This window comes from Amborella trichopoda, chromosome 12 (assembly GCF_054954075.1).
Source record: "Amborella trichopoda isolate Santa Cruz 75 chromosome 12, AtrichopodaSantaCruz75HAP2 v2.0, whole genome shotgun sequence".
NCBI lineage: Eukaryota > Viridiplantae > Streptophyta > Magnoliopsida > Amborellales > Amborellaceae > Amborella > Amborella trichopoda.
The window spans coordinates 9,357,011-9,429,099 of NC_142347.1; the positions used below are offsets into that span (position 1 = coordinate 9,357,011).

Sequence of the window (72,089 nt, forward strand, 5' to 3'; positions counted from 1 at the left end):
ACAAAACATTCTCACACACAGGCATCTCAGGGGCTCACACATAAGCTGATTGAGAAACTTCTTTATCCACACAGCCTCCATGATGCTTGACAATACACCATGCACTCGGATTCCATAGTGGATAGTGCCTCCACATCCTATTTCTTAGACTTCCAAGAAACCACCCTGCTAGCTAGCATGAAGACATATGCAGATGTCGACTTGGGGTCATCAGGGTCTCCTTGATAGTTTGCATCTGTGTACTCCTGCATGATTATGTCGGACATGCCTCTATATGTGAGCGCATAATCCATGGTCTCTCAAATAGTTGAGTACTCTCTTAATTGCTTTCCAATTTTATAATCTAGGATTATATTGGAAGCAGCTAATCATACTCACAAGAAATGATAGGTCGGTTCTCATTCCTGATATTGCATACATTAGGGACTTTACAACGCTGCGATATGGCACTCTTTCCATGGCTTTCTTCTCATCCTCTTTAGTCGGGCACATTTTGGCTTTCTTCTCATCATTCTTCTAATGGATAGAAATTTACCATTTGATGGAGCTTGAAGTCAAAATGGGCTACTATGGCAACCAAGATCCTAATGGATGGAAATTTAGCAACTGAAGAAAATGTTTCTTTGTTGTTTATACCTTCCTTTTGGGTGAACCTTGTGGCTACAAGTTTGGCTTTGTATTTCTCTAGTTTCCTTTCAGAGTTCAATTTTTTCTTGAACACCCACTTGCATCCTATAGGTTTTCGATCATGAGGTAGAGGCACTAATTCCCAAACCTGGTTTTGAATTATGTAGATGTATTCTTCATTCATGGCTCTTTCCCAATGGTTTCTTTCAGGATTGAATAAGGCTTATTTATAGGTGGAAGGTTCATCATCAGGTTCTTCCCCAATTCTTTCAAAGAGTTCCCTCAGATAAGTGAAGAAATTTGGTGGTCTTCTAATTCGATTGCTTCTCCTAAGGGTTTGTGGTTCAGGTTATTGAGTCTCAAACCCGTCACTAGCTATCTCAAGAGATCCACTTTTTTGTGACTGAATCTTGCCTCGAGAAACTCATCCTCGAAGCAGTGAGCATCCTTACTTTTTAGGACTGCCCCAAGTTCTAGGTTGTAGAAACAATAGCCCTTACCATGATTTAGGTATCCTATGAAGAGGCACTTTACGGTTTTGGGATTAAGCTTGGTTCGATTTTGGTATGGGATTAAAACATGTGTTGAGCATCCCCATACTCTTAGGTGGTCATGGGACGGAGCACGTCCAGTGAATATTTCGAGTGGAGTAAGTGGGGCTGCCTTAGTGGGAGTACGGTTGAGGATATACGTCACCGTCAATATTACCTCTCTCAAGAATTCTAGGGAGAGCTTTGCATGCCCCATCGTGCTCCGTACCATTTCTACCAAAGTCTTATCACATCTTTCGACTACACCATTTTGTTGAGGTGTACATGACATGGTAAATTGATGAATTACTCCATGCTCCACACACATCTTAAAGAGTTGTGAAGAATACTCACCACCTCTATCGGCCCTTAGGACTTTGATTTTCCTGTTTGGTTATCTACCTTGGCCTTATACTCCTTAAAATGGTCTAGGGCTTCAGACTTGGAATACGATAAACATGGCCAAAACGAGAGTGGCTATCTATGAAAGTGATAAAATATCTCTTGTGGGCTTTGGTTACCACATTCATGGGACCCCATATATCGATGTGGATAACTTCTAGAATGTCAGAGGCTCTTTGAGCTTTCATAAAAGGTTTCTTTACCAATTTTCCTTGAACACACAATTCACATGCTTTGGAAAAATCCCCTTTATAATTTTCCAAAATGCCATCTTTCTTTAATCTGTCCATTCTTTTATTATTAATGTGTCCTAATTTCATATGCCACAAATAAGCATCATAATGACGTTTAGGGGACGAGACATAATCAACTTGATTATTTATTTCAATTTCAAACAAACCATTGTTTAACATTCCGGTTAGGAGAACTTCACCACGAATCTAACTACTCTCCTTATCAGTAGTAAAAATGGTGAGATAACTAGCCTTAGCCAATTTTGGGAATGAGACCAAATACTTCTTCATCTCGGGAGCATAAAGTGTTTCTTTCAGTATCATTGTTCTCCCACATTTAAGATTTATAACATAGTCCCCAACGCCTAAGATCTCGGTCTTTTGATTTCCACCCATGTATATAAATTGCTTACCAGGGCCTATGGGTTGGAAATTTCAGTATCCTTCCTTGGATTTTCAAATGTGCTATAGTACCCGAGTCAAAACACCAATTAGCATCCTTAGGATCAGCTAGCATTGATTCAAACATAACATATGCATGTTCTCTATTCCCCCAGAAATTATTCTTTTTATCTCTACAAAATCTAGCTATGTGTCTCACCTTACCCTACTTATAGAACTCACTCTTATCTTTGGGTTCTCTTTCCCTTCTTGTTATATTTGTTTTTCTCTCCCTTCTTGTTATACTTGTTTTTCCTTTTATTGTAGTTACCCTTGCCCTTACTTTTTTTCTTAAAACTTGATGCATTAGGCTTAAAGTTAGCCCCATGCACCATATCTTGAGGTGCGAGGGCACCACGAGTGTTTTCTCTCTTCCTCGGCCTTAAGGAGGATCATAAGTTCCTGCAACTTGGGAGTAGTCTCTCAAGTAGAGAGAGAGATGATATAAACACCTCCCAAGAAGTTGGAATAGTGTTCAAAAGGTGACAAACTTGCATAGGCTTGGGAGGCTTCATGTTGATGCTCTCAGGATCACATACATGGGCCCGAAACATATGCATATGATTGGCAACTGGTGGGATCCTGAATTTCTTGGTGAGAAAAAAACTACTCTCAAACAACTGCAAAGTGTCCATGCACGTAAGCATTTTATGCATGTGCTTGTACTCTTCTTGATGCGGATAGAAACCAACAAGGAGAGAGATTTTTCAACAAGGGTGCATTTAAGTGCCTACCTCGTCATTTGGGGGTTCAGGGATATGCTCAGGAATTTTCCCTTTTAGAACAGTTATGAAGCCCTCCGACTATTTGCCAGTATGGCTTGGACACGAACTCTCCTCAAACTACAACACATCCTCTCATTCTTTTGTCCCAAAACTTGCAATGTGAATTTAAAGGCACTCCTCTGTGATGGTTCACTCGGGTAGGGGTTGGCTGACAAAGAAGGGAGAAAGGAAAAGTGATGACAAAAGTCCGTTTTTTTGCACAAACGCTGCGAAACTTGATAATAAGAGTGACTAAAGAGTCAAAGCTCTCTCGACTACCAACTCATGATGACTCCACCCGAGTGAGCATATATATCTCTCACAGCTCTACTCAACTATGCGGAGAGGAAGTTAGAGTGGCGATCTGAGTGTTAAAACTATTAAGATGGCTCTAAGAGGTATCAAGTCAAGCGTATGATAGATAGCAGGACAATATCGGTATATAAGAAAGAATGAGGATAAATGAAGGGAAGAATCGTATTCGTGTAAAGACTTAGATACAAGTGTGTGCATAAGAAAAATGGGAGGGGTAATGAGGGCAATTAGGAAGAATGGAGTTACAAGAACTTGGGGCTGCACGTTGTCGTGACTCCATATGAAACGGGGCATAGCACATAAGAGAAAGAACGGGGTCACAGATTTGCTCTGGTCACGCTCAATGCAAAGGAGAGAAGAGAAAGATGAGAGAATAATGAGGCTACAGGTTTGTTGCGGTCACGCATAGAGCAAAGGAGAGAAGAGAAAGAGGAGAGAATAATGGGGCCGCAGGTTTGCAGTGGTCATGCACAAAGCAAAGGAGAGAAGAGAAAGAGGAGAGAATAATGAGGTTGTAGGTTTGCTATGGTCATGCACAAAGCAAAGGAGAGAAGAGAAAGAGGAGAGACTAACGGGGCCATAGGTGATGTGGCTTTAGGACTTAATAAGCACACGAGAATGTGAGAGAGAGAGAGACGGGGCCACGGGTGCTGCGGCTCCATTCGCAGGAAAAGAGAAAAGAGCACAGAGAGAGACAGGAGAAAGGGAGAAGAGACAGGGTTGCAGGTTTGCTGCGGCTCTAGGTTATTATGCAGGAAAGATGATGCTAGGAGAGAAAAAAGAGGAAAGAGAAGAGAGGAGAGAGAGTGGACTTGAGTTGTGACCTAGCCTAGTTACGCTGCCTTGGCCTTTTTATTTGCACGCTAGAGAGAGAGTGGTTAGCCACGAGTTAAGGTTAGTGCGTATGGACCATGGGGTAGGCTAAGGTGTATGGATTAAGGTGATCTAGGGCCTAGACTGGGATGCAGGGACTACAATGTAGGCTAGAGTGCATGAGCTCGCGGCAGTTTTATATCTCTAAATATTTTCTCTCTCCTCTGCATTGGATCCAAGAGTTAGGAGCACAACCTAGTGGACATAAGCTAATGCCTCAATTTCATTCACGAATGATCCACCTTCATTTTGAGGAGGGCTGGTTGGGATTTCAGCCAGCCCCTTCTAACTTTCTGCTGTAATTGTTGAAGTCGACTTTGATCGAGAGCTACATCAACCTAAGTTCAATCGTCCTTTCGATTTTTCACTTGAATTGGATAGAAGTGGCGCCATAAAATGGTTTTCACAGACTTCTTCTTTCTTTTGAGGCTTTTTACCTGTGACTTTGAGGTCACATCCACCTTTGATTTCCATTTTTACTCATGACACCCTTTCTAGCTTTCACCATGCCCGGTTTTCTCAGTTTCGGGACACTCTTATTCATGGCTTCATGGCTTTGTAGCTATGTCCGCCTGACGTTTTCACTTTTAGTCATGACTATCCTATCAGACGCTCATCAGGCTCGAATTATTTTTCTTTTTAGAGAAACTCCCTCCTTCGACAAGGCATAGGACAGAGAGGTTGTGCTTGGATAAGGCTCAATGGGGTAACATATACCATGGGTGAGGCTTTTATTTTGGAAATGAACCACCCTGGAGATGATGGACTTGTTGGTGACAATGCACTAGTAGAACGATTCTTTGTTGATGAGAGTGGCCTATGGAGGATGTGTATCATCCTGGGTTATGAACTGCTTGAAGCAGTAATTTATTGGGGATGTTGGTTTGTTGGTATTGCTAGACCATTGGAGTTGATAGCCCATCGATAGCGGTAGGTCACTAGGGATGGTAGACCATCTCGAGTTTTATGACTGTTTGAGCACGACATTACTCATGGGATCTGGGGATTTGTCAAGCAACATGTGCTCCAAGGGAATAATGGAGATTTTGCAGTGAAACCCAAGTGATCAGAGGTTTTAAGATGGGGTGGTTGAGATTCTTATGGTTTGGCAAGTCATTGGAAGTTAGGTATCTTGGGGAAAATTTTCCTCAAGGTTTCGCAAAATTGGTTGGGTTGATCTAGGGTCTACCGGATTTATAAAGCTCATGGCATGAAATCAGAAGGCCTTGAATGGGGGGTTAATGAGCTCAGGGTTTTGGGCTTTACTTCAGTCAGAGATTACCCACTGAGGGGCTAGTGTGTGTAGGTAGCACAAGGAGAATGACTTGCTTGTCTACCAAGTGTAATTGTGCATAAGTGTGTGCTAAGCCCCTAGCAAAGCCAAGGACTTGTATGGGTCTGTGAATGTTTGAATGAACTCAAGAAATAGGGGTTCAGGTTTTAAGTGCGGGCCTGAACTTTTCAACCGATGAGAGGGGGACAAGAATGAATTTGACGGAGCAGCACAGGTACGCATGCCCATACTTGTATGAAAATTTGGAAGAGAAGGAGTAGGTACTGTAAGCGTCACATGAAATGGCGTGCCTGAATTTGTGTGAGGGGTCGTGAAGACAAATCGACGAGACCGCTTGAGCGCGCATGTCTGTGAGTTTAGACATGAAGTTGGGCATAAGGAATATGATGGCATGATGGAGCCACCGGTTGCACAGGAAGACAGGCCAGGGCCACGATATGCTTGTACGAGCGAAGAGCGAAAGAAGAGTTTCTTAAACGCAGCCGCGCAACATCAGTGTGCCCGAGAAAGGAGGGGAAGAGAAGATATTTGGACGGGGTTACGCATAAGGTGCATGCTTGGGAACTTGTATGAGGAGTGAAAGAGAGAAACTATTACTTGACAGGGGTGTACGTTTTGGCATGCCCCACTTGTTTGACGAGGCTACGCGATTGCATGTGCTTGGACTTTTATAGAAGACGGCATACTGACGGGGTTGCATGAATTACACGGACTCAAGCTTATTCAAACATCTCCGGGACATAGCCGCGCAACGGAGCGAACACAGAAGCTTTAGTTAAAGAAATCAGAGCGTCACTTGATGGAGCCATGGATGAATGTGCACTTGAACAGATGAGTGTTCCCTATGTATAAGAGGGTGCGATGGGAGATTTTTACCCCATCTCAATAGTGAATTTTTACATTTTTACTGTGTTTTTCTTACCACCGCCCTTGCTTTCAACCGAGCGATAGGAACAATCAGTTGGATTCCATCAAAGAATAGCGACTGTCGAATCCATGGCTAGCACAACTCTGTTGCTCGTCAAGGTATGGTCCCCCTCTTTGGTCTTGTTACTTTCCATGTCATTGTTTATATTTCTTGGCTTCCCTTTTACCTTTCCAGCTCACACCAAGTGCTCGGTCAAATGCGTCAACGCTTCTTTTTGTACAATTTTCTTTACACTTTGAGTTTCTCAAGCATGTTTTCTCATGCCTTCATTTGTTGGATGGGTCCTGCTTCTTCGTGAACCATTTTCAAACATTGATGAGCTTTGCCTCGGTTTGGTCCTGAGCACCAGGTGCATTTGCACCATGAACCTCTCGGTGACGCTCGCCACACTCAATCAAACTTGTTCATGCTCTTGATCCATATGTGTTTTGCGCAAAGCTTTGTTTGCATGTGCATCTTGCCTAAATCTTGAACGCGCCTATGCTGTGAACACCTAGGTGAGGTGCTAGTGGTGCGTATGCACCACGAGTGTTTTGCTGAGCTCGATTGTGCCTGAACTTGCACATACCTGCGTTAGGCTTGATCTCGCGCGTGTCTGAATCAGCATGTGTATAGTATTGCACATTCATGAATTTGCACGTGCATTTTCTTGCGTGTGCACGATCCTGTGCGTGTGCACGTGCTATGTGCATTGTGACCATGTTTGAATCTTGTGCATGCACGCTCTATGAGCGCTGTGACCATGCTTGAATCTTGTGCGTGCACGTGCCAAAACACCTATATGAAGTGTTATGTGTGTGTGCGCACTTTGAATGCTCCACCCTTTGGCCTGAAGCCTTGAATTCCAATTCATCAATTAAGCACATTACCACCATATTTTGTGTGTTCATTTGACCATGATTTGGGCACCCTGAACTATATTCTGACACTTTTTCCTTTGCGCTTACAGTCAAAATTCTTGACGCAAACTAGTTGCCTCATGAGGGGGAGTTGGGGAACGATTCTTATACAGGTGCTTCTTTCATCAGGGGGACCACACTTAGTATTCTCGAACCCACTCGGGCACTAGAATGGTCCAAAGTATCACTTACATGTGAAAGGAAGCCCGACTTTGCCAATATGAGGATGATAATGGTGAACCCATAGTTCAAGGGGATGGTGTCCCCTTTTATCATGCACTCCATAGGAATTTGATTCCAATGAGAATATTTAGACACTGGGGAAGAGGATGCTTGAGAAGCCTATTCTTCATTGGGCCTCTGTTAGGCTCCGTTTTGAGGGAAGCATCAATATATGCTTGGGTACAGCGCTTGGACATTTGACATCCTTGATTCCCACACAAAAACTCTGAAGGCATGTGGATTAGCTGCAGCATGCCAATGCTCCGTTGGTTATTATGACCGATGTACCAACATCATAAAGGCCCTGTTGGAGACATGGTGCTATCAGATTAATAGTTGGCATTTTGATGGAGGTGAGGCGAGAATCACTCTCCTCAATATGTACTTCGTTGGGGGATTGCCCATGCTGGGAGACATGTATGGATAATTCATGCCAAGCAACAAAGTTATTTTTGGAAGTCTACCCATTAATGGCAAGCCTTGCAGGGTATTTTTGCCCCCACATGCTAAAAATTGCAGGGATGAGGGCCATCTTCAGATGGCCAGGAGATGCGCACAAGTTTTTGGCCGATGTTTCCTTCTTCGTTAGTGGAAGCCCTTTTCATTTGGGTGGTCCCACCAATGGTGTCTTTACAGACGGTTTTGGCTAGATTTTTGACGAATAAACCACCAAGACAAAAGAGATTATGTATCTCCAAAGTGTGAGATGCTTCATCTTGCCACAGGGGCATTGGAGATAGGAAGTTGGAAGGTTAATTCCGTCACAGGCTTGCGTGCCAGCATGGCTAGGACCAGGGGTGTTCCTTCACCATCCTTTTTGAGAAAACGTATGGGAAGAAGGGGGCTAAAGCATGACCATGAGGCTTTAGGAGTGAGTCGTGAGGTCTGGACCGACATTAACATGAGAAAGGCTTGGGACATTTGTCTTTGTCTCACACGACTAAGCAAGTTTGTAGTCCCCCACTACGGTCGTGTGGGTCACACGACAGAAGGTTACTGGTGGTGCTGAAACATCACCTATCGTTATTACTTGTGCTCAAACCATCCCTGGAAGGCCATCAATAGCGTCAAGCATGATAGCAAGGTGGGAATACATTTTTCTACACCGTTCTTGCCCCGCGTTTGTGAGCTAGATTTCCCTGCAAACTGGAAAGAGCTCGGTAAACCCCGTTTTTTTAATGGAGATGTCCCCAGCATCAAATATCTGTCTCTTCAAGATGAGACCCAGTCGTTGCTTGATGACCTTAGTTCCATCTTTGAGTAGGTTAAGGGGCGTGCAGTTTCGGGCCATGAAGGGAGACCCATCTAGGACTTGAAAGCCCTCATAGGGAGTGGACCCCATTCTGCTCCTGTTGCCAGGCACCACGGGGTAAGAAGGCTCCAATCACTAAAGAGCCAAGAAGTGAACCCCTTGAAAAGAGGGAAAAGAAGACAGGGGGAAGAAAGAGGACGAGCCCATCCCCGTGCTCCCCAAAATAGGTTCTCGTGTGAGCAAGTAGAGTGTCTCAATTTTTGGTACATCACCACCACCTCCACCAGCTAAATGTGCATGAACAGGGGTTTCTACGGTCCCGACTCCACCTCCCGTGATGTCAAGTGGCTCGGCCCGAGATGCCAAGCCCGACCACCTTCAGTTTGAGTCATGAGCCAATAAGGGCTTCGTCTCCAATAGTGGAGGTGATGACGCCTCCTGTTGCAAGTGCTATTGAGCCCCCTGTTTGCCCATCCTTGAGCCCGAGAGACTTTTTGTGCACCATCATCGAAGAGGGGAATATTGAGGCTGTTAGTGAAGCCCTGAGTACAGAGGTGGTAGCTTCAGAAGTGCTTGCCCCAGCTGCCTCAGAAGTGGAGACTCCTTTGGATGTCCCTTCTTTGGAATTGGTGGTAGTATCGGCCCCAGATGTGCTAGCTTCAGAGGACATGCTGAAGAGCCCTCGTCTGAGCCTCCTGCTCCTCTCAATGAGCCTTTAGCTCTTATTGTTAGAGAGCCAGCTACTGAAGCTCCTCCTCTCATTACAGTTTTTCTGTCAATTCCTCCTCTATCTACACCAGATGCTAAGACACTCCTTGTGAGGAGAATGCTACAATTAGGCCTCGAAGGGATAAAAGAGTGTGATCTATCTAATCTTAAGGTAGAGATAGAAGCTACCAAGGTTTGTGCAGCAGTTCTAAGGGCCATACATTATGACAAAGAAACCTTCGACCAGTTCGAGGGACTGTTGCAAAACCTTGAGGGTTGAGGAACTGAAGCCTTTCAATGTGAGTCTGAAGCACAAACATCCTATGAAGCACGCCTGGTTTCTTCTGAGGAAACTTTGGCCAAGAACCATGCTCTCATGAAGAAGTATGAGAAGAGGATGGCATCTCTTGTTTCTCATCAGGCCAATTTCAAGAAGGATGACTTGTTGCTCTCAGAAGAGATAAGGGTCATTGAAGATGAAGTAACAAACCTCCAAGCTCGTATTGCGCTATTAAAGACTCAGAGGAGCCAGCAATGAGAAGAAGCCTCAAGAGCTAGAGAAGTTGGAATCTGAGATCGCTGTGGCTGGTACATTGTCAAGTGAAATCACTCAGATGATTTAACATCTCCGAGATCAGAGGTAGACTTCATTGGAGCATGTGGAGGAGCTGAGGGAAAAAATTCATGAAGCAGCTAGCAAGTTATAAGGGCCCATGGACTCCCTTTTTGCTTGTTTTATCATTGCCATTTCATTTGCGAGAAATGTAATCACGAATTTTGTAATTCTTTGACATATACATGGAATAAATTTTCTTTTCTTGCCTTATATGCTCTTTTCTCCATTTCTTTGTGCCCAACTTTTATCTCCTCAAGAAAGTGGATAAGGGATGAGCCTGGAAGCCTGCTATGAGTAAATTTGAACTCCTCCATGCATGACTTGAACACCCTCTAGGGTTTTCGTCCAAGTCCTTTGGGTGTGTGCTATTTCTAGTTTTTTCACAAGATATATATATATATATATAGAAAAAGCTGGGATTAGCTCACTAGCTCATATGAACATATGAGCCCAATGGCCCAAATTGAATATGGGCTGATCTGACGATCACAGACGTCTAATAGTGTTTGAATTTTAATAATTTTTTTATAAATCCAAATCACTTAAAATTTTACTAGTGTGTTCAAAAAAATATTTGAATCTTAAAAATATATCAAAAAATATTTCACATGAAATAAATTGACCAAAATACCCCAAACATTTTGGGGGTATTTTGGTCTTTTTGTTTTCATGAAGAATTATTTTTTATATTTTTATTAGGTGTGCCTTGATGATAAGAATACACGCCTGAAATTTCAAGTGATAGTGATTAGTATGAAAAAAATAAATTAAAAAACGAAATGAGGTCATGACCGTCAGATCGGCCCAGATTTAATTTGGGCCGTCGGGCTCTTATGAGCTAGTGGGCTAATCCTAGTTTTTTCATATATATATATATATATATATATACGGAAAAATCTTCCCAATGCTTATAGGCAAAATGAACAATGATTTCGCCTACCCTCATCACCATCCAAACTTCATCGCACGGTCATAGTGTCCGGTAGAATTTTATTTTATTTTATTTTCTAAAATACCAAGTTATTTTAAATTTGGAGTGTGTGTACTTCTTAGTGAGATGCACCTAATAAAAATATGAAAACAATAGTTTCATAAAATATAAATTGACCAAAATATCCCGATAAAGTTTAGGGATATTTTGGTCAATTTATATTTTGTGAATTATTTTTTATATATTTTATTAGGATAAAAAAGGGGGTAAGAGATGAGCTTTGAGGCTTGTTTTTCATGGGAGTGAAATTGAACTACACCATGTGTGACTTGAATGCCCTCTTAGGTTTTCGTCCGAGTCCTTGGTGTGTGTCATTTCCAGTTTTCACAAGAACCTATATTTTTTTGTGTGGCTCTTTTGCCGATGGTTTTTACACCATGTCCACCACTTTCTCATTTTTACTCACGATTCCCTTGTAGGTTTTCATCATGCGCATTTTTTGTTTTGACATATTTTGCTCATAACAGTTGATAACACTATTACACCTATCATTTTTCTTTTTCTTCGACTCTTTCTACTCGTGACACTTTTGAGAGTTTTCGTCACGTCCGTTCTTTTTGAGGAGGTAGTTTTAAGGTCATGTTGTCGTGGCCATAGAGGGGCGTGTTTAGGGTCATGCCTTCGATATCACCAAATTGGTGTGTTTTAAGGTCTTCCACCAAGACCGAATGAAGACAATTTTAAGGTCATACCTTCGAGACCATATGTGATGTAGTTTAATGTCATGCCATTAGGACATGCGCTAACAGTTTAGAGGTCGTATAGCTTGGATCTTAGCTAAGGAATAATACTTTTTCAAATATCTCTCGTTGATTAGGGGCATAGCTTCTTCACCTTCAACATTGACCAGCACATAAGCTCCATTAGGAAAAGCCTTGTTACCACAAATGGGCCTTCCCATTTTCGTTCGAACTTTCTCTTAGTTGGACCATAAGTGACGATTGGTCTCCTTTCTGCCAAAACCAGTTCCCCTTTCACGAATGACCGTATTTTGATTGACTTGTCAAAGGCTCGCTACATATGGTTATTGTGAATCTCAATGCTTTGTTGTGCTTGCAATCTCTTTTCATCAAGTGTATCTAGTTCTTGATAGCAAAGGGTAGCCCATTCTTCCTCCATCATTCCATAGTGAAGGGCTATTATGAGAGAAGCCAATTGAATTTCTAATGGCAACACAGCTTCGCCCCCATATACCGGAGAGTAAGGGTCGACAGAGTTGGACCTCGGGCCATAATACGTTAAGCCCATAGAATTTCAAAGATTTTTTCATTCCATTCTCTTTTAGTTTCAAAGACAGACTTCCTTAGAGCATCACAAAGTGGTTTGTTAAAAGCTTCGGCCCATCCATTGGCTCTTGGGTGGTACATGGTTGAGTACTTCCATTTAAACCCGAACTGGTTGACCAGACGATCAATTTGATTACTTTGAAATTGGGGGCCGTTATCAGAAGTGATTGGTCAGACACACCGAATTTGTATATGATATGGTGACGTACAAAATTTGCCACCGCAGGTTCGGGGACTTTCTCGAGAGGGACAGCCTCAGCCCATTTAGAGAAGCAATATTTGGCAGAATGTAGGAACATGTGCCCCGAAGAAGAAGGTGGATCAATAGAACCTATATGTTCATGCCCCACTGAAAAAAATGCCAAGATGCCGCTATTGAGTGAAAAGGTTCAGGAGCTCAGTGGATAATGCTTGAATGAATTTGACATACCGGACAACTCTTTGCAAACATAAGGGAGTCAATATTCATAATAGGCTAATAATAGCCTATTCTAATGATCGTGTTGTACAGCTTGGCACCAGATTGATGCATCCGACAGACTCCAGCATGAACTTCTTCGAGCACGTAGTTTATTTCTTTTTGGTCGATGCATCTGAGCAGCATATCATTGTAAACTCGAAACAAGATATTGTCATGACACACATATCGTGTGGCTGACCATCAGATCTTATTGAGCTCAACGGGGTCTTCGGGAAGTCGATTATGTTGCAGATACTCTTTGATGGGGATGTGCCAGTTTGTTACTTGCTCCACTTCTGCACACATATGTTCTAGCAATTTTGATTCTTCCCCACTTTCCTCCTTTCCTTCTTCAATCATGGGAGATTCTTGAGGGCTGCACGAGGTTTATGAATTCTTCTCATTTGCAATGATTGTCCCAAATGGGTAAGGACAACATTCTTTCAACAATTGCTCCTTGCCTTCATTGTCGAGTTTCTTAACGAAATCAACACATCTCCATTCTACTACCCATACTAGCGTGGCCCCTTTTACTGACATTTGAATCGTCACCCCTAACTTGGTTAGTGCGTCGGCTTGTGCATTAAGCCTTCGAGGTACATGATCAAGAGTAAACTCTTCCAATTTAGCTATAAATGATTTGGCAGTATTGAAGTGATGATTGAGATTTTCCTTCCTTACATCATATACTCCTTTAAGCTGCTTGATGACCAACTCTGAATCTCCATAGATGTTTAAACATTTCAAGTTCATATGGGAAGCAATCTTCAAGCCTATAATGAGTTCTTGATATTTTATTTTATTATGCAACTCTATCTCCGAAAGAGAGAAGGACAGAGGGACCGGGCCATCATTAGGAGTAGAGAATACTACTCTGGCACCACCTTTCTTGGATGGGAATGCCCCATCAAAGTGCATATTCCAGTCGCATGAGACTTTAGCACGAAATACTTCTTCATCTAGCAAATCATCGATTAAGGGAGTACATGCTGGTAGAGGGTGTGCAGCCAAGAAATCTGCAAGGGCTTGACCTTTGATGGCTTTTTGTGGCACAAATGTGATGTAAAACTCCATGAGGAATAGTGACCATTTTGCATGTCGGCATGATAGGCAAGGGCGCGACAAGAGAAATTTTATAGGATCTGCTGGGGAGATGAGCTAAACCGGATGTGCAAGCAAATAGTGTCTGAGTTTCTGTACTGCGAAGATAAGGGCCATACACATCTTCTCTATCAGGGAGTAATTCTCTTCAACCACTTGCATCCTTCGACTCAAGTAATACAGAGCCGTTTCTTTTCCCTCGTCATTGTTTTGAGCAACCAGAGCGCCAAGTGACTCATCCAGTGCAATCACATAGAGAATAAGGGGTCTTCCCAGAATTGGTGCAAAAAAAACCAGGGGTTTCAGCAAATAGCTTTTGATGTCTTCACAAGTCGTTTGACATGCCTCGTCCCATTAGAAAGTCACGTCATTCTTCAAGAGTCGGGAGAAGGTTTGGCATCGTCCTGAAATGTTAGAGATGAACCTTCGTATATAGACAAGATGGCCTTAGAGAGATTTGAGCTCTCGCAGATTTCTCCACGGTGGCATCTCTTGAATTGCTTTAATATTGACAGATTTGATCTCTAGGCCTCAATATTTGCCAATGAACCCCAAGAATTTTCCATATTGTACATTGAAGGCAGACTTCAAGGGGTTCTTTTTGAGCTGACGGAGACAAAGTCTCTCAAATATTTTTTCCAGATTTCTTATGTGATTGCTTCTTTTGTGGGACTTTACTATGAGGTCATCTAAGTAGCATTCCACTTCTTTGTGCAGCATGTCTTCAAAGATAGTGGTCATATCCCATTGATAGGTGGCTCCAACATTTTTTAGACTGAAAAGCATTTCCATGTAATAAAAGACTCCCTTAAGAGTTAAGAAAGTAGTGGACTCTTCATCTTTTGTAGCCATCCTTGTTTGGTTATACCCTGAATAACCATCCATGAAAGAGAATGCTTGGAAATTGGTGGTTGAATCTATCAGCAAATCTGTGAAAGGGAGTGGAAAATCACGCTTTGAGACAAGCTGTATTCTGGTCACAGAAGTCAATACAGACCTTGATCTGCCTATTCTTCATCTTGACTAGCACAACGTTAGCTGGCCATTTCAGATATTTGACCTCTCGAATAAAATGTGTTCTCTAAAGCTTGTTCACTTCTGCTTCGATCGGGATTTCCAAATCATCTCTATACCTTCTCTATTTCTGCTTGACAAGCTTGGAAGATGCATCAATTCCCATCCAGTGAACTGCAACTCGAGGATCAAGATCTGGCATTTCTTCATAATGCTAAGAAAATATATCTTGATTGGCTCGCAGAAATTCAGTATACTCCTTTTCTTCAGGGGGCGTAAGGGTTGAGATAAAAGTGGGTCTTGGGTCAGTTTCATCACCCAAGTTCACTTCTTCTAAGTCATCAACTGTGGCTTGACCACCATCTTCCAAGACTTCCGGAGCCCCTCCTATCTCTTCTTCACTGAGTGGTATAGAATCAATAGTTTGTTCATATATTTCAAGCACATCAACTGCTTGCTTCACAGACAACGGTTCTTCTTCTGTCTCTTTGGCTTCTGAATTCTTAGGCTCTTGAACAGTCCGGGTAACTTCTGTTACTTTTTGAGGTTCATGGGAAGTGACCTCTTCAGAAATAGGTTTCAAAGGAGATGGCACATGAGAGCTTTGGTCGATAAAGAAAGACCATGGTGGTAAGCTTGGGTCCCTTAGGTAACCAATGCCCTCTTTTTTAATATGTTGAGACGTTGTGGTCTTGATGACAGCGAATGGTGCTAGCATTCCTTTACCATCATTCAATCACGTTGTTGGACGTCTCGTAATCCATTTTCCTCATAATTTGATGAGCCATGGGACTATATAAATCTCATTTAGGCATGAATGCAGCATCTAGAAAAGGGTTACTTCAAGGGTTTACTTGAAGAGCTCCCCAAGTTTTTGGGGTAAAACCGGGTAAAGGAGTGAGAACAAGTCTTGGGAGAGAAACTTCCTCCATCTTAGCCTTTCCTTTTCTTATAACCTCCAATTAGCTAAGAAAATCTTGTACTTGTCCTTTCAACTCTACAATATAGGATTGTCGTTGAGCTGCATATTGTTGTTCTGGTGTGCCAATGAAGTCATGAGTTGGGGACGAAGGACCACTCATAACTTCCTGATGGGTGATTCAAGTTTCCATCACCGGGGTTGGGAAATGCAAGATTTTTTGGGAATCTCACATGTGGTTGGCTCGATCCATGAGGTAAGCATTATCCTCCTCCCTTTAAGGGACTGGGATATGTAAGATCTCAAGGATTTGCAAGACCTTAGGCATATCTTGCTGATAGAAAGATGACGGTGCGAGGTAAGCAATATCTTCCTCCCTTTCAGGGACTGGGAAATGCAAGACCTCAGGGATTTACAAGACTTAGGGGGAATCTTGCTGATAGAGAGGGAGAGAGTGAGGTAAACGAACGCCGTCTTCTTCAATACGCAGGACCTTGGGTATTTGCAATACCTTAAGCTGGTTCGTGGGATAGTTAATCTGGGAAGTAAAGGACGCATCATTCTCCTCTCTTAAAGAGACTGAAATATCCAAAGCCTTTTGGTTAGCTTTTTGTTCTACTTCAGCCAGGCGTGTTGTCTCAGCCTCAAGGAAATAAATGGAGATATGTAACACCTTCATGCCACCATGAGCATAAATGACTGTAGGTGTTGGGTAGCTCAAATTTGTGACTTCCCTCTTACTATGCTCAATCTGAGCCTCCACCAGAAGAGATTCTTGTAAGGAGGGAAAAGAGGGTGAAGCTTTTCCTTTATGTCCTTGACATGGTATATCCTTCGAGGATGTGGGGAGGTTTCTATCGAAAGTTCGACAGGTGTCAGAGGGATCACTTTTCCATATCTCTTTTCTTCTTGAAACATATAATTAAGTTACCCAGTCATGTCTGCCACATCTTCATGAGAGGTCGACGCAGTCTCTCTCAATTGTGGGTTTGCACTGGATTTCATAGGCAACACCGGCTCTTGAGAGCACATTGATTCCGTAAAATAGTATTTTGCATCAGCTTAGTATGACTCTGCAATGGGAAACAACCTCTTGTCAGCATAGACCGTGTGTTTCCTACCGGCTATATTTCAAGCATTAATGGAGAGTGGACGGAACACTCCATGATCATGTAGCCAGGGACGACCTAGTTGGATATTGTAAGTGGTGTCTGTATGAATTACATGGAATAACGTGGAAGTGTTCAAATCCCCAATCTTGAGCTTAAGACAGATGACACCAGCTGGTTTTTCTCCTGACTAATTGAATCCTTGAACTGTCAAGCTTGTAGGCTCAAGCTGCTCGACCCTTAACCCAATTCGAGTAAGAATTGTTCAACGCATAAGGTTCACTGCTGATCCCATCTAGCATGATCCGGTTGATCTGACAAGCGTGCAACTCGCCAGTCACATAGAGAGTTCGATTGTGGAACTTCTCTCCCAATTGCAGGTCATCGTCTGATAATGTAATAGCCATGCAACTGTTAATCTTTGCAGGGTCTACCTCAACTCGTTCGACCTCCATTTCATATACTTCAGGATAGGAGAGAGCTTGTACTAAAGCCATAGGAAATTCCTCAGATAACATGAGAGCGTCATAGACAGTCAGGAGAGCCGAAAGTTTCATCAAGTGCCCATTAACATCATATTTGACTTCGTTGACCTCAGGAAGGGTAGTTATTTGGATTACCACTGATTTTAGAGGGGCAGGTGGTGATGGAGCGGTTTTTGAAGAGGAAGGTTTAGCTACAGCTGTTAAGGAAAATTCAATTGTAGTTATGGGATTAGAAAGAGAAGGTGGGCTAGATTGTGCAGTTCAAATAGGCGTATGTAAGATAGGGCATGGTGAGGGTTATGACGTTACAAGAAGTTTAGTGGGGGAAGGTGAAGGGTTTGAGTAAGGGACTGGTGGAGGTCTGGGGTTTTTTAATAGAGGGGATGGTTTATGAATAGAGGTGGATGGATCTGAATAAGGAACCAGTGGTGGTCCAGGATATTTCAAGAGCTTAGATGGAGCCGGTGTTTGGATGGGCTTTGACCTTCTTCCTGATCGCAACTATATTTGGTCAACCGGAGCTGTTGTGCTTCCTTCATGAAACACCAGCATATGACATGCTTCATAATTTGAAGAACTTCCTCTCGTTGAGTTCGTCTGTAACTCCCCCAAGTCAGGTTCTTCAGGCCAATGGGGCTCCTTCTCAGGCTTCGGTTTTAGAAGCCGATTGAATGTCTCTTCTAGAATGGGACAAGACGTACCCTTTTTGTGAGCAAAGGCTATAACATCCCCAACATTTAAGAATCCGACCATTTGGGCGACCATCTTTCTTATTTGTTTACTATGTCGTTTACTAATATTGTAAAATTTGAGCTCCTTATTCAGAGCCTCAAAATCTAGGAACTCTATGGTGAGTTTTGAGAGAGACTTTGAGAGGGAAGAAGGGTTTGAAGAATTAGGGATAGAAGAAGGGACATTGCTTTTAGGGTCATCACTTAAATTAGATCGAATCATGTTGCTTTGGGGGTCATCACCTGAATTAGACTCAAAGAGGCTTTTAACATCTTCACTATCATTGGACGTAATCGAGTATACTATAACGTCATAACCCTTGTTGGATGGTTGCCTTAAATCTTTAAGGTATTTACCCTACATAGACCGTTGGGGGCTGATTTTAGACTTTTCACTTCTATCAAACTGTTGTGCAGTTATTTTAGTGTCCTCACCCATATTGGATGGGTTTTGAATTGTTCTCACATTCCTATATTGACCACCCTCAGTAAAAAGAACTTGCCTTGGGACGAAGTAGTACAGAGTAGGAAAAGAGGGAAGAGGGTGAAGAAATACTGATTCAATTAGGCGTTGAGGAAGTTTTGATTTGTAGCGTTGAGCTCGTGAGGTCCTTTTATTTTTCTTTATTTTCTCGACGGACCAGAGCTTTTGAGCTTGGAGTACGGACACTGCATTTGCTTGGCAAATAGCCTCCCCCTTGAGAATTTTCATCTTGCCACGACCATGATACTCTTTATATGGTTCATGGGCGGGGTTTGAAGAGCAGGTGCTTTTGAGGCACCAAGGAAGGGAACTTGAGTTTGTTTGAGCTTCTCTTGTTGTGAAGTTTCGGCTTCATGAATTTTCTTTAGAGGTGGAGATGATGTGTAACCTACAATTATCTCACCACTTCATATAAATCTGTCCAAAATAGCTTCAAGTCCCCAACAATGACATAGATCGTGCCACTTTAGTTGGTGATATTGGCACCACAAGATTTTGTCTTTTTCTCCCACCTGTTTCATTGTTTTAGTTGTGCAAGGCACAATCATTTCTTGTTGCACCATCACATCAAAGAGGACGGGGAGCATGTAAAGAGACAATTTAGTCAGAGGGACACTATAGGTTGGCTGTTCTTGGACTATGACCATATGTGAAGCCTCCATAGTCTCAAAAGCTTTCTTGAGACTATCCAAATTGATTTGCCCTTTTTGAATTAAGGATTCAATGTGTTCTTTGAGCTGAACACAGTCCTACACAGGGTGGCCTAACATTTGGTGATAGGCGCAGTAATTTCCATGATTGGCAAGTCCTACCTGTTCTGGCCTCCTGATGACGGGGAAGAGTCACCATACCTTGTTATATTAGCTTCTTCAAAAGAATCGGTACCCATGTTTTGCTGAAGCTGTATTGCTGACTCAGTCTTCGCTCGAACTATTCAGTCTCATAAAAATTTTGCGACGGGGGACCCTATTGTAATTATGTGTTTGGAGATGTTGTTGTTGGAGTTCCCCTTGTTTCCTGGGTGATAACCCCCGAGAGGTATCTAATTTTTGGAGGGGAGAAACATTAGCTTGGAATTTAAGGGTAAGAGTTGTGGCGGTGATTGCTACGCTGACCGGGTTTCTTGGTTGATTAATACGAAGGTTTGACTTATTGATAGGATTGCAAATTTGACCTTCCCCCAAGGTTTGAGCTCAATTCCCGCTGTGATGTCTTTGCAAGCCCTCGATTTTTGCTACCTTGTGATCATGTCTGAGAAGGTAGTAGGATTGGAAACTTCAACATGTAAGGAAATTTCTTTCTTCTTATTAGTTATGCATGTTTGTACTACATCAATCTCAATCCTAGGATTAGTTTGGTACATTTCAAGATCCCTCCATCTTTGTATGTATTTGTTTACTGACTCATTCATCCCTTGGGTCCTTGTGAGAAGTTCTAGTGCTTGAACATTTCATTCTACTTCATAGAAGCACTTGTAAAACAAATGCTCCATCTCTTTTCAGGAATGAACTAAGTTTGGGGGCAAACATGGGTACCACTTAAAGGCAGGCCCAACCAAGGTCTTTGTAAACTGCCGAAGAAGCAGTCTGGTGTCTGAGGCCGATTCTTAGCATGCTGACATAAAATGAGCCACGTGCTACTGGGGCGAGGTAGTACCATCAAAGATAGGCAACCTCCGCTTTTGGTAACTGATGGGGAATGGAATTTGATCAATAGAAGGTGAGTAAGGCTTCTTATAATGAATATTTTCCTGTAAATTTGAAGCTTGTAAGCTTTAGATGCTTTTGATGATCATTCTCTGGATGTATTCTTGACTAAATACCGATGGCATAGTATGAGAAGCTATGTTGGGTTGGTTATCAAAGAAGACAGGGGGTTTAAAGGTCTTGGAGTTTGGGCCATAAGAGGAGGTGGGGGTCTCGCTTCTTCTTCATGTTGGGGTTCAATAGGGGAATTTTCCTCATGATGGGAGGACACCATAGTGGGTCGAGCATCTTCGAGTCCTTCGAGCCTATTCATGATGTTGCTCAGCATGTTCTCAAAGCGAGCCATCAGATTGTCAGGTTCCTTCCCCCCATGGATTACTACCATTACATTAGCTTGTTCGCCAGAGCTGAGTAATTTGACAGCAGGGGTAATGCTGGTTCTATTTACACCACGATCGAGCAGTCTAGGTAATAAGGGCTTAGCCTACCATGATTGAGCTTGGGACTGCCTTGTAGTCCGAGTGAGTACTGGCTCTTGACGGCCTTGTAGCCACATTACTCCTAGGTGTGGCGCTTGAAGGCCTTGGGGCCATCGTTCAACTCGAATGGGCTCATGACGGTCTTGGGGCCATATTTCCCCTAATTGGTCGTGATAGCCTTGGGGCTGCGAATCAGATGAACCAGGTTCATCTTCTTATGTCTCCGTGATGCAGCAGTGAACATTGCCACTTGTCTCCGGCTCTTTCATGGCTTGCAACGGGTAGAACTGATTATTCTTTAGTAGGTCTTCTGAGATCGAACACTCTATTTTTCTCTTTTGAAGTGGCACTTTCATCCCCTTCATTTGTTTGATGCGCAGAATCCAATAAATTTTATCCCAAAATCAGAACCGACTTTGACATCCCTTTGGGCTAGCTCGCCTCCTAAAGATGAGGGCAAAGTTGATCAACTCGAGCGATGTATGATGTCCAGGGAGAAGGGAGCTCGGAGATGACTTTGGAAGTTCGGGTTTCCTTAGAGAAGGGATACGTCACTTTGTTGTCTTCGGGGGCGTCATCTTTCCCTGAGTTCAGTCTCGAGGGCTAGCTTTTGCATACAAAGAAGAAGGAGTGGATAGAATGGTGCTCAGAGGGAACTTCTTCAAATACCATATGGTCAGAGGCTTCGGGGTAGAGGAGGGCATATTCAATTCCCCTTTTCCCTTGTAGCTGGTAGCATCATGGGATTTGTGTGTGTGTGCATAGTCCACAAAAGTGTCTAAGGTGGTTTGTGATCCGTCCCCTGGTGAAGTGAAAGGCTTGGTATTTGGGATACTTGCCTCCACGATTGGAGCGACTTTAGAGCCATTAGCATGCATGTGAACAGTTTTGTATTAGACCTTCAATTGATTTAAAGGTCGTGTGCTGGTTTGGGTGAAGTCTTTGGGCTACCCTGAGCTAAGTGATTATCATGCAATGTATTAGTGGTTCGAAGGCCACTTGTGATGGGTCTGGGTCCCAAAAGACCCGAAGCAGGTGAGGTGACTGCAGTAAGCGTATGCTTGGCCCGTTTTGTCATGGTAATGGTTGAACCATCGGCCATGATGTATATCAGTGGGTGAGGAGTAACTTTGGAGCCACTTGAACTAGATGGGCTGACACATGAATTGCCAGCATGAAGTGTGTGTGGAGACAGTAGCATTAGCAGTGCCTATGTAGAGTGGAGGTGGGGCAGCCTTGCGGTTACCCCCAGAAATGGTAGTCTTAGCGGAACCCACCAAGTGAAGAGAAGAAGTGGCGTCAAAACCACTTTTAAGCTTAGGACTGGCAGAATGTCTACCAGTAACAGAGTGTGTATGAAAGGAGGTGGTTTCGGAGCCACCAATGCAGCTGACATCAATAGACTTTCCTTTGATATCAGAAGAGAGGGGACAAAGGGTTTGGATACCTTTTCCCACAGTTTCCCTAGCCTGAACTAGGGCAGCAAGGCCAGCCAGGCCACTCAAGAAACACATGAGATAAGCTGAATCGACTATTTCGCTTCTCATGGGTGAGGTCACAAATATGGGGATGATGAAATCCCCAACTTGGACGAAGGTGGAGTGACAGAACTCCATTGCAATCTTAGGGAAAGAAGGAAATGAGATGCTTGTTTGAGGACAGTTTGAACCAACTATAGGGTGGCGTGTCCCTAGTGGAGTCGCCAATTGGTCGGGGCCTAGTTTTCTTGGTGAGACAAAACCCTCTCTCAAACAACATCAAAGGGTCCACGCGCGTTAGCGTTTTATGCATATGTGTGTACTCTTTTTTATGCGAATAAGAACCAACAACGAGAGAGATTTGTCGAAAAGGGTACGTTTAAGTGCCTACCTTGTCGTTTGAGGGTTCAGGGATACGCCTGGGCAATTACCCTCTTAAAATAGTTACTTATCCCTCCGACTATCTGCCAGCGAGGTTTGAACATAAACTCTCCTCAAACTTCAACATGTCATCTTGTTCTTTTGTTTTGAAACTTGCAATGTGACTTCAAAGGCACTCCTCTATAATGGTTCACTCAGGTTGGGGTTGGCTGGCAAAGAAGGAGGAAAGGAGAAGTGATAATAGAAATCCTTTTATTCGCACAAATGCTACGAAACTTGGCAATCAGAGCGACTAAGGAATTGAAACTCTCTCCTCAACTACCAACTTAGGATTACTCCACCCGAGTGAGTGGAGGAGAGAGTATATATATCTCTCGCAGCTCGACGTAACTGTATGGAGAGGAAGTTAGAGTGGCGATCTGAGTGTTAAAATTCTTAAGACGGCTCTGAGGGGTATCGAGTCAAGCGTCTGATGGATAGTGGGATACTATCGGTATACAAGAAAGAATTAAGAAAAATGAAGGGAAGAATTGTATCCATGTAAAGACGCAGACAAAAGTGTGTGCACAAGAAAAATGGGAGTGGTAATGAGGGCAGTAAGAAAGAATGGATTTACAAGAAGTTTTGGTTGCGCGTTGTCGTGGCTCAATATGAAATGGGTCGTAGCAAAGGAGAGAAAGAACGGGGTCGCGGATTTGTTGTGGTCACACTCAAAGCAAAGGAGAGAATAGAAAGAGGAGAGAATAATGGGGCTATAGGTTTGCTGTTGTCACACACAAAGCAAAGGAGACAAGAGATAGAGGAGAGAATAACGGGGCTGCAAGTTTGCTGCGGTCACACACAAAACAAAGGAGAGAAGAGAAAGAGGAGAGAAGAATGGCGTCGCAAGTTTGTTGCGATCGTGCACAAAGCAAAGGAGAGGAGAGAATAACGGGGCCGCAAGTGTGTTGTGGCTCTGGGTTACTATGAGTAAGGGAAGAGAAGAGCTCAGGGAGAGACGGGGCCACAAGTGTTGCGGCTCTAAGACTTAATGTGCACACGAGAATGAGAGAGAGAAGGGGTCATAGGTGCTGTGGCTTCGGGACTTAATACACACATGAGAATGTGTGTGTGAGAGAGAGAGAGAGAGAGAGAGATACGGTCGGGGGTGCTGCGGCTCCATTCACAATAAAAGAGAAAAGAGCATAGAGAAAGATGGGAGAAAGGGACAAGAGATGGGGCGCAGGTTTGCTGTGGCTCCGGGTTACTACGCGGGAATGATGATGCTGAGAGAGAAAGAAAGAGGAAAGAGAAGAAAGAGAGGAGAGAGAGTGGACCTAAGGTGTGACCTAGCCTAGGAACGCCGCCTTGCCCTTTGTTTGCACGCGAGAGAGAGAGAGAGAGTGGTTAGCCATGAGTTAAGGTTAGTGTGTATGGACCATGGGGTAGGCTAAGGTGTATGGATTAGGGTGGTATAGGGCCTAGACTGGGATGCAGGGACTACGATGTAGGCTAAGGTGTATGGGCTAGGGGTAGTTTTATCTCTTTAAAAGTTTTCTCTCTCCTCACCACTGGATTCAAGAGTTAGAAGCACAGCCAAGTGGACACAAGCTAGTGCCTCAATTTCATTCACGAATGATCCAGCCTGTTTACAATTAACCTAAGCTTGTTTATATAGAACAACCCCCAAACATGGGTGGAATGATCAAAACTAAGCCAAATTGCTAAAATTATGTATTAAATGAGTTAAAATAAAAGCTCGTTTTTGGGCATACTGACCAAAATACCCTTTGATCTTGGGAGCAAATGGTAAAACCATCCCTCCTTGAGGGGCCTCTTGCCATTGCTAGACTTCAGGAGCTTTTTTGGACCTTTGCAATGGTGACTTGGGCGATCAATCATCGTAGACTCGATTCTTGATCCATCACAAACATATTGATGCCTTTTGATTGTCTTGAAACGGATTTTTCCTAGGGGGTAAAAATCCGGCCAAATACATAAACTTCGACCACCAATGCAGTACGATCCATGATGTTCTAAGTCTTCATTTTGATCACGATTGAAAGAGGACATTGTCATGATAATTCTGCATCAAATTGTCTGATTTGATCTCCATTTGAGCACATTCCAAATTTGGAAAGTCGTGGAAAAATGGGATTCCGGTGACCTGAAAATACCGCCATTTTCAACCTTAAAATTCATGCTATCCAGCCCTCAATTAATTACAAAAATTTTATCATATTGTACCCCTTTGCGATGCAGTCACAACAAACCCGTATTTTTAACGATCTGACACCTGGATCTCAAGTTATGGCTCAACGAAGTACGATATATATTCTTTTAAAATTCTAATTTCATGCTTTTAGACTCATCTTCTCTTTAGTAATTCTCCTGTCTCGGGCCACATCACGATGCGTGCCATATGTCAAAACGACCGATCGTCGAGACCTACCTTGTGTCCGAACTTGAGGGTGTTTCAACTTAACAAGAACAAGTTACCAATATTTGAAAATCATCTTGAGAGGTGAAAACAAAAATCCCATGAATGGAAACTGGTTAATCGAGGCCGCACACAATAGTGTAAAACCACCCTTTTGTGGTAATTTGGGCCCAAAATGGTCATGGAAGGTCCCATTGAGCCAAATTTGGTCCTTGGGGGTTTTTCGACATTATAGATCTAATGGTTGTGGTTTGGTACTATTTTAAAAACCCCGAAAGTAGGGTTGTAGTTATAAGATCCCTTTTCAGCATGATCGGAACTGGACTTGAGAATCAAGTTTTGTTCTGATCTTATCAAAACTTATCGAAATTCAACGAAACTTTATGAGCGTCCTTCGAGTATCCCAAACTACCCTTTTCATACCTTTTTACGCCGTTCTAGTATGTTTTTCAAGGTTTCCAAGCCTTAATCTTATTTTACAGTGTTACCATGGTCTGACGGTGCCTTGGGTACCAACCGGACCAGGTTGTTACTGGCTCTCTCTTTAGGTGACTTGGGATTATAAGTACATCAAAAATGACGTATAACAGCAACTTTGCTCCTTCTGCTATCTTTAGATTAAGGTACTTCTTTATAGCAAGGGTTTGCTTGATCAAAGATGGATCGACAAACTCCTCCTCTAGATTCTTTTATGTTGCTTTGGCAGTCTTCAAACTCTCATATTCCGATGCATAAGATTCCTGCATTGAAACAAGCAATATATGCTTAGCGAGCGTGTTCTTCCACTCCCTTTGAGAATGATCATCTCTTGTAGATTGGGAGGCATTCCCCCTTAGAGTATCTTGAGTAAGTGTATTATAGAGATTTTCATCATAGAGGACATATCCCACTTTATACTTCCAAGGCACGTAATAATTTCCACCGAATATTTCCAATTTCAAGAAATCGGCCATAAAACTCTTTGCAGTCATGACTCTTGAATCAAATTACAGTAATAATAATAAAAAATAAAATAAAATGCCAGCAAATAAGCCTCGCTCTGATATCAACGAAATATAAACTATGTGACCTGGCAAGTCAATACCAATTTAAATGTTTCTACTCTTTTTATACGTGTTGCCACATGCATCACTTACATGTATCCAAATACAAGTTTGACACTATGAAATAGCCAAGACCTCTTACTTGTATGCCATTAAAAGAAAATTGCATTCATCATGTAGAACTGAAAATTACATAAGAAAGCAATAGAAGCAACAAAAACACAGAATATGAAACAATGTGTACTTTGACTCAGGTTACTCCCAAGGACTTCATACACCTCAAACCAGGTCTTTTCCACCAATGGCATACGACATCTTGGTTGAAGAACACCTCATAATTTGATAAGCTTAGGAAAAACCCTTAGAGAGCATTACATGGGATTTCTTTTACCAAGGCTCAACACATAGGCAAGGACATAGGACTAGGGCTTTTGTGGCTTAGGTGTGCCACCCCTTATAGTTAACTCTTTTCTAAACTCTAACATGGATGAGAGAAAAAAGAGAGAGAAGGTTTGAGTGGGTTGTGCCCCCTTTGGTTGCTCTGTGTGTGTGTGTGTGAGAGAGAGAGATGATAGAACACCATAGCTAGTATATATAGACAAGATGCTAGGGTTTCTAGGATTAGGGTTTTTCCATCATTATGAGGTTTAATCTTTGACCTTTGATCATGGAGACCTATGTGGTAAAGTGATCTCAACCATTCATTGTTTAAATAAGCCATCACGCTTAAAAGGAATGATGTGGAACCTTATTCCATAACTCTATTCCCATCAAATATTTTGTGTAGAGAAGTATTGAATCATAATATTTAATACCTGACACTTTCCTATATTGATTCAATTCAAATCTCTACACTTAAAGTTTTCAAAAACTTTAAATCATCGCATGCCTTAGAAGGCACATAACATAATAAGGAAAGTTGCATGGGATGGGGCGTACCACCCGTGTGGTGTCCAAGTGGGCCCACGCCCCACACACTGGTGGGCCCATTAAACCCCATTGGGCCCCCCAATATATTAATATCAATTTTTATAAATTAGAACAAATTTTACAAAACCTCCAAATATTTTATTTTTCTCTCTAATTAAAATAAATTCAGAAAATTGATTTTTTTTATATAAAAATCATTTTTCAATAAAATAAAATATCTAGAGAGGTCTAAAAATTCATTTTAATAATCTATGAAATAATTAAAACTTATTTTAACATAAAGAAGATTTATTGTGAATTGGATCCATAGAGTTAGAATTACGATAAATATACTGAGGACTTCATCATCTCTAGAGACCGCATCTCACTGCACCTTCTCAAACTGACCCAACAAATCCTATGACCCACAACCCATTGTAGGGGTTCATGATTGGACCATCGAAGTCAACCAATAAGTGGAGATGATATGATCCTAGACCATGGATCACTGGTCCCTCCTTGAGGACTAATCCAGGGCCCATTTCAACAATATGCTCAATGGGTCCTTCAAAACATTTCCAGTATTGTAGGGACTCATTTCTTTGCACATGTGTACGTCACACACCCTTATCCAAAGGGTCTCTTCCTGAATGGCTATCTAGTATACATGTTATGTGATGGTAATGATGAGAATTTAGGCCCCTGTAATCTCTAGCCATCCATCACAAAAGGGTCAAATCCATGTCCCTTGGCCAACTGTCCTGAGCACATCTCCCACTTCATTTAGGGATAACCCCACATAGAAACGCTTATCGGTTGTACTTACACGATGCCCATGACTACAGGTTTTGGACATTGTATTGAGTCATAACCAGTCAAAACTCATGTGAGTCTAAGGCATTAGCAATGCCCTACAGTTCAAGTTGGATCATACTCCTACTAGAGAATAATTCACTATATATTTTTAGAAATTACAATCCCTAAATAGAGAATCAATGAAAAAAGTGCTGAAGTTAATGAGTTCTATGCTAATTTGGTAGATCATGGCCCAAAATCAGCAGACCTTAGACTAGGCCATAGTTTCTTGGCAACCTCAATTTTGATACCAAATTAATGCAGAGAAATTTGAAGAACAGTAAAAACATAAAGAAAACAAGCCTAGTGTATACAAAATTGGAGAAATCCTAAAGTTTAATCCTCACCCAAACTAAGGTTCAAAGCTTAAACTCTCTTTTGTAGTCAATTTCAATAAAACATTTTGTGCCAACCTCCTGGGGCTCCCACACACCTCTTAAATAATGTTCAAAGGATATTAATTATCCATAAAAATAAGAATCTGCCAACCACCCATGTCCTAACTTATGTTTGGGTAGTTCAATAAGGAAGGGGTCCCCTACCCATGACAGAAATGGCACTCAAGACATTACGTTGCAGTGCCCCTATCACTTTTAGCACCTAGCCTTATGCTTACTCCTACACCCATGTCCTAACTTAGACATAAAGTCTAATACTCTTAAATAATATTAAAAATTCTAGAAATAACCCTATGAGTAGTAAGCTATGAAAAATATAGGTGAAAAGTACCCGTAAATAGCACTTGTTAATAATAATCAGTGAGTGTTATATATATATATATATAAAGGGAACAATTTATACAAGGTTGCAACCATAAAATGTAGAATCACAGATGCACCTCAAAAATCTATCGAAAATGTTGTTTTAATGTTGAATAAACTCTCTAATCGATCATCTCGACATTGAGATGCATGAATATGAAAAAAAAAAAAGCTTTTGAGTCCTAGAAATGGTGCATCTTGCAACACATTATCTAGACCGTCAATTTTTAAGATTTTTCATATATTTATAGATCTACTTGATTTTAACCATTTTTGGAATTTAAAATTTTCTAATTAGGTATGAAAATAGATTTTAAGATAATACCAAGAATTTTTAATAACAAAATTACATGTTATGATAAAATTTTAAAGTGCATCTTAATTGGATTGTATAAAATTGCATCCTTATAGAAACCGCACCCTATATAAAAAAGCCTAAAGTTCTTCAAAAACTTTTAAACTCTAAAAATAAACGTTAAAACTAAAATTAAAATGTATAAGTTGAGTAAAATAAAAATTAGAATCCTTGAAATGGGCAGGGCCCATTGTTCTCGAACATCAACAATGTTGACAACCACGGACAAAACCTTGTCTCCTATCAAGAAAAACAATTTTAATAATCATTTTAATAATGGGTAATGTCTAGGTGGCGAATATCATGCATTGTGTCCACTTCCAAAAATCTCTCTCCCAAATGGATTTTGTGTCCAAACTCTATAGGTCTATCATTTCAAAAACTATGAAACAAAAAGTGAATTTTATGAAACTTCAAATGCTTCATTGTTTCATTGTGTTACTTTTTCGTACAGTTGATTTCAATTCTTCAAAGGTCATAGATGTACATCATTTTTGGAGCTCTAAATGAAGGAAAAAGTTTATATAAAGATGCAACCTTATAATGTAGAACTACGGATGCCCTTCAAACATCAATTGGAAAAGGTAGTTTTAATGTTGAAAAACTTTTTGATTGATCATCTCGACATCAAGATGCATGGCTATGAAAAATAAAAAGATTTTAAGTTTCAGATATAGTGCATTTTACAAAAAACTATTTCTTTAATAATTGAACGCAATTCAAAATATTTCTCTTTAATAGTTAAATGAAACGGATTAACATAGTTTTGAAAACGTATTTGGGTCTTAAAAGCCTCACAGAAAATTATTTCTTTAATAATTGAATGTAATTCAAAATATTTCTCTTTAATAGTTAAATGAAATTCAACTAATATCATCAAAGGATTAAAGACACTATAGTATGTGTACTATGCTCTCGCGGAAACATATTGTACACCTTTTCCCTCTCTTAGAATCCTACTTGGGGTGATTTTTTCAACCTCAAGTTTTGAGAATTGACTAAGAATTACTAGATGATTATTTTAAAAGAAAAATGTGAAACTTGAGTTTTTTAAATCTCGCCCATAAAAATTAGCAGAATCCTTGTTTAATCTTGAAATATTATATTTTTTCAAGTGCATAAAGATTGTAATTTGGAAATATCTTTGTAATTTGGAAATATCTTTTATTGATGGTAGCCAAATGGTTTGAAGAGACTACATCCTCTAAATTTGGGGCCGTAAAATTACTCGAATGTCAGGTTCTACTCAAGAGAGTAAATGGATAGTATGCTGTCATGGAATCATGAGATTATTTGGCTTTTAATTATATGATGAATGATGAATAGTTGGATGTGCATCACACTTGTTCAGTACAATCCATTGGGAACAAACTGATTGGCTAATGAGCTCAGCGATTTATACTGAAATTATTATCTAGATAACCTGTCATATCAAATCATTTAATAAGTTCGAGCCAATTTTCAAAATACTGGTTCGAACATTTGAAAGATTTTGCTAGAGGGGATCTAACTAATGTTTTCAGTTGGTGCATGGGTAAGCTAAGTGACCATTGGAGAATGAAGCCTCTTCTAGATGAGTTGAAATTATGTTGGAGAGGTAGAAAAGAGATGGGGTGATTCTGGATTGTTTGATTTTTTCTTTTTTAGTACCGAGTTCTATGTATAATTTGTACATCTTACTGGTTGTACATCAATTTTAGTATAATTAATTAAATTTACATTGGGAAAATATTTTGATAGGGCCCACGCCTCAACTTAGAACTCGTTGAAAAAATTGCAGCTCTGGCATCGGAAAACCTTCAAACAAATCACCTCAGCCTAGTTGTCAATGAAAATTAGGATTCCAAGCCCTAAAATTATTTATATTCTAACAACTCATCTAAACCATCAATTTCATGATAAAAATAAGAATTCGTAGACCTGCAAGATCTAATCCATTTATTTAATTTTAAATTTCATAATCAGTGCTAGAAATTAATTTTAGAGCCATTTTAAAGATTTGAGATGCCCAAAGTGCTTTTAGGACGAAGATTTGAGATAAGGTTTTATTTTATTTTCATAAAGCCTAGACCTTAAATAAAGTGCGTCCTTTCTATTAATATTAAAGAAGTGTTTCCCTTCATCACATCATAGAATTTTCCCCTTAATGATTCTTGGGTTCTTCCATCACTGAGATCAATGTATACCTATAAATTTTCCTCCAATTCACCTATTCTCCATAAAGTGACAAAAGAAGTAGGAGGCCAATTCTCAAAGGAAGTCAATTTTCAAGAGTGGGAACCGACAAGGCCATAGATGGCTACTTTGAGCACCGTTGACAAATGGGGTGAGAGACTTTGGTGCATGCCTCCTGCACCTACTACCCAACCCATGCCCATTTCTCAAGTGCTCTCATTATAACACTCACTTCTTAATGGAACAAGTTTCTATGAGTCCTAGGTTTTATGTAAACAAACTATAGCCTCACTTTTAATCCTCATTTGGAAAGTGCTTCAGGCATCAGAAATCTCCATAATGACTCTAAAATCAATTTCCTGCTTGGACTATAAAATTTAAAGCTCAAAAAATGGTACAGATCTTGCGGATCTTTGAACACTTATATTTATGGAAAAATAGATGGTCTACATAATGTGATATAATATACACTATTTTTATGACTTGAAATCCTAATTTTTTTTCACATTCATAATAGTTAAGATAGAGGTGGTCGATTTGAATGTTTTCCGATGCCAGAAACTGCAATTTTCAGTGAGTCGTAAGACAAGGCTTTACCTTTTTTGATAAGGCTGCAGCGCCATCCGTCCTTAATTAATATAACAAAGTTAACAAAGATAATTTAATTTTCCAACCAAACCTTTCAAAACCTTTAATCCAAGTCAATCTATCATATTCTTATTCCCATCCAACATATAACGCCCAAACAACAATTAAACACCACCTTTGTGGGGACTAACCCTTTGAAAAATCATAGACTTAGAATTCGTCTCCCTTTGTGAGCAATGTTGTCAACACGCAATTATTATTTTTTATTTTTTGAGAAAAAGCAAGAGGGATAATGTCTGGTTATATCATAATTAGGGTTCCTTCTACTCCACGAAACAAGTGTATACAATAAACAATGAAGTATGTAAAATTTAACAAAATCACTAGTAGCAAACGACGAATAGAAGACTATATATTCCTCAAAACAATGTTGGAAGAGAGTAAGCCCCTATTCTTCTAAAATAATGCAAAAAGCAAGAAAAAACAAAACCTTTGGGTTGGGGTGCCAGCCGGGTTGACAGGCTCCTCTTCTCTCAAGTGACCGTCGCTGTCTAGAGTTATTCAAATGGATATGTATTTTCTCTCTCTAAAGGGATATGTATTTCTCTCTCTACTTTCTCTCATGTCGAAGTTAATATAAAAAGGATGTGTGGGAACAAATAATAGGGATATCTTCCCTATGTAATTCCTCTCACTTTCATTTGTAATTTTATAGAAAAAGAAGTGTGGAAACCAATTGAAAAGGATACTTTCTCTCTCTTCTTTGGCCGTATATCATGCTCTCATGGGAGCATATTGTAGATTTACTCCTTCGAGCAGAAGACCGATTAACTTGGGAAATACTTGCATCTAAGCTTTCTAAAAAACACTAGATGATTATATTCAAAAGGCAGAATTTAAATTTTGTGTTTTCTAACACTTAGATCTCACAGTTAAAGAATTAAACTGTTTCTATTCAATCTTGAGGGTTTTTTTCAAGTACACAGATAATGCAATTTGGAAAAAAAAAAAAAATTATCTGAGTGTAGCATATGGTTCCAAAATTTGAAACTTGAAAATACCTGTCGATTGGATTTTGCCCGAGGGAATAAACAGACAGTATGCTTTCTCTCTTTTGAAAGCATGAAATTTTTTTGTTTATACTAATGACGGGGATGTTTGAATAAAGAAAGAAGGGTTGTGGAACTGTTGGGGCGTCGTCTGGCTTTTGTCGCCCTTCAATCACGCGGATTTCTTGAGTGTGAAGGTGTCAAAAAAGGAGCACAGAATTGGTTTCTTGCTTCTGCCATTTTATGGGGTGCAACCATCTTCTAATGGCATATTCCATCATTTTGTAATCTCATGTTACTCATGAATAACCAGCAAGCAATCCAGATACATTATTTTGTTCCCCAACTTAGATATACAAATAGGAAACTTCTGTCCTGTGGGATTGGTTATAGCTTAATGATTCAGATTCAATTTTTCAGGATCTGGAGAGCCGATACAGATGATGCATATTAATTTGTTTTTACTTTTTTTATTAATATTGCTAACTTGAAATTTGGAGAGAGGTGCATCAAAAGATTAAGATTCATAAAAAGAAAAAAGAGAAAAAAAGATAAAAAATAATCAGATGCTTCAATATGTGTTGTAGGATTCACAAATGCTCGATAGGACCCTAGCTTTATATGTATATATATATAGTCAAACACATCTAAAATTCCACCATAAAAGAGGTCTCCTTTAATGTTTGGAAACTCTCTAATTGATCATCTCAAGTTTAAGATATATAGATATGATAAAAAAAAAAAAAAAGATTTCATGTCTTAAAAATAATACATATTGTAACATGCTATTTGACCTATGCATTTTTAAGACATTTTTTAGAGTTTAATGTGTTTATCAATCCTCTTGAATTGCACTATTTTTTGGGCATTAATTTTCTAATTAGGGGAGGAAATAAATTTCACAATTATTGCAGGATCAGTGTTGGACACCCCAAAATGTTTTGAAATCTACTTCCACACTTAAATATGAAATTTTAACGATCTGAAAAAGATTTAAATTGAGCCTATTTATAAACACCTAAAAATCTTTAAAATGGATGGTCATGATAATTCGTCACAAGATTCATACTTGTAGGACTTAAAATGCTTTCTTTTCTATTTTACATAATCATACATCTCAAGATCAAAGTGATAAATTTGATAGTTGCCTAATACCGAAACTACCTTTTTCAGTGGGTCATCGAGATTTGGTTTTGCGGGTGTTGGGAACGAAAGGCGTCTCTAGACACTACATCAACTTGGTGAGAGATATATACGATGGAGCGCTAACTAATGTACAAACAGCTAGTGGAGAGACGAGCATTGAGTCCGTACGTATTTGAGTCCGTACGTATTTGTCTTAATTATAGATGACCTAACTAGGAACCTACAGGAAGAGGTACCATGGTGTATGTTATTCATAGAAGACATAGTTTTGATCGATGAAATCTGAAATGACATCAATACAAAGTTAAAACTTTGTAGGGATGTAAAGACAAAGTATATGGAAAGCAAATTTAGCAATAAATAGGAGTAGAGACGAGGAAGTAGTTAAGATCGACAGTCAAGAAGTATAAAAACGACTGCACTTTCAATATCTTGGATCAATAAATCTGGGAAAATGAAGAGATTGAGGAAAATATTGGTGGGTGAACTGAATATGTGCAATTGAAATTTTATATGATTGTCGCATACCAATGAAATTGTAGGGCAAGTTCTATAGGACAATTGTGAAAACACCTTGGCGCTATGGGTTGGAGTGTTGGGCAAACAAAAAACAATATACCCATAGAAGGAGTGTAGCAGAGATAAGGACGTTGAGATGGATGAGTGGTAAGACAAGGAGGTATAGAATTTGAAATGAATCTATTCAGGAAAATTTAGGTGTGACACGAATAGGTGATAAAATGAGAGATAGTAGACTTAGGTGGGCTGGCCATATGTGGCGCTAACCCAATTAATAGCTGTTAGGATGTATGAGTTAGTACAAGTGGATGGATTAAAAAAGGCAAGGGGTAGACCCAAAAAGACGTGGTTGGAAGTAGTCCGAAAAGATATGGGGACTTATAGCCTCTATGAGGGTATGGTCTTTAATAGAGCAAAGTGGCGGACAAGGATTCGTGTAGCCAACTCCAATTAATTAGAAAAAAGTTATGATGATGATATATATATATATATATATATCTTACTCTTGGTTTATCTTATTTAGTCTATTTTGCATTTTGACATATGCACTCTTTTTATCTCTCTCAACAACCAGTCAACAGTAAAAATTAATCTTAGAGGTTCCATTTCTCTCTAGTAACTAAAATAATGCTTATAAAAATATTTTATCATGGGTGCGGTTTGTTTAGAGCCGAGGCTCTGAATTGATTGTTTAGAGCCTAGGCTCTATATAAACTTTGTCATTGTGTATTGCACGCCGGATAAATGGTTGGAGCATCAGTTTCAATGAATGACTTTTCAATAGTGGTCATTATGTACCACTTGCTATCGATTTCGTAAGCCTTTCGTCGAAATCTCAGTTGGCCAAGCAAAACATAATCATGGAAAATAATGACGACGATAGTGATTATTATCTTCATTTCTCCATTCAAGAAATCATACCAGGTTTTAGAAAAGAGGTCCAAAGAGCTAACTAAAGGAGACATCTCCTTAGATTTCCCCTTCTGTAATTAAAGTGAAAATTTCACCTTTCGTAATTAATATAAAATTTCTTTTGCAAGATTTAAGTCAAGATGCCGGTTTGGCATATAGCTTAGCATTTCCTTGACTAGTAAACTTTGGTGACCTTTCATGAGCTTAATTTTTTATATTTTTTATTTTTTATTTTTTTTTAGTTTTTTTGAGAATTACGGGCCTCTACTCGTTTTTCGAAAGAGTCAAATTTTTAAAGGTGTTGGTGAAAATGAATGCCGTACTTTTCAACTAAGGCTCAGGTGATACTACCATCACGACCCAGCCTTATTCTCGAAAAAAAAAAAAAGATTAATCAATGGGGATAGAGACCGTTACCCTTTGTTGAGAATGGAATGGGAGACTAATCATAAGATTCGGCGGTACTACCACCATAGTCCCAGCTCACTCTTTAATTTATTGAACAAGGAAGATTGGGGCAGCCTCTAAGATATTTTAATAAAGTTGAATGCTTGTAATTGGGGAGAGAGAGTGAGAGAGTAATGAAAAAGAGAAGTTTATTTTAGAATCGAATGAATAAAAAAGTAATATACTTTGATACAACATGTTTTGACATTTTGTACTAACTCCTTGTACAAGATAAAGTAGGCTGCTAGTCCTCAATAATAATTTGGTGAACATCTAGTCGGAAGACAATTTGTTCTTAGCTTTTATTGATGTCACTGTGACTTGAGGAAAAGTTTATAAAAAAACCATTTATTTTTGATACAAGGAGGTCATAATCACTCTTGTTCGTCATAATTCAAATAGGGTGGTTACGATTGTGTCATTGACCATACTCAAAAAATTAAAAAAAAAAAAAATTCTCGAACTCTATGACACACTGCAGGCCATGGGGAAAGACGGGGTTTTTGTGGGTTTTTTTATAAATATGTGAATTTTGGATAGAGTACATAAGGAGAGAAAAATAATTGATTTTTGGATCTTGTGAAAGTTGTATCTCTAAGGTGGAATCCCTTCTAGACATAAAGAGAAGTTATATTTTCTCACATTTCCCTTGATTTGTTTTATTTATTTTCCATCTTTTCATTCTATTAAATTGTTTTCAAGTTTCAGAAAATCTATCTATCATAATGCCCCAAATAGTCTGCTCTTGCAACTGGATATACTACCACAAATCATGGACATTATGGACTACCAACTCAAAAAGAGCAAAAACCAAGTCATGGGAGATTTTGGAGTCTGAAATAGTGAATTTTGAGGATGTGATTGGTGAAATTCAAGTACTTATAAATAAATAATCAGGAGTTGGAATGATTAAAAAATATTGATATTCAAGAAGAGTGTGCATGTAATCCTGTAGATCTAGTAAACATCTTTGATAAGATATACATTGAGCTGCATGATTGACACTAGGGAATAATTCCATATGTAGTAAGCTGATTTTGGGTCATGAACTATTACATATGATCAACTGCGACATTCCAATATCAAGGTTGACCTCCCCAATTTTCATTTTAAGCTCTATTAAGCAATTGATTTTGATAGAAAATTTCTTTGAATGGAATACATTGTTAAAAGAGCTTGAAAGAGAAATTAAAATTATGTTTGATATCCCAAAGTTCCACTATAAATTGCATAATAGGTAAGGCTCGTTGAAGTGAAAAAATTACCTACGCAAATTGTGAGACTCTACCACTAACTGTTGAAATATTGAAATGGCCTCTCAACAATCCCATGAACGTAGTGAGGTTGCATGCTTCTATCAACCCTAGGATATTGACATATATAAGGTTTTTATCTTTTTTGGAGATCAAAACTTAGTTTATTTGATGTTTTACTTTATTATTCTATTTCCTTAAACTAATCATGTCTCTTTTGGTTGTAATATAATGACGATTACAATTAAAATTTTAATTTTTGTGAAGATAAAGATTGAGATTTAATAGTGATTAGGATTCCTAATGAGGCAAGTTAATAGTCATTAGGGTTTCTATTACAAATGAGTATTTGAAAAGGAAAGATAGGGTAGAAGAATTGTTTTTTGGGTCTTGTGAATAGATTTTCTTTTTGAACCTAGACAAAGGGCATATTCTCTCACATTTTCTCTAGTTCTTTTTATTTTCTATCTCTTTCCCGCGTCACATTTCTATGTGGATAAAACTACATTGCTATTTCCTTTTCCTTCATAGAATTTTCTAATTATTAGTTTCTTTTCTATGAACATAAGGCCCGATAAGTTTGAATTGTTGGTCAATTGTTCAATTGCTTTGGCAGCAGCAGATAAGGTACAAAGGTGGTACATGGCGTGGAGATGCCGCATGATACAGAGCTTGTGCAAGACACAGTGATGGTGTAAGACAATGGACAAGGGCATAGGCCAAGGTTTGCATACAACAAGGCAATGCACTGGACTGTGAAATCCATAGCAGGCTTGGGCTGAGAAGATGGCTAAATTCAAATTTAAATCTCAGAGGGCTAATGATGATGTGGGCAGGGTGTGACCGGGAAGTGTGCACAGTACGCCAAGGCCTTGATGAATGAAGTAGTACCCAGACGCAGTTCGATGACACCTTGAGTTTAAGGTGGAACTGGGTGATGCTCAAACACACTCCCTGTTAAAAGAAGACTAGCACCAAGTCGGTACACTCTGGCAGGAATTAGAGGCATGATGATCCCTTCAAAGTAACCCATCGGATAGCAAAGTTGACTTATCGATTGGCACACCCTGACGAGATCAAGGTGCATCTGATGTTCTATGTGAGCTTCTTGAAGCCCTATCATTGTGATGAGGATTGAAGCAATTTTAGAGAGAGAGAGAGAGGCACTCTTTGAGAAAATAATTGTGCTTGACAAAACTCTTGTGGTGGTTCTTTCATTATATATATAATGGTAATACAATAGTGTAATATAAATTTTCCTATCTTGTTACATGCAATATACAATTTCCTATCTTATTACATTATAGGTAAGAGCAATATCTCTTTCATATCTTGTAATATGTATTTTACTATTTTGCATTTTGTTTCTATTCCTCAAAATCAGTTGGGGAGGTATTTGAAGCTCGATTTTGAAGCAAAGATCTCGAAAAACATCCTGTAGGAAAGGCTTGGTGAAGATATCAGCTATTTGACTGCGAGAGGAAACAAAACGAGTGATAAGTAATCCAAGAGAAACCTATTCATGTACAAAATGATAGTCTAAATCAATATGTTTTATCCAAGCATTCAAAACAATATTAATTGTTATGTAGATAGCACTAATATGGTTATAAAAAAGTGTTGGTGGTTGAGAAAGATGTAACCCAATATCCGGAATCATAAAAGAAAACCATGTCAACTCTACAGCAGTGGATGCCATAGAGCGGTATTTCGCTTCAGCACTAGAACAAGCGACAGTCAACTGTTTCTTAGCACTCCAAGATATTTAGTTAAAACTAAGATAGGTTCAGAAACCAGTGGTTGAACGACGAGTGGGTGGACATCCAACCTAGTCTGTATTAGAGAAGACATATTACTCAAGGGAACTAGCAGATGAGATTCTTATATCACGTGATTATGTACCATTGAGAAAATGAAGAATCCTCTTAACTACCTGAAAATGTGCAATTATAGGGGCTTTCATAAATTGACAAATTGTATTAACACTATGAGAAAGGTCTAGCCATGTTATAGTTATGTATTGGAGGGCACCAACAATGCTCCAATAAAGAGATGGATCAAGAAATACTTCAAAATTCTCATAAATATTTTCTTCATTACCATTAGTGTTGAAATAGGTTTGGCACCGAGCATCTGAGCATGATCAAGAAGATCCCGGGCATATTTGCTTTGTGAGAGAAAATTCCCACTTGAAAAATAAGAAACCTCTATGCCAAGAAAGTAGTAAAGAGGTCCAAGATCTTTCATTGCAAACTCCCTTCCAAGTTGGGAAATGAACCAATCTAAAATATCTGAATTATCACTAGCAGCAATAATATCATCAACATAAAAGAGAAGGAGAATAGTACCTTGAGTAGTGCAAGAAAAAAATAGAGATGAATCAGTTATGCTATAATAAAACCCCAATGATAATAAATAGCCACTAAATTGATCAAACCAAGCCCGTGGTGTTTGCTTGAGACCATATAAAGATCTTTGAAATTGCAGACATGATTTGAATATTTTGAGCTCATAAATCCAATAAGTTGTTCCGAATAATAGCGAACTTAATAACAGGGCTGAATGTTTCAGAGAAATCAATTCCAGCAACCTGATTTTATCATTTAGCACCTAATTTGGCCTTAAGTCTCTCTAGATTACCATCAGACTTTAATTTAGTCTTATAGACCCAATGAGAAGCAACAATACTCATACTTGGAAGACATGGAATTAGCTCCCTAATTGAGTTATCATGCAGGGCTTCAATTTCCTCTTCCATCATATGATGCCAACCTGGATAGCCCAAGGTTGACTTAATGGTTTTAGGTTAAAAAAGGAAAGCCTCAAAAGTAAGCGCAATTGAGATTGCTGCCATAGAAGGGAGAATTCGAGGTCTTTAAGTATCATCTTGAGATCTGGTGACCATGTGATGACGAAAATGCTCAGAGACTGGTAAAGAATTAGATTGGTTGGTTTCTTCAGTGGCAATATTTTCATCATCATGATTTTGTATTACATCATCCTGGACATCTTGAATTGGTGTTGCAGTGGTGACTTCTTCCTCTATAAGAGAAGTTGGAGAGCTATCAGTAGTGATAGGAAAAGCAGGACTTGAGGGACCAAATACATTTAGTGTATCTCATATGGGTGGTTTATGTGGAGATGACGAACCCGAAGACAAAGGAGTCTATTTATCAGACTCATAACTTTCTGACCATTCTGCATAGGTGGACAACTCCCCTTGAACATGAGAACTATATAAAAAAGAATTGGGGTTAGCATAAGGATATATATTTCATCAAATACAACATGTCTAAAGATATAGACTCGCCTTGTCGGTGGATGAAAACATCTGTAACCCTTATGCTGACCACTCTAACCCAAATTTATACATGGAAGAAAACGAGGACAAAATTTATTTGCAACATATAGACTCAAAGGTACGAAAACACTGACAACCAAAACTCGAAGTGAAGAATAGTCAAGTATGCAGCAAAACGACAAAGACTATAGTGAATCCATTTGTAAACTCGTCGAGGGAATCCTGTTTATTACTAAGACTACGGTATGAAATGCTTCAATCCAAAATTATTTAGGAATTCCTGCATGAAACATCATTGTAAGACCCAATTCTATAATATTTCTATGTTTCCTTTCATCGATTCTATTTTATTCATGAGTGGTTCCTACACATGATATCTTTTTACAATTCTCTTCTCAGTAAGATGAGCAAATGAATTCTTTCGTAACAAACTCATCACTTCAATCACATTGAAAAATTCAAATTCGTTTATCAAATCTCCTTCAACCATACGATGAAATTCACAAATGCAGAGAAAAATAGATTTTTTTTTCAAACGATAAATCCAAGAAAAACGAGTGTAATCATCCACAAACACCACATAAAAATGATAACTCTGATTAGATAAAACTAGAGAAGGACCCCAAAAATCTGAATGAATCTTAAAAAGGGGTTCTTTAGAGGTCTTTTCAATAGTATTAAAAGGGAGTTTACAACTTTTTCCCATTTGATAACTAGCACAAACAAAATGTGTGTTATTCCATACATCAACATTAATCATCTATTTAGATTTTAAGTAACGGACTGCTTTATTTTGAGGATGTTCGAGTCTCTAATGCCACAAATTTTTTGATGTTCTCTTATTTCGATTAGAAAATAAAGCTTCATTCACATCCTTTATTGCATAAAGTCCACCCACGGGCTAGAGTTGTCCCTGTGCTCCGTTCCTTAATCCGAAAACCATTTGACGAGAACTCAAAATTACAAGGAAAATCTTTTTTAAATTTCAAGGAAAATATTTTTTAAACTAGCTAACAAATAGTAAATTCTTTTTCATCTCTGACACCAAAAGAAGATTAGAAATATTAAATTTTCCAGACCCAACATCAATATTTTGTATCACCAATATATGAAATAGTTAATTGCTCACCATTACCAATCATGGTTGTATTTCTACCACTCTAAGGGTGAACATTTTTCAGTTTACCTGGGTCTCATGTCATATGACTTGAGGCACCAGTATCTGTGAACCATTCCAAGTCTTGGGAATTTCCAATAATCATTGCAGCAAGAGCTTGAGGAATGTTTTTTTCTTGGTACATATGCTTGAATTGGTGCTAGCACTTACTGCAGTAGTCCAAATTTTCCTCAAATTTAACGCTTTTCCTGAGGTGTCTGAGTTGATTGTTGTATCTATGAACCTTGTTGAAACCTTTGATTCGTATGTTGCATAGATGTGCCACCATGTTTTTTGGTTTCTCCGAGACACACCACATCCGCCATTGTTGTTTTGACATGTTTGAGAAAATCTACGCCCTCGAGAATTAAAAACTTGTTGACCACTTAACGTTTATGCCTCTACCTCTGTAATTTCTAATACCTATATTAGGTCAAAATTTCTCTGTTGTCCAGCAAGGGCCATATTCTGATTTGGATATGAGTGTTCTTCAGAGACATTAGGCTTATTTCTATTCTCATGGCTTTGAAAAAGTGGTATAATTTCATATTATGAAGGAATCAGAGGCTTAAGCATAGTGGTAGCAAAACTCTCATATTTTGGACCAAGTACATTGAGAAGCCAAAATACCTTGTTTTCATCTGGTACAGGTTTGCCAATAGCAACTAAATTATCACAAATACTCTTGAATTTGCATATGTATTCTAATAGGGTTGAATTCCCTTTCTTGCAGAGTTGGAGTTGTCGGGTAAATTGGAACTCCCTAGCTTGAGAATTACCTATATAGGCATTCTACAAGAGTCTCCAAACTTCTTTAGAAGTCTTGATGCCAACAACAAGGTTAAGACACTCTTTTGATAATGTCCTTGTGACCTAAGCTTTAAGAAGCTGATCGTACTTTAACCATGATTTGTAGTTTGGGTTTTCGAGTTCACTCTTATCATCAGGAGAGAAAATCTTTTGACTTAGTGTAGGGCAATCACCATTAATGAATCCAAAAAATTCCTGACTTTCAATGAGAGAAAGCATTTGAGTTTCCCATAATAGATAGTTATTATGTGTCAACTTACTAGACACAAAGTTTCCTATCTTAAGTGTTGAGGGATAGGGATATTTGTTTAATGAGGGTGAAGAGGTATTTGATGACAGTATATGAGAGAGTAGATTTAGAGAATTTTCTGTTTTTTTTCCTTTTTCTTTTTCTTATTTTTTGTTGGTGGGGAGATTAGGTATATAAAAGAGAGTGCTATATGTTAGATTGGGCTAGGCATAAGAGGATCGGATGATATGGTTATGAGTGATAAAAGAAAAAAAGAAAACAATAAAAATAAAAATAATATAGTGGGTTTTAATATAGATCCATAAAAGACGTGAGATGAAGATGCTAAGTGAGAGAGAGAATTGGACGGAAGATGTAAAAATAAAAAGATGTAAAGAGGTTGAAAAAATTGTTTATAAGAAGATGTATCGAATAACAGAAATGTAAACGGTGTAATGAGACTTAGACGAATATTTTAGATACAAGAGAAGAAGCAGACGAATTTGGTTTGCAAGACCAGATTTGGTTTGTAAACAAGACAATTTTGTTTGCAAAATTTTGCAAACAAGACCAATTTAACTTTGCAAAAAATGGATGGACGCGTGCATACTATCGATGAAGGCGAAAAAAAAAAAGACGAAAAAAATCCAAGAGAGAGAGACGCACCTTCAATTTTAGAGAGGAATAACTAACATAGAGGTCGAGATTGGGATCGATGATTGCTCTGATACCATAAAGCAATTTTAGGGAGAGAGGAACTCTTTGAGAAAATAGTTGTGCCCTACAAAACTCTTATGGTGGTTCTTTCATTGTATATGTAATGATAATACAATAGTACAATATACACTTTCCTATGTTGTTACATGCAATATATACTTTCCTATTTTGTTACATTCTCTTCTCAAAAAGTAAGAACAACATCTCTTTCCTATCTTGTAATATGTATTTTACTATTTTAAATTCTTTTTCTATTAAGGATGATGCAAGGGTTCAAGAAGTATGAACAACCCCAAATGTGAAGACACAGTTCATACATGAGATTGAGCCTTAGATGGACGAGTGCTGAGGTAGAGAAGAAAAACAAAAGGGTTGAATTTATGATGAAGTGGGAAGGGCCTACCGCCCAAGGAGGCTAACTGGGAAAGAGACACAACTTTATGGGAGTACGAGGGTCAGGTCCAAGAGTGCCTAGCTCAAACTAAGAAGACGATGTCAGGTTCTTATGGTGGGGGAAGCTTGTCAAACCCTTAGGTTGGTGCATGGGTGCTGCTTAAGGGAGAGAGCCTTAGAATCTCCCTTGATCCAGTGGGCTTAAGCATGTAGCTGTACCATGGTGCTTATGGTGCACGTGTGCCACATTGGCGGAACGGGGTACCACTCTTGCTCGCCAAAGTCCAGACCTTTGTTGGGCATCAGTGGCAGTATACCTTATAATTGTAAAGAGTTGAATAAAGTTGGGCTCCAACACTTTGAACCCATGGGTCCTTTTGTGTGTATGCTTTTGCGTGAGTGCACTAATGTGGTGATGGTGTGGTTGGTGGGTGAACTTGTGCTCTAAATTGACTACGCTTGTGAGCCAAGGCCGCATGATGTGATTAGGAGAAGAAAAAGTGTAGTGCATCTATGACACCTTTCACCATGTTATTTATCAACTCTCGGTATTATTCTATGCTTTCTGATAAAAGATATCGTGACTGTCATTTCCAAAATATTAGTTAATGATGTATCAGAATAACATGAGAATCAAACCGAAGTTGTTTTATCTAGTTTTTTCGATGTGGTTTGATACATTAACGAAATGCTTTTTTTTTTGCTTTGGTAATTCAATGGAGAAGATAAGGCCCTACCCGTATTTTCATTTAGATTAGGGAGTTAGCTTTTTTTTAGGTATCAATAGTGGTGTGAATAGGATTAGAAACCACAATGTGATATCGAGGTATGGGCATGCTACCTCCATGACCCAGCCCCTTTCTTATTAAGGAAAAACTTTAAACCTTTGTATATCTCATCCTTGATAATTGCAATCGAAAATGTTAACAATACATTGGCCATTTGAATGTTCAATATCTTACATAGAAACTTTGATCGGGAATAAAAGTGTTTTCTTTAAATGAAACAATAGGCCTATTATTGAAGGAGCAGGTTGGTCCAGTTTTTGAAGTAAATAAGGGTATAATATAAAAAAAAAAATTTCAATATATTCTCTGCTGTTGAGGTTCTCTACATATCTTGACTCAGATGATTAATTGATGCATAACAATGCATTTGAAATAGGAATGCCCAAACTAAAATATGCAAAGCATGGTGAGCTAAAGTAATTTAGATTAAAAGTATGTAAAAAGTAAAAGCTCATCAAAGGACTTACCAAAAGATAAGTTTATGAATGGCTAAAGTTGAATAGATCAATGAATATATCATCTGGTAGTGTTTTGTACGCAAGGTGATTTTCATTAACTGGGTTTTTCCATCAACTAAATTCCAAGTAATTGCCACCCAGATGGCCAGATACAGAGTAGAAAACCTGGATAGGGGGACTTACACTACCCAGAAAAGAGGATTTAAAGCTAGTGAGCCATGTTCAAAGAAAACATCATTTATGGATGGTAGTACACTATATGAAGATTGACTCTTTTCCCAACAAAGGAGGTAAAAAAGAGGTAAATCTAGGTCATCTTCCATTAATTTCTAGAAGAGTGACGAGCCATTTTCACGTAAAGAATATAGCAATCCCAAGAGATAAAAAGATTGGCACATCCTAAGTCGAAATTGAGAATACTGAGTACTTCATTTAGCAAATTTTTTTTCCCTGTTTTCATTATCTCAAACTGAGCTAAATTGGTCCAACAAGGCTATGAGGATTTTTCTCTAACATTTGATTCAAAAAGAAAAATATTAATAGGAAACTTTAGGTTGAGCCTAAGAGATTAAAACAAATGGATATCTAACATCTCCCTCCTCACCTCATGCATGGGAATACAAACCATGTAGGTAAGGACAACACATTGTGCATGTCTTAGCCCAAAAGAAAATCCAATGAACTTCATGCACTATTCTTTCTTACTTATGATCTGATTGAAGGTATGATCGTTGATAGAGTTATTCCCAAATAATTAGAACAAAAAAAAACATGGCTAGTATATACTTTTTTTATGCTAGTATTAGTGCTAGAGCTAGAATTGAGGAAGGTGCAACCAAATTGGGAAAGCACCTTTTCACGCTTTGGCCTCTTTCCCATTAGATTAGAGGGGACAAGAGTGGAGAATATGAGCAAGAGTGATGGACCCATGTATTAGAAAGCCACGTACCTTGCATGTGGAAAAAGGTCCTGACATCATTGTGGGATAATCTCTTCTGGGAAAAGGCAAATGGAAGAACACATCAGGCCCATCAGCACTTCGTTCAATTTCATAATTTCAAGTGTGAAAATGGTCGTTTTAACAGGCTTTTTGAGCACATCAGTCAAAGGCCTTCATAAATTTTGAGGAATCATATAGGCGTCTCAAATGCCAAAAGTTTCCATTCAACAATGGCTGCTTCACAACAAATCATCCCTAAATTTTGTAGTAAAGGAAACCTATTTTTGACCTTTTAGAGTCCAAGAAACATCATTAAAGGAAATGAGTCCAAAGAAACAAAAGAGAAAGAAGAGAGACATCAAACATATCTTATGCCAAAAAAACGTTTTATTGGAACCCAAGAAATCCAAACCTCAGAGAAGAAACCCAATGTAGACCAGTCCATCAGATTTATATTTAAGCTAAACATGAGAGAGAGAGATGGAGAGAGAAAGAGTAGGTGATCAGATAGATAGATCAAACAAACCAATCAGAGATTGGGTTATTGTTTCGAGTCCTGCGAATCCCACTCCACCAATTACGAATCGGGCTACGGCTTGAGTGGTTAGAAGCTAACGTTTAGCAGTATTATATCTCAAGTTCGACTCCTAACACTAAACTCAACCCAAAAAACAAAAAAAATCCCACTCCACCAATTCTCCTACAATATACAACCTTCATTTACACCTTCCATTCTCTCTCGTCCCCTTACGTAGAAGCCTGATACTTGGACTCTAGCACACCCTGGTAGCCTTCATCAAATAAATATGAAGAGGTGCAAGAACCAAAATCACTCCACATGGTACTATTACTCTCTCTAACATTGTTATCATCTCCATTGCTCCCACTGTCATTGTTACCACTCATGTAAATATTTGATCCATACAGATAATCCCATGCATCCATCTGTTGTTCTGTTTTCGAGTAGAGATTCTCGGTCGCCATTTCGATTGGATAACGCAACGAACTGTTCGATAAATTGAGAGTTGCGTGGTCCGCATAGTAGTGAGAAAAAACCGATGGTTGGTAGTTCAATTGATCAGGAGTACCACAAGTATGAGCTATGGAGGTTGATGAAGAAAAACTGCTCATTGGGTTTTCTCTCTCATCCAATGCCGCACTCAAATTGGGTGTTGGTGCATCGATGGTGGGGCTCTGATATATGTCATCTGAGAATTTTCCTCCAAGCTTTATCAGTAGTTTTCGGATAGAAGCATGATCATTGAATGATGCATCTCCTTGTGCAATATAATTTATGGACATATGGCTCCCTGGTTTTGTAATGGTAGAGAGAGAATCAGTTCCTGGAAGGCTAGAGAGAGAATAAGGGGTGCTTATGTTTGTCGAAGAAGACAGGAATGTCGAGACGCTTTCTCTGGTCACTCTTTGAGCCTGTGGGTTGGTTTCAGCCATTGCTGAGAGTCTTCGAGCTTGTTGTTGTTGTTCCTTTCTCTTACCTAAAAGCTTCTTCTTCAGTCTTGTGTTCCAATAGTTCTTTATATCATTATCAGTTCGTCCTGGCAATTGAGCTGCTATTATAGACCACCTGTGCATGTAATTTCAATGACCAATTAGACCCAGTGGAAATAGAGAGAGAGAGGAGAGAGAAAGAGAGAGATCATTTGTTCCACCTGCTTCCTATGCTTATGTAGAGGCTGCAGATGATGTCATCTTCCTCTTCAGAAAAACCGCCATGTTTTATATTGGGTCTGAGGTAATTCAACCATCTGAGCCTGCAACTTTTTCCGCATCTCTTGAGGCCTATTCAGGAGAATCATAAGAAGAAATTTTTAGAGCGAGAGAGGAGCGTGGGCGTGCCTGTTTCCTCGAAGCGAGATAAACTTGATAAAGAGTTTAAGAGATAAAGTGAGAGCCTGGGTGGGCGTGTTTGTGTAGAGAGAGAGAGAGAGAGAGAGAGAGAGAGAGGGAGGGAGAGTAGAGAGAGATTAATAAGAGTTGTGTGTGAGAGAGGAGAGAGGAGAGAGAAGAGAGAAGAGATAGAAAGCAGACCTATCTTTTGAGGGAGGGCGATCCAGTTGCCTCCTGTGCCATGCTGCTCTATAAAGGCTTTGAGCTTGGCGTCTTCCTCAGGAGACCATGGCCCTTTCTTCACGTTGGCTTTATCACAGCAGGGAGCTCTACCCATGCCTTCCTTCCTGCTCAAGGGATACAGGTGCAGAGAAAATGGTGCCTGAGGGCTCTTAATTTCTAGAGAGAGAGAGACAGAGGGGGTTGAATTGAAAATGAGATGGGGAAAATGGAGTTTATAAGAGAAAAGGAGAGTGGAACAGGCAAGTCCATGAGTGTTGATTTTGTTTAATTAATTCAGTGAAGGGGAGGGAGTCGTAAAGACGGGGGCCATTGGAAAAAACCCTGGTATACGAGGCCCGGGTTTTTCTCCTTGTCTTTCTTGAACTAGAATCTATTTTGCATTCATGTGAAGCTAGCCCCACCCCACTCTCTCTCTCTCTTCCTCTTTCTCTCTCAAGCTTCTCGCTCTACAGTGTGAACCAAGCCGCCACACACGTGTTTGGCATCCTTTCCTTGTCAATGCACAGATGGAAATATGTTCCCATAATTGTATTTACCGTGTGGTGATTTCTAAAGCTCTCGGGCCGCGTTCTTTGTTTTTAGGAATTGTATCGAAAGTCACAATCACTATTAGGCATTAGATGTCCAACTGGATATTAAAGTTCGATAAATTTTTTTCAAAATTTTGAGTCTAGTCAATGACATACTTACAACCATGGTAAAATTCGATGAACAAGAGTAATTTAATGAACAAGGAAACGAGTACCCCTCTACGGAATTCCGTACCCCAAAATAAACCCACAATAGTAAAGCTCAATCTCTCACTTTAGAACTATAACTAAGCCTTACATCGGAACCCATCAAACCTACCCGAGTTTTTAGCTTTTTCCTTAGTTAGGCAACCTTGACCACACCCGCCAACCCATACTCATAGGTCAAATTGTTTTCAAACAGTTTTTGAGTACCTTGCTTTGAGCTAGTTTCAAGTTCAAGACTAAGGTAGGCTCGAGAGTCTTGGTCCAATCAAGTTCAAGTTTAGGTCTAGCCCAGTCTACGTAAGTCTTCAACCATCTAGGTTCGAGTATAGGTTGTGCTCAAGTCCAAATCTAGATCCAAGTCTAGGTCTAACCAAGTTCAAGTATAGGTCTAGAAACGTCTGAGTCTAGCCTAGTAAGGTTTGAATTTAGGTTAACTTGGGTCCGAGCACCGATCTAGTAAGGTTTGAATCTAAACCTAATTAAGTCCCAGTCTTAGTTAGGTCTAGGTCTTTAGCCCTAGGTTGTAGGCTAAAAGTTCCAACTTGGGCCCACACTTAGGTCCACATTTAAGGCTCAAGCCCAGTCCATGGTCCAAGCCCAGACCTACTCTAGGTCATGACCCAAGTTCCAAACCCAGGTTGATCTCTAGATATAGGTCTAAGTTCAATTTAAGTCCCTGTCCAATCTAAGTTAGGCCCAACCCTTCCATTCTAAGATTCATGGCTTAGGACCATACCAAGATGCGATTTGATCCTTTAGCCCAACCTTGGTCAAGGAAGCCAGGTAAGCTTCTGGTGCATCACCAAGGTGCACCCTCAACCAAATATGAGGACTACGAATCCCTCGCATTCGAGTATCTTAGGGATCTACCCCAGATTAGAGCTTTCTTAAGGCACACTAGCCTTGTAGGGCCCTATGACTCATCTCGGGACTTAGGTTGGCATCCAAGACATGGTTGGGGACCTCTTCTGCCCCTAACCAACAAGGTCATGTCAGTTCCACCCTATCAGCGAACCGACATTGTCAAACCATTCGTCCTGAATCTTCTGCGATGCTGACTTGACCGTAGGGCCATCTATCTTGGAACCCACCATCTAGGCCTAATCCGTCTTTGGGTTCACATCATTACCCACTGGCATAGTCTCTTTAGACTGCCCTAACTCAATACTACTACTCGCAAGCAGCCTACGTACTGCATCAGTCGGTACCATCCCTTCTGACCACATCTCCAACCTGTAGTCATCACCATCTGGGGCAGCCCGTTCAACCAACCCCAGGAGTTCATCTATAATCGCTAACCTAGGGTTACCAGCCATCAGCTCCACTAGTCCAAGTCGCCCCTAAGACTTGTTCATGTCAGCCTCCAGCTTAGGCCTCTTTGTCTGTGTGACCTTCTCATTTAGCTCCGATAGCTCCACAGACTCAGTCTACTCCTACTACTCCTGTGCAACCCACGTCAGTTGATTCACTGGCACACTCCATGCAATCAGAATCTAGCAACCAACAGGCTGATGAGGCCAAGAACTCTTAGTCAACTGAGCTAACTTAGCTGAAAATTCAAACAAAACTTGGCAAAAACGGGAGTCCTGATATTCTCCTAACTTGATCATATGTCAAGGACATTCTCGAGGATGACGAACCCTCCCATTGGTTTTCGAATTCCCCTATTTTGAAAACAAATTTAGTGGGAAGGTTGACCATGAAAATCATGTCACCGCTAACCTTCTATATGTTCTATCTATTGAAAACAGACCTTGCCGACTCAAGGCCATGTTTCAGTATACTCTCTCTAGACAACCTCTAACCTGGTTTCGAGAGACAATTACTACATACTCGGATCAAACTCATGATGAAATGTTTCGATGTTTTGTCAAGAAATATGGTGAGACCAGACAACAACCTTTGACCCGTGGTGAATTGGTTGCCACCCGACAAGATCTTGGTGAGTCATTTACGAACTTTGTAAAAAGGTTCCGGGATGTTGCATCAAAAGTCATTGATTGCACACTCTTTGAGATCTCTATGATCAGTATAGCCATAGAAAATGAGTCCGTTGAGTATAAACTTTACTTTAGCAAAACTTCTCGGTCTTTCTCTTTTGCCTCAATGCTTGAAATAGTTGCATGCTATGAGAGAGCAATGGAAAGGGCTCGAGGGAAATTACTGGCCATACTTGAGCTAGAGCCAGATGAAGTAATACTGGAGAAAGAGCTTGACTACAATAAAGAGTCATTTGACAATGACTCTAATGAGATAATAATTCAAGAGCATGAAGCCCATCCCTAGTCAGAATCATCATGGCTTAGGAGTACAGATGGAGCTCATTCTTGACAAAACCAGGTGATATCATATGATACGATTATTTCACATGAAGATGAAGAAGTCTTAGCCGATATTAGTTTGATAAAGGCCGATGAGTTAATATCCTTGCCCAAACCTGAAGATCATACAATACGGCCTTGTGGCACGGGAAGAAACCGACTAGAAAGTTTAGTAAATGAAGAACAAAATGATAAGATTACCCAATATCATATAGGTAGGTAGGGGTGGCAATGGACCAGAACCCAACCCAAGACCCATCGGGTATACCCTACACGGGTCCAGGTATGAGTCCAACATTTGGTCAGGACTAGTCGGGTCCAGGTCCAAAACCTGACCAGTACACTATTGGAGTCCAGGTCCAGTTGGGCTTGACCTGTACCCGATATGCAGTCTATAGTCTGTAAGCAAACGAAAAAAAGTATTCCATGGGGAGCTCCTATATACTTAGAAAGGTCCAACCAAGAAAAGGAGCATATTGCCTCTATAATAAAAATGGTTACGAAAATCCTCCGGAATTCAAAACCTAATAATGTTGGTCACCCAAAGGAGGACGCAATACAAGCCAAAGATGTGAAGGCCCAAGGGGACCAAATCATCCACCCCAGGGAAATGCTACAAGAGGAGCACGATCTCACTCAAAACCACATGACTAGGTAATCTCAAGAACAAGATGTCAAGAATTACCTTAGACCGGGGTCCGCGATTCAAGAGAGAACAGAAGAACATACTACCTCAAAAAGAATTCCAATTAGAGTCGAAGGCGCTAATCTGCAGGAGAGTAATAAAACTGAGGCATCTTAAAAACAAATTTCCATGGATTTCCTTAGCCTAGTATCCAAAATCGAAGAAGAACAAGATGAACAAACTTCACAAAAATTCCAGTTGCGGTTGAAGAAAAAAACAACTGAAAGGTTCCACACTGCCCTATCCTAAACTTTGGGGCAAGGGCAAATACTTGAAACCTTGTGGCTAGGGATTCTCAAATTCACAATGATGGGAATAACCTTAGCCAAGGTTCGTGTGAAAGTGTGAAAGAAAATCCAATAGGGGCAATCCATGTTTTGCTTAGGAACGCTACTCCATGGCACTGACGGCTTAAGGGGTCCAAAAAAGAAAGAATAAAAAAAAGGAACATAATGAAACAAAATATGAGGTTAGCCAACCCAACAAGAGATTGAAGTACCAAGCTGAGAGTGACTCCAAGTATGAAGTACTCAATAAAAATCCAACAACCACTATCAAATGAATGTTGGATATCAACCATAGGCAATGAAAATCTAGATAAAATCATTATTAGAATCTCCTTGCCACCTAGAAGAAGGAAGGTTGATCAAGTTCTCATGTAAATATAGGACGAAGTGCTAAGAAGGAAAAGACACAACTGACACTTCTTCTCTCCTCTTCTTTCTTTGTCTTCTTCAGAAAGTGAAAAAAAGAGAGAAGAAAAAAGGAAAGGAAAAAAGAGGAAAAGAAAAAAAAAAAAAAAACAAAGGGCTGAAAATCCGAAAGGAACTTCGAGCATTGAAAAAAAGGCCACCCAGCTGAATAGCCAAAAGTTCCTTAAGGGCGATTAAAAAAAAAAAGAACAAAAAAGAGTAGTAGTTCTCTCTTTGTCTCTTCTCCAATATTTCTAGAAATTCTTCTCAACTTCTCTTCTCAAATCAGAATGGCGTAAAAAAGTGAAAGAAAATTGGAGGTATTAGTCCAAGTAAACCTGAAGAGCCTCGACTATCTAAACTTCACCAAGGTCGTTAGTGGATGAATGAAACTGGAAGTTCAAGGGGATTCAGAGCACTCAATGGCAATATCCAATGATATCCAAGACGTCGGCTTACTCAACAAACTTCAAAAGACTCTCCCTTGAGTTGGAACGCAGGAGCTAACATTAGACGATGATGAAGTACCCATTGATTCCTCATCCTGAAGTTCCCAATCAGAGGTTTGGAAAGCTAGTATTCCGGAAAAAAAAAACAAATCCATTTTAGCATGAGCCTAAATTGCTTACCAACCTGTTTTAAGAAATTCTCTCTCTTTTAAAAATTTATCTCTTTTCAAAACTACTAAATCTTTTTTAAGAAATTGTACAAGCCCATATGTGATGTTACCATGTTTTTGCCTTCTCTAAAAGTCTTGAAGCATGCACATAAATCTTTAGAAAAACCTATCTTTAAGAAAACCATTTCATAAGTTCCCAAAACTTTAGCGTGAACCTATGGAGCCTAAGAATTTAGAATCAAAAGGTAAATAAAAATTAAATTAACCAAAATTTTACCACCAATATTTCTTTTTAAGATCAAAACTGCCATTTGATTGAAAACCACGCCCCAAAAAGAAATGGTCTAAAGATGAAGACGACTACACTGGTGTCCCATGTAGCATTGGGGTAATCATAGCAATGAGAAGTCGCCGGCTCAAAGATTTCACGGTTCCTATTGACTGACACTTTGGATCTCCATTGTTAGAGACCTCTCAATGCCACTTCCTCAAAGATAGTGCATTGCTAGCTCGAAAATATCCATCGGTGTACTGCCTTCCCAAAGGGTACTACCAATTGAAAAGGATGACCGCTCAAATTTTTCGTTCCATTATATCTCGGGTGTCTACTTCTTTGCCAATCACCCGGTGTCCTAGGTGAATGCCAAAGTGGGGCAACTGTAGACACCCCTCTAGAAGTTCTAGCTAATAAGATTCCTAGAAGCCTTGGTTCTAAGACCTAATGAACACATTATGCCTAGTGAGCCATAATGAACTTAGACCTTTAGAATTGTCCCAAAGACACCTAAAACCGATCTTAATACCCTCAAATAGTCACCGTATATACCCATGATCCTTATGAACCCATAAAACTGATCAAAACACCAATCTAACGCCAAAAATCTAAAACGAAGAATCGAAGTTCTAATATTATAGAACCCTTAAAAGTAACTAAAATTTGGTCAAATTTTAGTTAGAAATTATAGAGGGGGTCACAAGCTTTCCAATAGTCTACTAATCACCTGAATTCGACTTATGATTAGAAAGTTATGACCCAAATAAAATTATTTTAAAAATTACATTTTAGTCCCCTATCGGCTCGATATGTGTTGCATGATTCACCGTGTGTCACGTCGATGGGACTGACTAGATTTTGAGTGGTGTTTTTACTAGAACATTCCTGAAAAATCTGAAAATTTTCCTATTCCTAATTAAATTAGACTTAGAAGATTAGATCAATTAATTTTAAACCTAACCCTCTAAAAACTATAAATACCTAAATTCCCATAAAAATCACATAGAAATCCTTAGGAAAATTCCTTGATATATTAGGAAATTCCCAGAAAATTCTAGAAATTATGAAAACTCCTTAGAAAATTCAAAAATAAATCCTAAGTAGATATGAAAATCCTAGAAAAGCCTGTAAAATTAAAAAATTCGTCCAAAATACCTAGAAAAATAGGAAAAATCCTAAAACCCTAGAAAATTAAGAAAAATATCTAGAAAAATAGGGAATATCCCTTGAAAACTTGGGCTAAAGCTCTTAAGCCCAGATCCTCTCGAAATTCTTCTACAAATCAAAATCCTAAGAGCAAGTTCTCCTAGATCCAACCAAAACCTTATAGCCATGCTTTATGAGCAAGAGAAAGTATCAAAATGTGTAAATCAACCTGCGGTCCTCATATGGGCCCTAACTCTAGGTTTTTCAGGTATGTAATCTTCCTCTCTCTTTAATTTATTTTTTATCTATTTCTTTATTTTTTTAATACTTTATTTAGTTTTTATATTTAGTTAGAATTTAAGATTTTTAAGGTCTAATAAACAGATTTGGGAGCTAGCACTGCCAATAAAGATTTGCGATGCCCGTAAACTTATAATTTGAGCGACCCTACTCTCTCTACTGATTTATAAAATTTAGCTTGTTCTACAAGAGATTTGAGTTGATCTCACGCAAAGATCGGTGCAAAGTTATAATTTGAGCAAACTCACTCTCTCTACTGATTTCTAAAATTTAGCTCGTTCTACAATAGATTTGAGTTGATCTCACTTAGAGATCAGCACAAATTTATAATTTGGGCGACCAACTCTCTCTACTGATTTTTTAAATTTAACTCATTTTGCAAGAGATTTGAGTTGATCTCGCTCAGAGATCTACAGAAATTCGAGGATAAACAATGGGATAAGATGTGATTTTCGAATGTACTTTTGTGTCTAATACAATATATCATCAAAGTACACAACCTTAACCTTTGCAATAAACATCCAAAAGATCTAGCTCGTAATGTGCATAAAAGTGCTTAGTGCATTACATGGTACAAATGGCATGAAAAGTCATTTCCCAAATAAAAGATGTGCTCATGGGCCAATGTAGCGCGCACATTATTTAGTCTCATAAGTAGGGAAGGGATACTAGATTGTTATCTTTGTTTGGCTTTCCACATACATCTTTTGTGTTTCGCTGTTTTATAGTATGAGTAACAGCTCAATGGATCAAAATCTTTTTTGATATACTCCTTTTTTGAAGCACATCAACTTGCCTGTGAAGATCCACATGTTCCCTTAGGCTCCTTCTACATGCAAGTTGATTAGGGAGACTTGCGCTACATTCATTTATTAAATTTTTCATAATGGCGGGAAACATTGGCAATTCATTGGGCCATAAGATTATCAAACTCTATCATCAATTGGTCCAATTCCAAAGGAATCGAATTGGGCAAATTGACTTTTTGAGCAATGAAGATATAAACAACTCCATTACTTTGGCTTTCAAGTAAAAATTCAGCATGGATAGTGGATTCTTTCACTTGACCTTGATGGGCTTCGAATCTCTTCTCTATATGGCAACAAAACTTCATTTGTATCTTTTATTGGAAGATGCTAGCGTTTTTTTGGGAAGTCATGAACAACTCCTATATCAAATTGCCATAGTCATTCCAATAATAAATAGTACATCCAATGGGGCAACATCACACCATATGCCATCGATATAATTGTTCCGTTCGGGAAAATGAAAATGAGGCATACGTTATAAACACTTCACTCACTTTCTTGGAACTTCACGCATACGCAATTATAAACACGATGTGTTCACATGTCCAAAGGGTTTGAATGTTGTTGGTTAGTAACTTACTCTCTTTTGTGAGAGTGTAGGATGATGTCATAACTCATCAAATTACAAGTGTTTCTACTTTGGTCAACTTCGACATAATCTTCAATAGCCTCTTCTGGTTCGGCATCTCAAATTCAATATTACCTCGTAGTGGACTATGACCGCCGATGGACTAGGGAAGCCGGAGTGTGCCTAGCACATGTTTTGCCCCAACATAGCGTCCTAGATTGAGATGTTCACGCGCAGTGCATCCCAGATCATTCCTGACTCCCACAGAGGTTTGCAAGACTTCCGAAGGAAGCCCCAAAAATGCATGAAAAGTTAAAGAAAAGATTCTAGAAAATACGTTCTTAGTGTTTTTGTGAATGAACCACACCAGTCATCATATCCAATCACAGAGTTCTACCGTTAGGGCTCTAAGACTAATGTAGTATTCCAAAGAGCAGTGGAGGTACAAAAAACATATTAAATATATATCACATGCCTTTTTCTTGATATGATTCTTCATATGCAATCCTCCAATTCTCTTTTGTGCTTGCATCCCAAGGCTGACTACTAGTTGTTAGAACTGGCAGATTGTACACACAACACCAATCCTGAGTCTTCGATAGAAAGCACGAAAGCTCTTGGATCGCCTATGGATTTTCATTTTAGGGCTTCTTGAGAGAGTACTAGAAGAGAGCAGGCGGCCAAGAGAGAAGTTTTCTGAGAGGTACGTACACTGCATGAAGTTCTCCATCCTTTTTCATTCTCTTTAACAACTTTTATAGAAAATTTCCAACAAGGGAATCTCATGCAAAAGGGAGGTTTTTTACCTGTTTTGGATGGTATTTTCTCAAGTAAAGGTTATCCCCAATTGAAACTTTTATATAACATGAGATTTCATACCTTTTCTCTCTACTACTAACAATACATCCCATGAATATCTCTCTATTAGCCCTCAAGAATGCTAAAAATTTCATAGATGTCCCTGCACTCACAAGATGTAGACTGCAAATCCCACACTTCTAAAGACCCGTTACATTAGAAGACCATAAGCACCTAAAAGCAATCAAAGCGACTACAACTAATATACTTGCCAAATAGAAAATGAGAAAAATTGAATCATATATATATATATATATATATATATATATATAACAATTGTTTCATGCAGGATGGACCGCAATTGTATAATATGCAATCCAAAGGTATAACCCATCCATCATAAAGATGGATGCAAATAGGTGGTCCATCTAAAAACAATTGTAACCAATGCTCCAAATGTTTTCTTAATATAATTATTATTTCTAGCTTTCAAAATTTATTCATTTTTTCATATTCGTGATCTCCTTGTTAAAGATTACATATTTCCTAAAACTTAGAATCAAATTATATTGAAAAAACATATTTATTGCCAAGCCCACATTTATACATGTACGGGCTTGGCTGCATGCTATATATATATATATATATATATATACCCGTAAAATATATTTTTTCTATCCTCTCCAAACTCAACTCTTGTGGTCTTTCATCCATTGTGCTTCAATTTGTCAGCTAACGAGCTAATTGGCTATGAAGAAATATATTTATATTCTTTGTTTTCTCTTTATAATCCGATCTTTTGGAAAGGATTTTTCATTTAGTTAGAATAGTCGAAGAATGATTGACAGAAGAAATTGGGAATGGGAGAAATGGAGTAAGCATTTCTGGCCAAATCTATTATTGAAAATTATTAGAGTGAAATAATTCATGTTACCTATGTTCATCTGTTATGGAAACAAAGCTACAACCCCGTGCACCAAATGAAGAGAAGCATACTCAAATCCATTTGGTTTCACAACGATAAAGCACAATAGTATTGGGCAAAAGGTCCCACAAAATAAGCTCCCCAGGTCAACCAAAGAGGAGCACACATATACCATCCACTTTCACAAGGATAAAGCACAAGAGCAGTGGGCAAAAGCTCTTATATAAGTTGTTCACAAGGATAAAGCACAAGAGCAGTGGGCAAAAGCTCTTATATAAGTTGTTAACCTTATAATGTAGAAGTAACGTGACCTTGAAAATCGACTTGAAAAAGTTTTTTTTTTTTTTTTTTCAGGTAATCCCCTTTTCATCTTTTGAAATAGTTAGTGGTTTTTTAATGCATTAGACGAGAATATAAGCCTAGACCTTAGTTGGGGCACAAGTGGTGCTATTGGAAATGTGGCCTATCAGGGCCTTTTTCTCCCGAAAATTCATTATTTCCAATAATGCTATAAAAGCTATATTGAAGTATATGTGAAATCCTATGTGGTTAACATGAGGCAATGCCATATACATTGATCCATTTTAGAGCTTTAATAGGATGTATCATTAGAGGGAAAAACCCAGTGTCACTGGAAGAAAAACCCAGTGGTGTGTTTGGATTCCTTGTAATTGTGGGAATGCTTGGATGACATCCCATTAAATGACTCATTAGTAGACTAATGACAGATTTATCTCATTACATAGGATTAACTGTTTGGTAATAATTTGTTAATCGTAATTAACTGCACTTAAAGGAATTAAGGCAGGAGTTACACTTGAATCTCAACTCCTATAGACCAAGAACATGAGAGTTAATAAATAAAGGTGTTCTCTATAAAAGGAGGTTAACCCTTCTAGAAAAGATAGAGAAGGATAGAAAAGAGGTGAAGAATATTCACTAGGTAGCCTGTCACCGGATGGCTTGGTCAATAGGATTTGGTATGGAACCTTAGATCCCTCGTGTGATTTAAGGAAATATCCGAATAAGTTGTTTATCGATATCAATTTCATTTATTTATTATTATTTTCATTGGGACTAACAGGGGTACTACCACCACAAACCTAACCGCATTCTCCTTGAAAAGGTTTTTCTGACATCAAAAAGCACCACACTGATTATCTCGTCCTCTTGATGTGAGCATTAAAAAATAAGATTTCAAGTTCTAAAATTATTGCCACTTGTAGCTCATTATCTAGACTGCCCATTTTCAAAAAATTTAAATGTTTATAGATCTACTCAATCCACATCATATTTTATGCCATTGTAAGAGTTTTCGGCACTAGTACTACAACGTTTAGCAACATTTAGAGGTGTATCTTACTATGATTGTTTAAGGTTGACACCTCACACAATACACACCCTTTATTCCAAGTTATTTCATAAATTTGTTGTTTAAACAGTAACCCACAACATACTTCCAGTACAAACCAAATATTTAAACCAAACATTTCTAAAATATCCCAGCCTTATACATCAACCACATCGCACTTAAAAAGCAAACTTCTAAGCAAAAGAAACGCAAGAGATAGAGATAGAATGGAGAGATGGGATTACTCTCTTTATCTAGACTTTCTAATCCCCTAATTCAACTTTATTTAATAATCAATAGTAAAAAACGTAAAATACCTAAACTACACTTGTCAAGTGCAATAATTTTTAGACACAACAACAAGAGCTTGTTTGGATGGCATTTAATCTTACCAAGAGTAGACTTTATGGCTGTATTTGTATTACATATAGTATCATTCAATTATTTAATGTATTCGGTGATTTCAAGCTACTTTTCATCATTTGTAGCTAAAAACATGCCTTTTTCAATAAAATACTTCGAATAAAGTAAAAATGCTTTATGATAATGATAAATGTATGCGTCGAACTGCCTATAAGTTTTTTTCAGATAATTTTATGTGCAACACTACCAAAGGACATATAATTCATTGTGAAGGTTCAATTTTTATTGTAATGGCTAATTATCGGTGATAACTACTACATCTAAACAAGCCCTAAAGAAATCAATATCATCCCAACACTTTTTAGGCATTCATGCAAATTCCCAATATTCCCAATATTGTGTAAAATTTTCAACATAGTTCAAAGTAAAAATTGAGCGTTAACCTATTCTGTAACTTATCCACACATGTAAGTACATTAGTCATTCAACCAGAAGGTCAGGTATGTATTGTTGATTTCGTACCAAGATTAACTTGCATCATACTCCAATATAGATTTATTAATGTTAGGGTCATGGCCAATGGTTCGAAGCTTCCAGAGAGCGTTCATACATGATTTTGTCATGTCCTATTTGGATTCACTCATTATATTACTTGATTTTGCCTAGTGCTCTATATACATGCCTATTATCGACAGATCGAAAGATGGGTGAGATTTGTATAAAATTGCCATATCATACTGTAGAAGTAAGGCATCTCTCTAATATTTTTTTAGTGAGTTGTTTTGGTGCCGGAAACGTCAAGATAACTTGAAAAGCTATTTTTTAGCTTAGATATAAAATTTAAAATTTTAAAAAGGATACAGATCAAGCAGATAAATAAATACTTCAAATTTTTTAAACTAAACACTTCAGATAACTTGTTGTAAGATACATTGTTGTTTTAGACGTGTAATTCTTTTTTTCTTTGTGCTCATATATATTGAGGTGGAGATGATCAATCGGCAGGCTCTAGAACACAAAAACGATCTCATCTATATTATTTTTGAGGTGCACCTTACTTCAATAGTATAAAGTTGCAATCTTGTGTGAATTTTTTTAAAAAAACTACTTATATGAAAAGAGAGAAGTAATAAGCACTAGGAGTGTCAAATCCATGGCGTCACCAAGACAAATGTTGTAATAAAGTAGAAGTATTTCATGCCCTAACATTCCTCAATCTTTCAATCGTCACCTATTGAGACTTTTCTTGGGGTGAGAAAAGGAGAGAGGTATGGTAAAAGTCAATCAAGGCGTTTTTTACTTTAATCATTTTATTGGATACGAGGGTTGATTCTTGAGCATGAGACAATAACACTTTGGTTTCGTGGTCGATGTTCCCCTTTTAATTTTGAGTATGACAAATATTAAAAAAGAAAAAGGAAGAAGGCATTTTCAACACGTCAAGGTGGAATTGATCTCCTTGGTAGGCCAGCAAAAAGGCCTATAATCATTCACATATCATCTCCCCTTTCTTTGTCTCTCTTCGCTCTCTCTCTCTCTTCTCTCTCTTTTTATCTGATTTTTTAAGTTTCCCATGGGAACAGTCCCTTCCCTACTTTTCCCTTCCATTTCCCCCTTCCATGAAACCGACCTATTCTCAATTTCTTGATTCTCTAGTGCCTGCATTGAACTCTCTCTCTCTATCTTTCTCTTTCCCTTTCTCTTTCTCTATGTCTCTATTTATGAGGTGAGGCTATGTCACATTCTGTGTCTATGATCTCTTTGTATAGGTGGATATTTTTGCATGACATGTCCACTCTTTGTTTTTTTGGATAATTTAGTGGGGATAACAGATCCCTACCCGTTTTTGAATGAGTCAGTAGTTTTTTAAATGTCAATGGGAATGGAAGCCACAACGTGCAACTGAGCTATAGGGTAGGCTACCATTACAACTTCAGCCCCCTTTCCCATGGCATGAGATTTTATCAGCATTATTTAGAATGTTAGTTTCCCATGTAATGTTTTGGAGAAGGGTGGTTTGTGTTTTTAGTTATGAGAAAAATGATAGTTGCGATGAGCTTATACAGAAAATAAATCTATGGGGTCATTTGGTTCGTATGAAAATAATTTTTTAGAAATTATTTCATATGAAAATAAAGGTCACACATATTTAGTTCATACTTTTAAACATATGAAAAAAAATTTAAACTACAAATTGCCTTTTCATATGAAAAGAACTCCCTATAAGGTATTGAAGGCTCGGTCTCTAGGCCTTGGTAGTCAAACCGGCGGGTCTCACACTATCTTCGAGAGCTCCATTTCTAGTAGTGTTCTATGTTAAAATAAATAAATAAATGTCAGACTCTTGACAAAGGAAAAAGCTCCATTGCTATTCAGGTGTTACGTTAAACATTAAAAATAAATAAAGAAATGTCAGTTATGAAGACCTTTGTTAAAGCAAACATTCATGCTACCCCGTTTTGATCAAAATGCTCCTCAAAGTTTTCTATGATACAAAAAGTCCAAAAGATCATTAATATTTTAAACAAATTCCTCTATAATGTGAGCACGTCAGAGTCTCTCTCTTTCTCTCATACACACGTATAAAATCAAAAAGTAAAAAAGAACATTGGATCCAGCTAGCTTGTTGTTTGAAAGGAAGTAAAAACACTTTCTTACCTTTGGAGGTCTTCTCATTTTTATTTATTTATTTTTTTTAACAAAGAGATCTCATCTTTTAAGAGTGTACCAAGGCAACATCCCATCTCATCCAGGCTTTTCCTAGCTGGTGTTTGACACACACACCAAAAAGAATGACTTTACACTTTCCATGGAACAAACAAAGCCATCCCAGTCAAATGAGTCACAATTTTTCTGATATATGTGATAAAGACATCCTGCTAGTTGTTTTCCATATGGCCATGGGATTGAGCTGGTTGAAGGTTGTTGAGAGAGCCCCCAAAAGTCTATGTATTCAAGCGAAAATTTTGAAGGAAAACCAAGGAGAGATCCATCACAACATTTTGTGGCCTCACAATCTCTCTCTCTCTAAAAATGCATGTACTTTGCCACTAAACGGAGACTGGGAGAAATGGTGGTTGGTGGGTTCCATTAATAGTCTTGACTATTCCCGACAGCCTGAAATCTATGTCGAGATGGCTCCTTCAAAAGTAGGCAGAAGCTTAAATTGTTAGCTCTCCACTAATTTTCCTGAAAGTAAATCGAAAGTAGATGAAACAAAGAAAGAAGATGAATCATGTGCAGTGTTTGTTGACACAAAGTTAAGGATACTGTGGCGTTTTGCTAAATTTGAGGCGATTAGTTTAGACTTTAGATAAGGGGCCGTCTCTTCGTGTGGCAGTAAAAGGCTCGCCTAGCCAGCGCAAAAGCACAGGTTCGAGTCCTGAGAGCTGCCACTTTGGGCATAAGCGAAAGGTTAGGACTGTTTTCTGCTCACCCCTCCCGGGATCCTACTTAGAAGGGACCAGCACCAGCACTTTACGGCCTAGTTTAGACTTCAGAATTATGACCAAATAGTCAAGTCGAGATAGGGTCCTAGTCTAGCCTAGACCTAACCAAGTTGGATTAGGTCTTGGTCGGAACCTACACAAACTGACGCGATCCAGTATGTAGTACATAAAATATGTATATATTGTGTTATAGAACTATAAAAATATACATATATTATGTTCTAATAATACAAAATATTTTTTATTTACATTTTGAATTTTTTTACACAGACCTGACCTGATCCAGCATGTCAGAGCTGGGTCAAGTCGATCTGAACCAAATTTGGCCCAGCGCGGTCGTAACTGTTTACATCCTAGCTTCGAGAGGCTTCTTCATGAAGATGGGACTCTAAAACCAATCTTCTATGCTGAAATATCCATCTCCCTACCTAGTTCAAAGATTAAGAGCTGAGTGAGTTGAGCCAGGGACAAACATGAGAGAAAGCAAAGGGTGCGGCAAACTCTCGGAAATTTCTAGCACCGGAGAAATTCTTAGCTCTTTTCATGTTAGCAATTATCAGTTTCACCTATAAGTGTAAAGAGATTTGTGAAAGAAACAAGATAAATCAATAAACTAGAGTAGCAAACAATTCATAAACATACTTAAACTCGAGTAGCACACAATTCATAAACATATTCAATCAAGATCATATGCAAATTAAGTGATTTTTTTAAAAGGAAATAAGGAAAGCTCGAAGTGGTCATGATCATTATGTATCATTTACATCTAATCTTTGTAAAAAGAAAATAAAAGACCTTTAATTCATGATTATAAGGACATACAAAGATTGAAAAATAATAAAATGCATCTAAAGACATTGTAACATCTATATAACGGAAAATTTCTCCATACACCCTGTTCTAAGGAAACCATTTCTCAAGAGACTCAAGGTTTCAAATCCTTTCTGGCAGCATAGGATTTCAAACTATTCTATCATCAATCCTTGGACCCAAATAATCCCCTTTGACTATACATTCTTCTTCCGAACAAAATGTTCAATGACACCTCATTCCCTTCTATCTAAATTATCTCTCCCTTCAAGTCTAAACGTCTCTCTCTATCTCTATCTCTCTCTCTCTTCTTAAACCTCTCTCTCGCTCTCACTCACTTTCTCTCCCTATTCTTCCTTGAACTTCTCAGTACTCAGTATCTTCCCATGTCTCCTATCGCCTCAATGCCCCAACTTCTCCTAATTCACTCTCTGTCCAACTGTAAATGACTCTCTCTCTCCGAGTTCAATCTCTTCAACTCCCAATTCATTCTCTCTCTAACTGCAAATTACTCTCTCTCTATGTAAGACTAAGGTGAAGACATTTCAGAGTGGTGGAACTCATAGCCTAACCCCCCTTACAAACTCTATTGTCTCTACCCATCTCCCAATTTAGTATTTGCGCCTTCTGTCTCCAAGAAAAACTCATCAACCTCTCACTCTCTCTCTCTACCCACCACTCAACCCCAAATCCCCCCCAACATATCTCAAACTTAGCCCAAGATACCTCAGAGTCCGACATTTATGAGGTTTGCAGCGATGGCAAAATCTTCTCTCTCATCAAGGATAGAGACTCACCACCTATCAGACTAGACTCGACATAAGTGCTCAAGAGAATTATTTCTCCTCTTCTCGTTCTTCTCTCTCTCTAACACTTGAGTAGAGAGACGCACCCACAAGCCAGTCATGAAAGAATTTTTCCTCTTCTCTCTCAACTCTGTCAACCACGGTGAAAGAGAAGAAATGCCCACAACCCCACTATGAAAGAAGCGCCCCTCTCTTCCCCAAGTTCATGAGAGAGAACAAATATCTGTAACCCCACTCTGAGATAAAATATTTTCCCTACCATGTTGGTGAGAGAGAAGAAAAATCCACCACCCTATAAAGACAGAAAATCTTTTCTCATGAAGATAAACCAAAGGCACAAGAAGAAGAAATCTCAAGAAAAAGTTACTTGCATAAAGGATGACTCTAGTAATGGTGCTCCTTGCATGGATGAGAGAAGACAGACATTTGGGGTGTTTGATTATTTGTGCATTTCGTTGTGTAAACTAAACTATGGTTGTATTTCAGATGGCATAAATTTGGGAGAGACTAAAAAGAGATGGAAAGCATAAAGTTGGGTTCATAGGCAATCTAGAAAAGATAAAGATGTGAAAGGGTACGTTGGGGATTAACAACTCATCATCTAATTCAGAGTTGATGAGGGTATTCTGATTTTGGCATTTTGGAGAAGAAGTTTGAAATGTAATTTCTTAGTGTAGTTGCATATCTAGAAAAGGACGTTTATTTTAAAAGATGGTTACTATCATTCAAAAATGAGACTTTATAGGGGAGAGAAATGCAAGAATGTAAGGGAGGGGTTGGGGGAGCGAGGCAGCAGAGAGAGAAAGAGATTGTGCAATAGAGGGATTTGGGGAGAGAGGAGTTTTCTATGGTTTTGGGGGAGAGGTGAGAGAGTAAGAGGGAGAGGGTTCTCGGGCAATGAATCAAGAGGAGAGAGGAATAGATACTGAGAAGTACAAGGGGGAACAGGGAGTGAAAGTGAGCGAGAGCGAGAGAGGTTTGGAGAAAGAGGGAGACGTTATAGATAAAAATGTTTAGACTTGAAGGGAGAGACATTTAGATACAAGGGAAAGAGGTGTCATTTAAAATTTTATTTCGGTCAAGAATGTGTAGTCAAAGGGGCTTATTTGGATCCAGAAGATTGGAAGATACAATAATTTGAAACCCTATGTCGCCAGAAAGGTTTTGAAATATGGGTTTCTTGAGAAATAGTTTCCATTAAAACAAGATGTATAGAGAAATTTTTCATTCATTTAAACCTTTCATATGAGGGAGGAAGTCAAGCTGGCCGTTTTCTCTTTAGAATTCTAAAAACGTTTCTTCGAAAGTTGAATTTAATGCCTTCAATCTCTCTATTTAGCCTGGTTTGATGTTGGCTGACATTGATATAAAATTCTATAGATACAGGAAAATGCACAAAGAAAATGTAACACTATGAGATATTGATAAAAAACTCCTTGAATAGGAGCTCTTGAAAAGGGCTTTTTTTATATCTGGGTAATGCAAATCCTAAAGCACCAGTAGATGTTGGCTATATGGCATTTCAAGGCCTTAAAGCGAATAGTCTTTTGCTCTTTGGGAGTAAAGAGAATGATTGAATCTGGGTGCTTGGTGTACTGGGGCCTAGAGTCATAAACCTCAATTACATGAGGCAATGAGTGTTTGCATTTTAACAGAAAAATCTCTCAGGGAGGTGTGATGGTCACCTTCAAGTCAGGACTATATAGATTAGGATGCCTCATGATTGATTGGTCAAGGCTAGAAGAACCAATAAGTACAATAGTTCTTTCTTAGTATCGACCCTATATAGAACAGTCATGACTTGTGGGACATGAGTCTATACCCTGACACAAGACCATTCCATAGTATGTGCACTTTCGGTCACATGGGAAGCCACTCTTTTATAGTAGAATCCGACTTCGAAAAGCCATTGCACATGTACGTTGAGAAGCCCCCTATATTGGAGCAAAAGTATGTCCCACAAGGGTGCACCTATAATCTATTAAGAACTAGATGATGGGAAGCTCTAGCTTAGTGACTTTGATGAGGCCAATTATGTGTCTCTACTATAGATTGTAGAATATTGGTCCATTGGGTCATCTGGAGACAAATGTCGAACATCATTCGGGACAAACTCAATGGAATACCCTGATAACTAGTGTTGCACCTAAATATCTCATTTACCTTTGATCCCATTTTATTTTTGATAAGAAAATGTGTATTTATGATCAAATATCATTTATGGATTTTTTGGAAATATTTTAGATTGTTAAAAAAAAATTTAAAACATCAAATAGCCTTTTTCAAATTTGTTTGCCTCTAATTCCACTCAAGAACATGCCATGGGGTTGCCACATGGCACCCGAGTGGCCATTGGATGGCCACATGGTAACCCCAAGCCCCACCTTACTGCTAATGTCAGGGTGATGTCATTACCTAGGTTGGGGGGTTATTCTGGATTTACTTTGTTATATTGTGTTATAACATGTTATATTGTGTTACATTTTGTTATGTTCTAAGTAGCCATTTTGACACATGTTATTTTCACTTACATTTGTATAGCTTTGACATGTATGAAGCCAAATAATCTTGAAAAACATTTTGAATTAAAAATATTATCCACATGGGATTTTTAAAATGTGAAGAAAACATGTCGATTTGTCATATTGTTGTGAACCATGTGTTGAGAAGGGTTTGTTTGAATTTCATTGGATGTGCCATACGATATTTTTTTACACATATAGCTTTTACCTATTACTAAAATGGACATGCCTTTGTCAATAACTTTGATCTAATATTTAATTAAAAACCATGGACATTTAATGAATCACTACATAGGCTTAATTGAAATATTTCTATGGGACATGAACCAAAGTGTAAAAAAGTTTAACCTAGGGTTTTAAGGGACAATAATGGTGTAAAATCTCATCCCTACATTTGGGTGGTTGGAAGGGAATGAGTGGCTAGGATTATAGCCTCTCACGTGTCATAGATGTGAAGCATCAAGGGCTAAAATCACTTCACAACTTACAATCGAATATGAATACCACTTAAAGGTTCAATCTAATCCTAACTTGAGAACTTCAATTTCAAACTTAGCGAGAGAAAAAGAGATCCCATTGAGCCTCATGGATCTGCCCTTTAAGACTTGCCCATTTCCACACCAAAGTTTGATATGGAACTTCTAATGGTGGCTCATCTTCTTCTTGAAGTTGAAGAGCTTCATCATCCTTATTAAGGTCTTTGTTTTTATCAAGTTTACTTTCTATTATATCATATTTCCTTCATCAAAAGCTTAATGTAAATCACATTTTACATAAGCTTTTATATATTTAAAACCTTAGTTTCCTTGATCTTTGTGCTCCTATTGTATAGTATAGTCTGTACATTGATACATCCTGAAGTTAGCTGATGCTAAATCATGGACTTTTCATTCGTCAGAAAGGCGATCATTGATAAATTACAGTTCAAATGGCATCAGTAGAGGGATATAATTACTATTCCAGTGGCATGGTAATTTCCTAGCACTAATCACTTCAAGCTAAACATTGATGGGCTTCCTTGCATAACCCAAGCCAAGCAGTGGGAGGGAGTGTTATTAAGAATTTTGATGGTGTTTTTATTGCAGGATTTGCTAAACCCTTTTGTGGAATTCTTCCCTCTTGAAGAAAGATTGATCCTAGCTGATCAACTGCAGTGTTACCCGATTCAGTTTGAAAGTGACTCATCATTGCTTGTTAATGTTATTCATGAATGCTTCCGACCTCCATGAAAATGATATACAATTGCAGCAAATTGTTGACGTCTCTCTAATTGTAGATGGTCCATCACCCACATTTTTTGTGAGGCTAATATGGTAGCTGATATTCTTGTAAAGAGGGCTACATCTCGTCTAGAAGCTACTGTTTGACGTTCTCATCCATCATAATTTATTTGTCTTGTTTTAACATATTATTTGGCACAGGTGCCTTGCTTTAGAGTTGTAAACTAATGAACTGTAAACGTAATATTTTTTATTTATTGAAAAATGGGTAGTGGACTTTCTGCCCCATTGACTTACCCAAAAAAAAACGTCCATACCTTAATTGTGAGTAGTGTAATTTAAATCTTCTTTCATCTACACTTCTTCTCTAGTTTTCTTAATCTGAATTTTCTAAGTATCCTAGTGAGTTATACATCTTATTAGTGGTTTTAATTATCATATTTGATAAACAATATAGGGTTCGTGAATACCATTTTGTGTTCAGAAATGTTTTTTTATTCCCATGTCCCCCATATATAATGTAGATTGAATTTCCTTCGATGTCTCAATATCTATGGATTTTTTCTACCCGATTTCTTTGAGCATGTTAGTGAGCATTATATATCAGGTCAGAGAGTTTATTATTATATTTGAGAATAAAAAAAATTAGGGTTCTTGATGGCCTATTTTGTTGAGAAAAAGTTGTGTTCTCATGCTCCATAGTATGTAGCATACTCATTGTTTGCGCCTTTTGAATTGGATCTCTCTCAACTCACTTTGATAAGTGATCCCCATCATATCTTTCTTAAATCAAATCTATTAAAGTGGTATAAAATTTATTATAAGCTTTCCAAAGTGAAATGATCTCCTTGAGTATTAAAACCATCCATGCTCTAGTTTATGGAACAAAAATAAGTCCCTAAAATGTCTGATTTGTGACCCATGCACAAACGGTTTAACCTATGGCTCCCTCAAATGATTGCTTGTATATTTATTTATTTTAGTTTACAATTATTTAATATTTTATGCTGTGGAGAAATGAAGCATGACATAAATGTAAGATATTTGTTTGTACGTTCATGTAGTCTATACTTTAACAGCATGATGAATTATTGCCCTTGTGACCTACAAGTTGAATCATATTTCGCTCATCATAGTTAATTATATTGCACATATTTAATCTTGTGGGTTTGAGGAAGATCAAGATTGGATATGACGTGATAATATAATTTCTAAATGATGAGTAATTTTGAGTATATATCTTGTAATGTGTTGTAAACACAAATATTTGAGTGTTCGAGCATTGTGTTGTATTTGGTTGTACTTTCGAGTTTTGGATAGAGTTCCAATTAGTGTAACACCAAGTTATATTCATTTGTCAATTTACATGAAGGGTTTATGTATTTTAAAACCTCTTTTGTTTTCACAATAACAAAATATTAAATTAAGTCGTTAAAACCTTGGTCTCTAACACCAACAAATGGTATCAGAGCAAGGCTCTAAAATAGTCCCTTGGTCCTTAAATTTTGTCTAAAACATAATTTTGAAAGTGCATAAGTACATGACATTGGATGCCATTGTTTATGTGTTATAGTTTTTGAACTATAATAGTACTAATAGAATAAAGAATCATGAGTGGAAATTACCAGAACTATTCCTTGTTTTTGACACAGTGATAGGACGTTTAATCCTTCATATAAAAGGATAATATTTGGTGTTTTTTATTTTAGTTTCATGTGGGAAAGGTCTCATGATCAAATCAGGCATATTTTGAAAGTTATTAACAGTTTGTTGGAGTGTACCAGATATGTGTACTAATTTTCCAAGAACTTTACACTTTTGTGGGTGTTATTTTCGAGCAATCAAAATGTCTAATTTTAAGGACAAAGTTTTACTTTTGTGGAATTGCGTTTAGTGTCATGTAAGATTTTGCTCATAGAAAGATTCCTTATATTTTGTACGATAAGGTTGTTTTATCAAAGGTAGATTAACCTGTAATTTATGCTACACAATGTAGAAATTAACCCTTTGAGACATAAGCTCCTTGTGTCATTTTGGTTCATTATTTTCAATTCCTCCATGAATCTAATTTGTTCCATTTTGAATCTATTATAATTGAGAAGAACTCCCATGACCAAATTTTGAATAGGTTTAAAGTTATGATAGTAGGATTGGATGTTGCTCATCCTGAAAAAACCGGAAATGTTGCATGAGCAATATTCTAGGTGTAAGTATGGTATGGGTATTTCACACTCTAATGTAATCCGACTAAGAAGAGTCAGTTGCTAGAACTTTTTTGAACTCCATTGAATCATGAGTATAAGATTCAATACTTGATACCCTTGCCTTTGTCATCCAGAAAGTGTATGATGATATTCTCAACGAGACCAAAGACACATGAGGATGGATGAGACCATAAGCACAATGACAAAAGAGAAAGAAAAGATGAGAGTCTGTCACTGATCGAGCGCAAAGGATTAGCAATCAACAAGACAGATCTAAATGGACCGTAAGGTACAATTCCTTAGGTACAATTCCTTACCTTATTATGCATGACTCTATTATTATGAAAATTTATTTTTTTAAGAGAAACCAACCTGACTTGATGATTCCTTATGGTTATTGTTTAGTGGATTATCATGGCATGGCATATGACGATTAGCAAGTACCAGTCACTTGTGCTATAAACTTGAAAAAGACCAATACACCCATGATGTGATATTTAAAAACTTGTGTATACTCTTTGCATGAGATAATGACACAAGAGTTGGGTCTTTGATTCTAAATCTTTCATTATTGATTCAAGAAGTAAAGCATTGAATATGTCTAATTCAAGTAAATATCATATGTGTGAAACAAGTGTATTATGTATTTATTATGACATATATGGAATGGTTGTTGTTTGTGGGATGTATTTTGAATATCTAGTCCTATTCAAGCTCCATGCTTTATACTTTTTGAGGTTTCATAAATGCCAAGATAATGAAGTGAAAGATAGTATTCTCATTTTATGAATATTTTGTGATATTTTACTCCCGGTATGATTCATGTATGTGTATCTAAGCATGGTTAGAAAGATGCTATGAGAAACATATGAAGGTTATTACATGGTTCATAAGGCTCATTGATTGTGAAAAAGGGTTTCATGTCTAAGATAAGATTTTCCTTAAATTTGCAAGTTTTTACTATTTTGGAAATTGGGAACAATTGAACCAAATGGATCTTGAGTATGGATTGTGATAATTGAGAACAAATGATGAAAGGAAATTGGTTTTAAACATTTGTTTTTCAAAAGCAGGATCTCCTCTTTCAAATGTTTGAGAATAAGAGGATGTTAAGAATTCAAAGAGGAGAATCTTTCCTATTTTGTGTAGTTCTAGTTTGTGTTATTTTTCAATAAGGACTTTGACTATGCAAAAATCCACATCATCTCCATTTTGGTATATTGCTATGTAGAGTCTTTTGGCACTATACAATGACCACATTATTTTGTGTCATAATCTTCTGGAGTAACTCATAGTCATGAATCTTTGAATAAAGTTATATTAGTAACCTTTAAAGTATTTCTCAAAAAGAAGTTGTATTTTCAAAAACCGTAAATTTAAGTTGTTTGGAAAACCAACCTTGTTATTTTGAATGCGAGCATCATTGATACGCTAGATAGTAAAACCAT

At 38.4% G+C, this 72,089-nt stretch overlaps 2 protein-coding genes and 1 long non-coding RNA gene across 3 annotated transcripts; 1 reads left to right on the top strand and 2 right to left on the bottom strand.

Annotated features, from left to right (window-relative positions):
• Positions 1-5,086: 5,086 nt before the first annotated feature.
• On the top strand, positions 5,087-10,314 carry LOC148779429 (uncharacterized). Its single transcript, XR_016045163.1, has 2 exons — positions 5,087-6,505; positions 7,357-10,314. It is a non-coding gene; the product is annotated as an uncharacterized LOC148779429 (long non-coding RNA).
• A 2,914-nt stretch (positions 10,315-13,228) lies between these two features.
• LOC148779430 (uncharacterized) lies at positions 13,229-13,915 on the bottom strand. Its single transcript, XM_088854237.1, has one exon. It carries the CDS (start codon positions 13,913-13,915, stop codon positions 13,229-13,231), a length of 687 nt encoding a protein of 228 aa, XP_088710363.1.
• Positions 13,916-46,318: 32,403 nt separating this feature from the next.
• Positions 46,319-48,426, bottom strand: LOC18445572 (uncharacterized). Its single transcript, XM_006855709.3, has 3 exons — positions 48,001-48,426; positions 47,622-47,751; positions 46,319-47,536 (listed from the first exon to the last, which is right to left on the bottom strand). Exons 1-3 carry the CDS (start codon positions 48,134-48,136, stop codon positions 46,699-46,701), a joined length of 1,104 nt encoding a protein of 367 aa, XP_006855771.1. The 5' UTR covers positions 48,137-48,426; the 3' UTR covers positions 46,319-46,698.
• Between the last annotated feature and the right edge of the window lie 23,663 nt (positions 48,427-72,089).

Coding starts and splice junctions, on each gene's coding strand:
- LOC148779430 (XM_088854237.1), bottom strand. CDS start 13,915: ATGGAGTTTTACATCACATTTGTGCCACAAAAAGCCATCAAAGGTCAA.
- LOC18445572 (XM_006855709.3), bottom strand. CDS start 48,136: ATGGGTAGAGCTCCCTGCTGTGATAAAGCCAACGTGAAGAAAGGGCCA. Junction 47,752..48,000: donor CGCCCTCCCTCAAAAGATAG/GTCTGCTTTCTA, acceptor TCTCCTGAATAG/GCCTCAAGAGATGCGGAAAA. Junction 47,537..47,621: donor TACATAAGCATAGGAAGCAG/GTGGAACAAATG, acceptor TTACATGCACAG/GTGGTCTATAATAGCAGCTC.